Genomic DNA, 72089 nt, shown 5'->3' on the forward strand with positions numbered 1-72089 from the left:
GAGAGCACCTCAAGTTAAAGAGCTTCTGCACAGCAAATGAAACAATAAACAAAGTGAAGAGACAACCCACAGAAAGAGAAAATATTTGCAAACTACCCATATGACAAGGGGGTTATAACCAGAATATATAAGTAGGTGAAACAACTCTATAAGAAAAAAATCTAATAATCTAATTAAAAAATAAATAGACGATCTGAATAGACATACCTCAAAAGGAGACATATCAATGACAAACAGCTCTATGAAAAGGTGCTCAACATCGTTGATCATCAGAAAAATCTAAATCACAAACTACAATGAGATATCATTTTACCCCAGTTAAAGTGGGTTTTATCCAAAAGACACACAATAACAAGTATCCTGGTGAGGATGTGGAGAAAAGGGAACCCTCATACATAGTTGATGGGAATGTAAATTAGTAAAACCACTATATAAAACAGTTTGAAGATTCCTCAAAAGATTAAAAACACAGCTACCATAGGATCTAGCAAGCCCAATTCTATGTATATACCCAAAATAAAGAAAATTAGTATATTAAAGAGATATTTCTACTCCTATGTTTTTACATTTCACAATAGTCAACATTTATAAGCAACCTAAGTGCTTATAAATCAACAGATGAATGGATAAAGAAAACATGGTACATATATACAATGGAGTACTATTCAGCCATGAAACAGAATGAGATCCTGACGTTTTCAACAACATGGATAGAAATGGAGGTCATTATATTAAATGAAATCAGCCAGACACATAAAGCTAAACATCACATTTTCTCACTTATCTGTGCCAGGTAAAACTAAAAAGAATTGAACTCATGGAGACAGAATAGGATGGTTATCAGGAGCTTAGAAGGGTATCTGGAGGGGTGGGGGTGAAGGAAGGATTGTTAACGGGTACAATGAATAGAAAGAATGAAGGCCTAGTATTTGATAACACAACCCGGGTGACTATGGTAAAAAGATAATTCAATTGTACATTTTAAAATAATTAAAAGGCTATAATTAGATTGTTTTAAACATGAGGGACAAATGATGAAATTAATATGAATTGCATGCCTGTATCAAAATATTTCATGTAACCCATAAATATATACACCTACTATGTACTCATAAAAAAGTTTAAAAAATTAGGCCGGGCGCGGTGGCTCATGCCTGTAATCCCAGCACTTTGGGAAGCCGAGGCTGGCGGATCACAAGGTCAGGAGATTGAGACCATCCTGGCTAACATGGTAAAACCCCGTCTCTACTAAAAATACAAAAAATTAGCCGGGCGTGGTGGTGGGCGCCTGTAGTCCCAGCTACTAGGGAGGCTGAGGCAGGAGAATGGCGTGAACCCGGGAGGCAGAGCTTGCAGTGAGCCGAGATCGCGCCACTGCACTCCAGCCTGGGAGACAGAGCAAGACTCCGTCTCAAAAAAAAAAAAAAAGACAAAGAAAAAAATTTAAAAAATTAAAGCAATTATTTTCTTTCTTTATATTCTTATTGTATAAGCTTTTTTTCTATTTTTACAATTAGTCTTTTAATTTTTAAACTTGTAGTTATAAGCTAAGGCACAAACACACACATTAACATAGGCCAACATAGAGTAAAATCTGTCGAAAACACTGTCTGCCTCTTCCACATCCTGTCCCACCGGAAGGTCTTTAAGGGCAGTAACAAGCATGGAGCTGTCAAAACCTATGATAACAATACCTTCTTCTGGAATACCTTCTGAAGGATCTGCCTGAGGCTATTTTACAGTTAACTACTATTTTAAAGTAGAAGGACTATACGCTTATATAATTATTAAAAGTAGATTGTAGTAAATACAGTTTTGACCCTTGCATAGCATAGGTTTAAACTGTGCGGGTTCGTTTATACACAGACATTTGTGGTAAATATATTGAAAAAATTTTAAGGCAAAAATTTTTAAGGCACGGCCTAGAAATATCAAAAATTAAGAAAAAGTTTAGTATGCTATAAGTGCATAAAATATATATAGATATTAGTCTATTTTATTTTTTACTACCATAAAATATAAACAAACATATTAAAGTTAAAATTTATCAAAACTTATGGCCAGGCACGGTGGCTCACACCTATAATCCCAGCACTTTGGGAGGCCAAGTTGGGTGGATCACCTGAGGTTAGGAGTTCAAGGCCAGCCTGCCCAACTTGGTGAAACCCTGTCTCTACAAAAAAAACACAAAAATTAGTCAGACATGGTAGTGCACACCTGTAGTCCCAGCACACCTATAGTCCCTATAGTTGGGAGGCTAGGGTGGGAGAATCACTTGAACCAGGGAGGCAGAGGTTGCAATGAGCCAAAATTTTGCCACTGCACTCCAGCCTGGGTGACACAGCAAGACCCTGTTTCAAAAAAAAAAAAAAAAAAACCTATGCACAGATATACATACTGTCATTCGCAATCAAGAGAAATGTTCCATTCACAGTCAAGAAAAATGTATACAAACCTAAAGATGCAGTATTAAATCGTAACTAGGTAACATTAACTCTGGTCTGTAGTATACTACCATAAAAATTTCATAACCACCTCATGATGCTATTGCAGTGAGCTCAAGTGTTGCCAACATTCAATTAAAATGCCCTATGATGTTTATTGTCTCCAGATCAGCAATTCGTCTCAGTAAGCTGTGTATTGCAGTAAAATAATTGATTTCTGGCAGCTCTTGCCTATTTTTCATCATATTTAGTACAATACCATAAACCTTGAATAACACCATAGGACCCATATGAAGTGGCATTAATGATGCTGGAAGTGCTCCTAAGAAGCAGAGAAAAGTCATAACATGACAAGAATAAGTTGAATTCCTTAATATGTACTGCAGATTGACATCTGCAGTTGCAACTGCCTGCCATTTCAAGATAAATGAATCCAGCATAAGGACCACTGCAAAAAATAAAAAGGAAATTCATACGTCTGTAGCTGCAGATATGCCAGCAGGCATAAGTATTAATACCTTGCAGTTTTTGCAAAATATCTTTTAATCTTGTACTTAAAATGTAATTTTTATGTGGTTGCAGGATTGCTATAAGAAAGACATGCCTATAAACTCATATAATTTTGAGAAAAAGCAACGTCATTATATGACAACATAAAGCAAAAAGAAGGTTAAAGATCTAATCTGGGAGAATGTAATGTTAGCAAAGGCTGGTTTGATAATTTTGAAAAGAGAGTTGGCTTTAAAAAATGTCAAGATAACAGGAGAAGCAGATTCTGCTAAGAGGCAGCAGATAAGTTCCAGATGCCATTGAGAAAATCATTGAGGAGAAAGGATATTTGTCTATAAACGAAAGTCTCCTATTCTGTGGGGAGGGGAAGGCCAGAAAAGACACATATTAATAAGGAGAAGGGGCAAGCACAAAGATTTAAGGCAGGAAGAGAGAAGCTAACTCCTATCTTGTGCAGATAGATTTATAACCAAGACTGCTCTTATCTATAAAGCTGCTAACCTCAGAGACTTAAATGGAAAACATAAATACCGGCTAACACCCTCTTGGTTGTACAACAAGAACGTCTGGGCAATAATCCTTTTTCTGGATTAGTTCAATTGATGCTTTGTCCCTGTAGTCAAGAAGCATCTTTCCAGTAAGGAAATGTCTTTTAAGTTCTTTTGATATTGGAAAATGCCCCTAGCCACCATAAGCCTTTGAGTGGGTGTCAACATGGTCTGCTTGCTGCCAAACACAACATCTCTAATTCAGCCCCTAGATAATGAGATGATAAGGATAACAAGGCTTTAAGGCTCATTACACATGATATTCTATGAAAGAGATTGACATTTCCATGAAAAATGACCCCGATAGAGACAGCATCAAGCAAGTCTAATAGGATTACACCATTGAAGATGCCATCATTGTTGTAGAAAAAGCCATGAAAGCCATCAAGCCCCAAACAACAAATTCCTGCTGGAGAAAACTGTGTCCAGACATTGTGCATCACAGCGGAGCCAATCAAGGAAATTATAAAAGAGATTGTGGATATGGCCAAAGAAAGTATGTGAGGGGGTATATAAAGGATTTCAAAATACAGATCTTGCAGAAATTCAGAAGCTAGTAGATCAGAAGAAAAAACAGAAGACAACTTGATAGAGATGAGTGCTTCTGAATCAGTGCTGGATGAGGAGGAAAAAACATAGGAGAAGCAGTGCCAAAAAACAAATTGACATTAGACAATCTGGCATGAAGGTCCTGATTATTCAAGACTCTTTTTGCCTTTTTTTAATAACATGAACCCTTATATGGATACTGCCACTGAATCTGATGATGGAAGAAGGGTTGGCACTATATAGAAATATTTTTAAACAATTGAAAAACAAAAAGTCAGAATTTACAATGTATTTTCATGAAGTTACACAGAGCACGCCTGCCTCTCCGGCCTCCCCTTCAGCCTCTTCTATCTCTCCCACCTTATCTCTGCTACCCGTGAGACAGCAAGACCTCTTCCTCCTCCTCCTCAACTTACAAAACTTGAGGTCAATGAGAATTTTTTGTGATTATCTACTTCCACTTAATGAATATTAAATATATTTTCTCTTCCTATATGATTTTTTTCTGTGAAGATTCCAAAAGTACATTATGATTTTCTTAATAACATTTTTTTTTCCTCTAGCTGGTCTTAAGAATATAGCATATAATACATATAACAAAAATATTTGCTAATCAACTGCTTATGTTATCAGCAGGCTTCTGGTCAACAGCAAGCTATTAGTCATTAAGTTTGGGGGTAGTCAAAAGTTATACATAAATTTTCAACTATGAAAAAGAGAGGCTGGAGTCCCCGATCCTCATATTGTTCAAGGGTCAACTGTACATAAACCAGTAACATATTCATTTATTATTATTACTATTACCATACTACACATAATTGTATGTGCTATACTTTTATATTATATAACTGGCAGCGCATTAGGTTTGTTTATGCCAGCATTATCACAACCATGTGAGTTAGTGTTGCACTACTTCATTACAATGAATATGAGGACATAAGGTGATAGGAATTTTTTAGCTCCATTATAATCTTTTAGGACCACTGTCATATATGTGTGATCTGTTATCTGTCATTGACCAAAATGTCATTATACAGCACATGATTTTGTGTGTGTACATATATACATATATGTGTCGTTTCTCTAGAGAACTCTGACTCATACAATGGCAGTGTTCAGTTCAACTATATACTTAGCTGATTTCATTTTTTCTCCTGTATTAGTATACTCATTGTACTTCCTCATTTATTTTTATTATTTGCCTTATAGTTTGCAATATATATTTACAACTAATCCAAGTCTACTTTCATATAACACACCAATTCATGAGTAGTGCAAGTTCCTTATAAGAGTATTTAAATTCCTCCCTCCAACCTGTCCCTTATCATATTGCTGTCATTTATTTCATTTATCCACAAGTTATAATCACTGAATTGTTGCTATTATTTTGACAAATGATTTTCTATTATATCCATTGGGAATAATTTAGTTTCATTTATTCCTTTTCTAATGCTCTTTTTAAACATAGATCTGAGTTTTGGACCTTATTACATTTTTTCTTTATGAAAAACTTCTTTAAACATTTTTGTTCATCTGTAGGCAAAGTCCCCATTTCTAATGGCTTAGCCTGTTCAGGCTGGAATTAGAAAATACTGAGGGGCTTATAAACAACAGAAATTTATTTTTTATAGTTCTGGGGCCTGGGAATCCCAATATCAAAGGAGCCATCAGATTCAGTGTTTGGTGAGAGCCTATTTTCTGGTTCATAGATGGCAACTTCTTGCGATGTTCTCACATGGTAGAAGGGAAAAAATGGTCTCTTTGGGCCTATTTTATAAGTTCCTTAGTCCATGGGGTCTCTACCCTTATGACCTAATCATCTACAGTCTCACGTCATAACACTATCATGTTGGTGGTTAAGTTTCAACACATCAATTTTGGGAGGGGGTACACAAATACTCAGATCATAGCACCTGATTTCTTTCAAGATTTTTTTACTTGTCTTTGACTTTCTGCCGTTTAAATATAATATGCTTAATTGTACATTTTTAGTATTTATCTTGTTGGTCTTCTCTAAGTTTCCTGAATCTGTGGCTTACCTGAGCATTGTGGTTTGTCATTGCTTATTAAAACTCCTCCACCATAAGTACTTTAAATACTTCTCTATCTCTTTTTATGGTATTTCCAATATAAATACGTTATACTATTTGAATTATCCCACAGTTCATGAATATTTTGTGTATACTTTTTTGTTTTGAGTATTATTTCTATTTGCATTTCATTTTAGAAAGTTTATATTGACATATTTTCAACTCACTGATGATTTTATTGGCTGTATCCAATCTACTGGTGATCCCATCAAAGACTTTTTTTATTGGAGTGGTTTTGATTTCTAGCATTTTACTTTGATTCTTTATTATAGTTTCAATTCTCTCTGCTTACATTAGCCATCTACTCTCACATGTTGTCTGCTTTTTCCACTAGAGCCCTTAACATATCAGATAATCAGATTATCAGATTATTTGATAATATCAAATAATCAGAATAGAGATAATTAAATTCTCTATCATAAAATCCCCAAATCTGTGTCATATCTGGTTCTGTTTTAATGTTTCCTTTGTCTCTCCAATCACTTCTTCTTCCTACCTTTAGTATTTCTTGTAATCATTTGGTAAAAGTCAAACACTGTGTATTGTTTAACAGGATCTGAAGTAAACAGATCTTTAGTGTAAAATTTTATATTTATCTGACTATGAGTTAGGTTGAGTTTATTGTTTTCTGTAGCTATATTTATGTGAGGCAACAATTTCCTCTTCTGTCTTTGTTTTGCCTCCTTTGTTATCTTTCAGTTTCCTTATAAACTTTTTATTAAATAGTTTCAGAGCCATGTAGTTCTTTCATGTGTAATCTATTATTATACATTAGCCCAGTTGATGTGTTAGGAAGGGGAAGCATTCTATAATCCTATAATTAGGACTCACACCGTAACATGCTCTGATTAACAAACTGTACTATGGGAAAGCACATACTTTTAGAAGTTATTATTCTGAATTGCCAATTTAAAGATTGCTGGTGTGACAGCATCACACAGTGTGAGAATGTTCTATTTTGTTTTGTTGAGGGAAAGAAGAGGGAAAGGAGAGAGAAAGTCTTTTCCTAAAGTAGAGTTACTGAATTGTTCCAGAATGGGAGAAGGACAAAAGTGAATGGATGTGAAAGTTTAGGTTTGTGGAAGATTAATCTTGTGAAAGAAACTTTATGTGTAATCAAGCTGGCTAAGATTGGAAGGACATTATTTATAAATATTCCTAAGAAAATCAGTATTTATATCAAAAATATACTAATAATAAAATTTCTAGAAATCCATCATACCATTGGACTAGGTGGGAGTTCTCAGAACTCTAATGAAGAAATTGATTGGCTCCATAAAACTGCTAACACAGCACAAAGCAGAACAAGAATAAACTGAATACCAAGGAAATGCAGGTTTTTAACCTAAGCCAATCTGTATTGAAATTTGTAAGATATGTAATTTGAATGAACTCTATAAGATTGGTCCAAGTTGACTTTCTTATTATGATATATTTAATAAACAGTGCAATGCACATGGTTAGAAAAAATAAAAGTGATATCTAAAAGGATGTAAATTCAAAGCTAAGTGTAGATTCATCAGGGGGCATGACAGTTGCCAGGACATCCTCAAGACTTTAAAGCCTTCACTTTTAAAAGCACAGAGGCAGTGCCACTGCCACCACTGGCATGTACACATGAGTGTGGCCTCTGCTGCCACCACTGTGAAGCAGCACTTTGGCGATTACCCCCACCAAGGTGGTGTGACCAGCATACCAGAAACACCTGGGCTCCTCAATTGCAGCAGGTGCTTAATATTGAGAGGCCAGATAACAAAGCTGCGGGCCTGGTACCAGCCCCATCATGATTAGAGCATGTAGCCCAGGGGTGTTGAGCTGAGCCTTGGCCCAGTAAAATCTTCCAGAAGTAAAGATAGTCTACTCAACCCAACTCAAACCGCAGTCAAACCCTCAAGGGCATAAAATAATATAAAAGCAAAATAATCCATTGAAAATAGAGCAACTTCAAAAATTAAACGAATATCAGACCATGTCAATGAAAAGAACAAAAACAGCCTAAGAACTGCGGCAACTCAAAAAGCCACAGTGTCTTCTTATCTTTAAATGATCATACTAGCACCTCAGCAATGGTTCTTAACCAGGTTAAATTGGCTGAAATGACGGATATAGAATTCAGAATCTGGATAGAAATGAAAATCATTGAGATTCAGGAAAAAGTCTCAATCCAGTCCATGGAATCCAAGAAAACAATACAAGAGATGAAAGACAAAAGAACCATTTTAAGAAAGCACCAAACTGATCTGATAGGGCTCAAAAACTCACTACAAGAATTTTATAATACAATCAGAAGTATTAACAATAGAATAGACCAAGCTGAGGAAAGAACTTCAGAGCTCAAATATTGGTTTTTTGAATCAACTCAATCAGACAAAGAATACAAAGTAATGAACAAAGCCTCTAAAAGACAAGAGATTATGTACAGAGACCAAAACTATGACTCATTAGTGTCCCAGAAAGAGAGGGAGTGAGAGCAAGCAACATGAAAAACATATTTAAGGATATTGTCCATGAAAATTTTCCCAACCTAGCTAGAAAGGTTGACATTCAAATTCAAAAAATTCAGACAACTGCTGAGAGATACTACCAGAAAAATGAACATACCCAAGATACATATTCATCAGATTCTCCAAGGTCAAGATGAAAGAAAAAAATATTAAAAACATCTAGAGAGATATTGCAGGTCACCTACAAAGGGAACCCCATCAAGATAATATCAGATCTCTCAGCAGAAACCCTACAAGCCAGAAGAGATTAGGGGGCTTTAACAATTCAGCATTGTTAAAGAAAATAAATTCCAATAATTTCATATCCAGCCAAACTAAGCTTCATAAGCAAAGGAGAAATAAGATCCTTTTAAGATAAGCAAATGCTTAGGGAATTCTTTACCACTAGACTTGCCTTAAATGAGATCCATAAGAGAGTGCTAAACATGGAAATGAAATACTGTTACCAACCACCACAAGAACACATGTAAGTACAAAGATAATTGATACAATATAGAAACTACACAATCAGTCTGCATAACAACCAGCTAACAACATAATGTCAGGATCAAATCTACACATATCAATATTAATCTCCAATGAACATGAGTTAAACACACCATTTAAAAGGCACAGAGTGACAAATTAGATAAAAGAGCAAGACCCAGCTCTATACTGTAATCAAGAGGCTCAACTCTGTGCAATGACACACACAGACTCATCGTAAAGGGACAGAGAAAACCTACCAAGAAAATGGAAACCAAAAAGGAGCAGAGGTTGTTATTCAAATTTCAGACAAAACAGACTTTAAACCAACACTGATCAAAAGAGACAAAGAAAGGCATTACATAATGATAAAGGATTCAATTCAATAAGAAGACTTAACTATCCTAAATATATATGCACCCAACACTGGAGCACCAAGATTCATAAAACAAGTTCTTACAGACCAATGAAGAAACTGAGATAACCACACGATACTAGTTGGAGACTTCAACAACCCATTGACAGTATTAGATCCCTGAGGCAGAAAACTAACAAAGATATTAATGACTAAAACTAAACACTTGACCAAATGGACCTAACAGCCATCTACAGAACACCCCACCCAACAAAAACAGAAAATACATTCTCGATACTGTGGTGGACGGGAGGCAGGACTAGATTGCAGCTGCCACTTGGACAGACAGAACAGTTTGATGAGGCCCGCACTGTGAACTTTTGCTCCACAACAGCTTCAGGAATACATTAGGAAAGTCAAGAGAACCCAGACACCCTCTGAAGGAAGCAGATTGCTCCCTGCAGGACCCGGGAGACAACCCAAATAAAGTGAGTGCCCAAACTGTAGAAATGGGAAAGGGAGATCATCCACCCCATGACACACCCCCCCCCACTAGGAAACCTGAAGGTCTAGATTACAGGAGAAGATTTTGACCTTACCTGGAGCTGAGTCGAACTAGAGAGCAGAGTGAAATAGAGGGGTAGAGGAAGCAGCGGGAAAATCCCTGTGCGCTTGCTGGGTCCCCTACCAAGCCTTTTCTCCCTTCCCTCACAGGGATCCTCTAGGAGGGCTGCCAGAGGCACTGGGAAAAGGCCACAGGGAGAAAGAAACCTCCAGCTGAACGTTGTAACAATTTGAACCGATAGAGAAGTCTCCTGGCCAGAACTTGTGGGAGGGCATGAATCTGGTGTGCAGACTCCACAGGCAGGGGAAGAAGGAAAACGCTACTTATTTTCACAGCTGGAAGGCTAGGGTAGTCTGGTGCAAGTTCTCAGCCCTGCTTGCTCACTGCCTGGAAACAGACTTGGTGCTGTTGGGTGGGGCACAGTGGGAGTGAGACTGGCCCTTTGGGTTGTGTGGGAGCTGGGTGAGGCCGGTGACTACTGGCTTTCCCCCACTTCCCTGACAATCTGCATGACACAGCAAAGGCAACCATAATCCTCCTAGGAACATAACTCCATTGACATGGGAACCTCACCCCCATCCCACACAGCAGCTGCAACAAGACCAGCCTAAGTAGCGTCTGAGCTCAGACATGCCTAGCTCTGCGCCCACCTATTGGTCTTTCCCTACCCACCCTGGTAACTGAAGACAGAGCATATACTCTTGGGAATTCTAAGGCCCCGCCCACCATCTGTTCCTCTGCATACTACCACAGCTGATGCCCTCTTGAAAGTGCCACCTCCAGGCAGAGGCCAACCAGCACAAAAACAGTGCACACAACCAAAGCTAAGGACCCCCACAGAGTCCATTTCACCCCTCCCCTGCCACCTCCACCCAAGCAGGTATCCACAGCTGAGAGACCCACTGACAGTTCACATCACAGGACTCTGTGCAGGCAACCTCCAGTACCAGCCTGGAGCCCGGTAGAATTGCTTCGTGGCTACATCCAGAAGAGAAAGAACAATCACTACAACTCAGCTCTCAGGGAGCCACATCCCTAGGAAAAGGGGGAGAGTACTACATCAAGGAAATACCTGGTGGGACAAAAGGAACTGAACAACAGCCTTGAACCCTAGACTTTCCCTCTGACAGAGCCTACACAAATGATAAGAAACCAGAAAACCAACTCTGGTCATATGACAAAACAAGGTTCTTTAACACCCCCCAAAAAATCACACTAGCTCTCCAGCAATGGATGCAAATCAAGAAGAAATCTCTGATCTACCTGGAAAAGAATTCAGAAGTTTAGTTATTAAGCTAAGCAGAGAGGCACCAGAGAAGGGGAAAGCCCAATGTAAGGAAATAAAAAAAAAAATGATACAAGAAGTGAAGGGAGAAATATTCAATGAAATAGATAGCATGAATAAGAAACAATCAAAACTTCAGGAAAAAATGGATACACCTATAGAAATGCAACGTGCTCTGGAAAGACTCAACAATAGAATAAAACAAGCAGAAGAAAGAACCTCAGAGCTCAAGGACAAGGTTTTTAAATTAACACAATCCAACAAAGACAAAGAAAAAAGGTTGAGAAAATATAAACAAAGCATCTAAGAAGTCTGGGATTATATTAAATGACCAAACCTAAGAATAATTGGTGTTCCTGAGGAAGAAGAGATATTTAAAAGTTTGGAAAATATATTTGAGGGAATAATCAAAACTTCCCCGGCCTTGCTAGAGACCTAGGCATTCAAATACAAGAAACTCGAAGAACACCTGGGAAATTCATCGCAAAAAGATCATTGCCTAGGCACATTGTCATCAGGTTATCTAAAGTTAAGATGAAGGGAAGAATCTTAAGAGCTGTGAGTCAAAAACATCAGGCAACCTGGAAAGGAAAACCTATCATATTAATAGCATATTTCTCAGCAGAAACCCTGCAAGCTAGAAGGGATCAGGGCCCTATCTTCAGCTTCCTCAAACAAAACAATTATCAGCCTAAAATTTTGTACCCGGTGAAACTAAGCTTCATAAGTGAAGGAAAGATACAGTCTTTTTCAGACAAAGAAATGCTGAGAGAATTCGCCACCACAAAGCCAGCACTACAAGAACTGTGAAAAGGAGCTCTAAATCTTGAAACAAATCCTGCAAACATATCAAAACAGAACCTCTTTAAAGCATAAATCTTATGAGACTTACAAAACAAAAATACAAAAAAAAAAAAGCCATGGCATACACACAACAAATAGCATGATGAATGGAATGGTACCTCATATCTCAATATTAACGTTGAATGTAAATGGCCTAAATGCTCAACTTAAAAGATACAGCATTGCAGAATGGATAATAAGTCACCAACTAACCATCTGCTGCCTTCAAGAGACACACCTAACACATAAGGGCTCACATAAACTTAAGGTAAATGGATGGAAAAAGACATTCCATGCAAACAAATGGACACCAAAGGTGAGCAGGGTTTTTGGGTTTTTTGTTTGTTTGTTTGTTTTTTAGACGGCATCTTGCTCTGTCACCAAGCTGGAGTGCAGTGGCACGATCTTGGGTCACTGCAACCTCTGCCTCCCGGGTTCAAATGATTCTCCTGACTTAGCCTCTGGAGTAGCTGGGACTCCAGGTGCGCAGCACCACACCCAGCTAATTTTTGTATTTTTAGTAGAGACAGGGCTTTACCATGTTGGTCAGGATGGTCTCAATCTCTTGACCTCGTGATTCGCCCACCTTGGCCTCCCAAAGTGCTGGGATTACAGGTGTGAGCCACTGCACCCGTCTAGGGGTAGCTATTCTTATATCACAAAAGAAACTTTAAAGCAACAGCTGTTGAAAAAGACAAAGAGGGGCACTATATAATGATAAACGACTTTGCCCAACAGGAAAACATCACAATCCTAAATATACAGGCATCTAACACTGGAGCTGTTTATAAAACAGCTGTTTATAAAACAATTACTAATAGACCTAAGAAATGAGATAGAAAGCAACACAATAATAGTGGGGAACTTCAATACTCCACTGACAGCACTAGACACATCATCAAGACAGAAAGTCAACAAAGAAACAATGGATTTAAACTATACCCTGGCGTAAATGGACTTAACAGATATTTACTGAAAATTCTACCCAACAACTGCATAATATACATTCTATTTAACAGCACATGAAACTTTCTCCGAGATAGACCATATGATATGTCACAAAATGAGCCTTGATAAATTCAAGAAAATTGAAATTATATCAAGCACCCACTCAGACCACAGTGGAAAAAAACTGGAAATCAACTCCAAAAAAACCTTCAAAACCATGCAAATACATGGAAATTAAATAACCTGCTCCTCAATGATCATTGACTCAACAATGAAATCAAGACAGATATTAAAAAATTCTTTAAACTGATTGACAATAGTGACACAACCTGTCAAAACCCAGGGGATACAGCAAAGGTGGTGCTAAGAGGAAAGCTCATAGCCCTAAATGCCTACATCAAAAAGTCTGAAAAAGCACAAACAGACAATCTAGAGTAACACTTCAGGGAACTAGAGAAATAAGAACAAACCAAATGCAAACCCAGCAGAAGAAAGGAGATAACCAAGATCAGAGAAGAACTAAATGAAATTGAAACAAACAAACAAAAAATACAAAAGATAAATGAAACAAAAAGCTGGTTCTTTGAAAAGATAAATTGATAAATAATTAGCAAATAAATAGATAAATTGATTAGCAAATAATTAGCAAATAAGACAGATAAATAATTAGCAAATAAGACAAGTAAATTGATAAATAGCAAATAATTAACCAAAAAGACAGAAAATCCATAAGAACACGAGTAGACCCTTCTCAAAAGGGGATACACAAATGGCCCATAAACATATGAAAAAATGCTCAACATCACTAATGATCAGGAAAATGCAAATCAAAACCACAATGCGATACCACCTTACTCCCACAAGAATGGCCATAATCAAAAAATGAAAAAATAATAGATGTTGGTGTGGATGCGGTGAACAGGCAACACTTCTAACACTGCTGGCGGGAGTGTAAACTAGTTCAACTACTATGGAAATCAGTGTGGATGTTCCTTAAAGAACTAAGAGTAGAACTACCATTTGATCCAGAAATCCCACTACTGGGTATCTACCCTGAGTCACTATATGTAAAAGATACCTGCACAGGCATGTTTATAGCAGCACAATTTGCAACTGCAAAAACGTGGAACCAACCCAAGTTCCTATCAATCAGCAAGTGGATGAAGAAACTGTGGTATCAGATGGACTACTACTCAGCCATAAAAAGGAATGAATTAATGGCATTCACAGCCACCTGGATGTGATTGGAGAACATTATTCTAAGTGAAGTCACTCAGGAATGAAAAGCAAACATCATATGTTGTCACTCATATGTGGGAGCTAAGCTATGAGGATGCAAAGGCATAAGAAAAACACAATGGACCTTGGGGATTCAGGGGGAAAGGAAGGGAAGGGAATGAGGGATAAAAGACCACAAATTGGGTGCACTGTATACTGCTCTTGTGATGGGTGCAACAAAATCTCACAGATCACTACCAAAGAACTTACTCATGTAACCAAACACCATCTGCTCTCCAGTAACCTATGGGAAATTAAAATATATATATATATATATATATATATATATATACACATTTGTTGAATAAATGAATGAGTTAAACACACACACACACACACAAAGAAGTCATACACACAGCCAACAAATATATAAAAGATGCTCAACATTGCTAATCATCAGAGAAATACAAATCAAAATCGCAATGAGATACCATCTCTCACCTGTCAGAATAGCTATTATTGAAAAGTCAAAACAACAGATTCTGGCAAGGCTGTGGAGAAAAGGGTACAATTATACACTGTTGGTTTGGAATGTAAATGAGTTCAGGCACTGTGGAAACCAGTTTGGAGATTTCTCAAATAACTTAAAACAGAACTACTATTTGGCTCAGCTATATACTCAAAGGAAAATATATCATTATACCAAAAAGACACATGCACTCATATGTTAATCACCACACTGTTCACAAAAGCAACGAGATGAAATCAAGTAAGGTGCCCATCAATGGTGGGCTGGGTAAAGAAAATGTGATATATATACATCATGGAATCCTATTCGGCAATAAAAATGGAGTCGTGTCCTTTGCAGGAACATGGATGGAACTGGAGGCCATCCTAAATGAATTAATGCAGGAACAGAAAACCGAAATACTGTGCATTCTCATTCATAAGTGGGAGCTAAACATTGAGCACACATGGACGCAAACGTGGGAACAATAGACACTGTGTACTACTAGAGGGGAGAGGGAAAGAGGGGGTCATAGGTTAGAAAACTACCAATTGGGTACCATGCTTACTACCTGGGTACAATATACCCATGTAACAAACCTGCACATGTATCCCTTGTATCCAGAATAAAAGTTGAAATTCGTAAAAAGCCAAAAAAAAAAAGAGGATATACATTTTCATCTGCATGTGGCACATACTTCAAATTTGACCACACAATCAAGAATAAAACAATTCTCAACAAATTAAAAGAATGTAAAATCATACCAACCACACTCTTTGAACACAGTGCAATAAAAATAGAAATAAATACTAAGAAGATCTCTCAAAACCATACAATTACATAGAAATTAACCTGCTTCTGAATGAGTTTTGGGTAAAAAATAAAATTCAGGCAGAAATCAAGTGTTACTTGAAATTAGTGAAATTATTGAAAAACAGATAAAAACATACCAGAAAATCTAGGACACAACTAAAGCAGATTTAACAGGAAAGTATATAGTACTAAATGCCCATATCAAAAAGTTAGAAAGAATTCAAATTAACAGTCTAATATCACACCTAGGGTAACTAAAAAACCAGTGCAAACAAATACCAAAACTAGCAGAAGGGAAGAAATAAGCAAAATCAGAGCTAAGCTGAAGAAAACTAGGATGCAAAAAAATATACAAAAGGTCAATTAAACCAGAAATTGGTTCCATTAAAAATAAACAATATTAATAGACCATAGCTAGCCTAATAAAGAAAAAGGGAGAGAAGACTGAAATAAACACAATCAGAAATAACAAAGAGGACATTACCACTGACCTCACAGAAATACAGAAAACCCTCAGAGACTATTTTGAACACCTCTATGTACCCAAGTAGAAAACCAAGAAGAAATGCATACATTCCTGGAAACATACAGCCTCCCAAGATTGAACCAGGAAGGAACTGAACCCTAAACAGAGTAATAATTTCCAAAATTGAATCACTAATAAAAAGCCTATCAATCAGAAAAGGCCCTGGTCAGATGAATTCACAGCTGAATTCTGCCAGACATATAAAGAACAGCTGGAACCAATCGTATGAAAACTATTACAACAAATTAAGGAAGACAGACTTCACCCTAACTCATTGTATAAGGCCAGCATCATTCTGATGCCAATAACTGGCAAAGACAAAACAAAAAAAGAACACTTCAGGCCAATATCCCTGATGAACATACATCAAAAATCCTCAGGAAAATACAAGCAGAAAAAATTCAGCAGCACATCAAAAAGCTAATCTACCATGATCAAGTAGGCTTTATGTCTAGGATACAAGGGTGGTTAAATATATGCAGATCAGTTAATCTGATTCATCAAATAAACAGAACTAAAAACCAAAATCGTATGATCATCTCAATAGACAGAGAAAAGATTTAGATAGAAGTCAACATCCTTTCATGTTAAAAACCCTCAACTAGGCACTGAGGGACAATACCTCAAAATAGTGAGTCATCTATGAAAATCCCATATCCAATATCATACTGAGCAGGGAAAAACTAGAAGCGTTCCCCTGGAAAACTGGCACAAGACATGGATGCCCACTCTCACCACTCCTATTCAACATTGTTCTAAAAGTCTTACCCAGAGCAATCAGGCAAGAGAAAAAAATAAAATAAATCCAAATAGGAAGAGAAGACAAACCATCTCTCTTCACAGATGATATGACTTCACAGATGATATACATAGAAAACCCTAGAGTCTCTGCCCAAAAGCCTCTAGAAGTGATAAACAACTTCAGTAGACTTGTAGCATACAAAATCAATGTGCAAATATCAGTTGCATTTCTATACATCAACAATAGTCAAGCTAAGATCTAAATCAAGAACACAATCCCATTCAGAAGAGCAGCAACAAAATAAAACACCCTGGAATAGATCTAACCAGGGAGGTGAATGACATCCACAATGAAAATTACAAAACACTTCTGAAAGAAATCAGAGATGACACAAATGGAAAACATTCCATGCTCATGGATAGGAATAATCAATATTGTTAAAATAGACATACTGCTCAAAGCAATTTACAGAAATGTTATTCCTTTCAAGCTACCAGTGGCATTTTTAACAGAAGCAGATAAACCTATTTTAAAATTTATATGGAATGAATAGAGCCTGAATAGCCAAAGCAATCTTAAGCCAAAATAACAAACAAGAAGGCATCACATTACCTGACTTAAAACTATACTACAAGGCTACGCTAAGCAAAAAACCATGGTACTGGCACAAAAAACAGACACTCAGAATAATGGAACAGGTTAATGAACCCAGAAATAAAGCCACACACCTACAACCACCTAATCTTTGACAAAGTCTCCAAATGCAAGCAATGGGGAAAGGACTGCCTATAAAATAAATGGCACTGGCATATCTGGCTAGTCATATGCAGAAGACTGAAACTAGACCCCTTCCTTTCCCTAACATTAATTCAACAATCAACTCAAAATGAATTAAAGAGTTAAATGTAAAACCCAAACCTATACAAACCCTAGAAGAAATCGTAGGAAATACCATTCTGGATATAGACCTTGGCAAAGATTTCATCACAAAGACTCCAAAAGCAATTGTAACAAAAACAAAAATTGATCAATCATTCCTAATTAAACTAAACAGTTTCTGCACTGCAAAATAAACTATCAATAGACTAATAAACAGACAAGCTACAGAATAGGAGAAAATTTTTTCAAACCATGCATCTGACAAAGGTCTACCATCCCAAATCTATAAGGAACCTAAACAAATTAACAAGCAAAAAACAAAAAAAAAGTCATTAAAAATGGGCAAATGGCATGAACAGGCACTTCTTAAAAGAAGACATACACGTGGTCCACAAGCATATAAAAAAAGTAAACATCGCTGATTATAAAAGAAATGCAAATCAAAACCACAATGAGATACGATCTCACACCACTCAGAATGGCTATTATTAAAAAGTCAAAATATAACAAATGCTGTTGAGGTTTCAGAGAAAACAGAGTACTTATACACTGCAAGTGGGAATGTAAATTAGTTCATACACTGTGGAAAGAAGTTTGGAGATTTTTCAAGGAACATACAAAAGAACTACCATTCTACCCAGCAATCCTATTTTGGGGTATATACCCAAAGGAATATAAATTGTTCTACCATAAAGACAGATGCACACATAGTTTCACTTGTAGCACTATTAACAACAGAAAAACCATGGAATCAACCTAAATGCCCATCAATATTGGACTAACAAAAATGTGGTACATATGCCCCACGGAATACCACACTGTCAGAACACAAATGAGATAATGTCCTTGGCAGCAACGTGGATGGAGCTGGAGGTCATTATCTTAAGAATATTAATGCAAAAACAGAAAACTAAATATCACACCTTCTCACTTACAAGTGAGAGCTAAACACTGACTGCACCTGGACACAAAGAAGAGAACAAGACACCTGGGCCTCCTTCAGCATGGGGTGTGGATCAAAAAACTACCTATCACGTATGATGCTTATTGCCTGGATGGTGAAATAATCTGCCCACCAAGGCCCCATTTCTCTAAGTTTACATGTGTCTGGCCATCTCACATAATCCCTGAACCTTGAATGAAAGTTTGAAATAAAAAGAAATAAAAAATATTTAAAAATAAAAAATAAATCTAGGATGTGGAAGAAAAATAGAAAGACTACAGTAGAAATTAATAAAATAGAAATGCAATACAATGTATCAGCTAAATCAAGCATTTGTTATTTGCAAAGATTAATACAATTGATATGTCATTTTTTTTTTTTTTGAGATGGAGTCTCCCTCTGTCACCCAGGCTAGAGCGTAATGGTGCTATCTTGGCTCACTGGAACCTCTGTCTCCCAGGTCCAAGTGATTGTCATGCCTAAGCCTCCCTAGTAGCTTGGATTACAGGCATGTGCCACCACAGCTGGCTAGTTTTTGAATTTTTAGGAGAGATGGGGTTTCACCATGTTGGCCAGGCTGGTCTCTAACTCTTGGCCTCAAATGATCCAGCTGCCTTGGCCTCTAAAAGTGTTGGGATTACAGCTGTGAGCCACCATGCCCGGCCAAAAATTGATAGGCCTTTGGCAAGATGATTAGGATGAAAAAAGTGAAGGCATAAACAATACTAGTAATAAAAATTGGCACCTAAATATGATTCTGTAGACCTTGTAAAGATAATAAAACTTATTTTTAACTATATTACATCAACAAATTTTGATACTTCATATGCGACGGACAACTCCTTGAAAACTATAGCTTATCAAACTAACTCACAGAGCCACAGCTTATGAGTAGTTGTATAACTTTCATTAAATTGAATGAGAAATCAAAAATCGTCCACTTCCAAATCCAAGGTCTACCAACTTTGTAAGTTCTACTGAACTTTCAGTGAAGCCAGTACTACCATAATACCTAAAGTTTTTCATAATATATAACACTTGCATAACTATGATTCTAAAACCTGAGAAAAATAATGTGAGAAAAATGTACTAGCCAATATCATTCATGCATATATAGACTGTTTTTTTACCGTTTGTATTTGTGGGTGCATATGCAGGTTAGTTTCCTGAGTGCACTGTCTAATTGCTGAGGTCTGGGGTACAAATAACCCCATCAGCCAGATAATGAGCACTGTAGGCAAAATATTTAAATAAAATACTAGCAAAGTGAATCCAGCAAGTTAGATTTAATTGAGGAACATAAGACTGGTATGTCATTAGAAAATCAATTGAAGTAATTCACCACTTTAATAATTTTAAAAAGCCTTGCACTCCACAACTCATCATGGAATGGGCAAGCTGATCCAAACTGAAAAAACAATTGGTGAAATAACTGTTTTAAAATAGTTAAAATAGTTTGTAATCAATGTCTGGTTTTCGAAACGCAAAATCCTTGGAAGAAAATAAAAACTTCAGGTGGTGCATTTCCACAACCTGAAGGATAATTTGAATATTTACTGATAGACTTTATTCAGTTGCCACCTTCATCTTTATTTAATAGTAAATAAATATTAAACTATGTATGTATGTACTTGAAATGGTCTGAATGTTTTTTGGTTAGACAGAAGCTTTTACATGTAGGAGCACTGATGCTGTGAGAGTGGCTGGAAAGCTTTTAGAAGGTATGTTTCCTTCCCTTTACGGGGAATCCCTGGAGAAAATTTCAGTGACAGAAAAACCCATTTTAGGCTGGGCGCGGTGGCTCACACCTGTGATCCCAGCACTTTGGGAGGCCGAGGTAGGTGGATCACGAGGTCAGGAGATTGAGACCATCCTGGCTAACACGGTGAAACCCCATCTCTACTAAAAATACGAGAAAAAAAAATTAGCCAGGCGTGGTGGCGGGCGCCTGTAGTCCCAGCTACTTGGGAGGCTGAGGCAGGAGAATGGTGTGAATCCAGGAGGCAGAGCTTGCAGTGAGCCGAGATCACGCCACTGTACTCCAGCCTGGGAGACAGAGCGAGACTCCGTCTCAAAAAAAACCCAAAAAAACAAAAACAAAAAAACAAACAAAAAAAACATTTTATTGGGCAAATTATAAAGTATTACGGATGCATTATGCCAGAGTGTATTTTCATTAAGTAAACAAAGCTTTTTGTGGCCCACGAACTGATGAAAACCAGACCTCTCAAAATCTGGAACCTTGGAGACTGGGTATTCTGGAAATGACATCAGAGAAAGACTGCCCTTGAACCTTGTTAGAAAGAATCCTACCCACTGATATTCAAGATAATGTTGAAATCCAATGTAAGGAAGCTAAGAATCACAAAAAAATGATATAGGAGCTGACAGACAAAATAGTATAGAAAAGAACGTAACTGACCTGATATGGCTGAAAAACACTACAATAATTTCATAACACAATCTTAAGTATTAACAGTGGAATAGACCAAGCTGAGGAAAGAATCCCAGAGTTTGAAGACCGGATTTTTAAAATAAGAAAGTCAGGCAAGAAAAAAGAATAAAAAAGAACAAACCAAACCTCCAAGAAATATGGGATTATGTAAAGAGACAGAATCTATGACTCATTGGTGTTCCTAAAAGAGATGAGGAGAATGGAAGCAACTTGGAAAACATTTCAGGATATTACCAATGAGAATTTCCCCAATCTAGCTAGAGAGGCTAACATTCAAATTCAGGAAATGCAGAGCACCTCAGCAAAATACTTTACAAGATCATCCCCAAGACACATAATCATAAGATTCTCCAAGGTTGAAATGAAAAAAAAATATATAGTAGAGGCGACTAGAAAGAAAGGACAGGTCATCTATAAAGGGAAGCTCATAAGACTAATAGTGGACCACTCAGCAGAAACCCTGCAAGCCAGAAGAGATTAGGGGCCTGTATTGAACATTCTCAAAGAAAAGAAATTCCTACCAAGAATTTCCTATCTAAGAAAAACCAAGCTTCATAAATGAAGGAGAAATAAGACATCTTTTTTAGACAAGCAAATGTTGAGGAAATTTGTTACTACCAGACCTGCCTTACAAGAGCTCCTGAAAGCAGCACTAAATATGAAAAGGAAAGACATTACCAGCCACTAAAAAACATGCTATAGGACACAGACCAATGACACCGTAAAGCAACCAGACAAACAAGTTGGCATAATGAACAACTAACAGCACAATGACAGGATCAAATCCATAATATCACTACTAACATTGAATGTAAATGGGTTAAATGCCCCAATTAAAAGGCACAGAGTGGCAAGCTGGATAAAGAACCAAGACCCAAGGGTATCTTCATGAGACCCATGTAACATGCAATGACAACCATAGGCTCAAGGTGACAAAGAAAAATCTACCAAGCAAAAGGCAAACAGAAAAACGGCAGGGATTGCAATCCTGATTTCAGACAAAACAGACTTTAAGTCAACAAAAATTTTAAAAGACAAAGAAGGGCATTACATAATGATAAAGGGTTCAATTCAACAAGAAAAGCTAACTGTCCTAAACATATATGCATCCAACACAGGAGCACCCAGATTCTTTTTTTTTTTGAGACAGAGTCTTGCTCTTGTCACCCAGGGGGAGTGCAGTGGTGCAGTCTCTACTCATTGAGACCTCCGCCTCCCAGGTTCAAGTGATTCTCCTGCCCCAGCCTCCCAAGTAGCTGAGATTACAGGTGCCGGCCACCACGGCCAGCTAATTTTTGTATTTTTAGTAGAGACGGGGTTTCACCATGTTGACTAGGCTGGTCTCAAACTCTTGGCCTGAGGTGATTCACCCCCCTCGGCCTCCCAAAGTGTTGGGATTACAGGCATGAGCCACCATGCCCAGCCCATAAACAAGTTCTTAGAGACATTCAAAGAGACTTAGACTTCCACACAATAATAGTGAGAGACTTTGACACCCCACTGACAATAGTAGACAGATCACTGAGGCAGAAAATTAATAAAGATATTAACTCAAAACAGGACTAAGTGGATCTGTACATCTAAGATCCAAGACATCTATAGAATTATCCACTGAAAAACAACAGAATGTACATTCTTCTCATCTGTACATGGCACATACTCTAAAATAGACCATAAAATCAGACATTAAACAATCCTTGGCAAATTAAAAAAAAATCTAGACCTTCAGACCACAGCACAATAAAAGTAGAATTCAATATGAACAAAATAGCTCATAACCATATATTTACATAAAAATTAAACAACTCACTTCTGAATGACTTTTGGGTAGATAATAAAATCGAGGCAGGAATCAAGAACTTCTTTGAAGTGAATGAGAACAAATATACAACATACCAGAATCTCTAAAGACACAGCTAATGCAGTATTAAGAGGGAAATTTATAGCACTAAATACCAGCATCGAAAAGTGAAACAGATCTCAAGTTAACAGTCTAACATCACAGCGAAAAGAACTAGAGAGGCAAGAGCAAAGCAATCCAAAAGCTAGCAGAAGACAAGAAATAACCCAAATTAGAGCTGAAGTGAAAGAAATAGAGAAATTAAAAGCCATTCAAAAGACCAACAGAGCCAGGAACTGATGTTTTGAAAAAATTAATAAGATAGATAGGCTGTTAGACTAATGAAAAAGAAAATGAAGAAGATTAAAATAAACACAATCAGAAATGCCAAAGATCTTACCACTGACTCCAGAGAAATACAAATAACTATCACAGACTATTATGAAAACCCCTATGCGCACATACTAGAAAATCAAGAAGAAATGGATAAATTCCTGGACACATACACCTTCCCAAAATTGAAGCAGGAAAAAATTGAATCCCTGAACAGACCAATAATGAGATCCAAAATGAATCAGTAATAAATAGCTTACTAATAAAAAAAAAAAGCCCTGGACCAGACAGATTCACAGCTGAATTCTACCGATGTACAAAAAAAGACCTGGTACCATTCTTATTGAAATTATTACAAAAAAAATTGAGGATGAAGGACTCCTCCCCAATTCGTTCTATGAGGTAAGCACCATCCTGATACCAAAACCTGGCAGAGTCATATATGAAAAATATAACTTCAGGCCAATATCCTTGATGAACATTGATGCAAATATCCTCAACCAAATAGTAGCAAACGGAATCCAGCAGCACATCAAAAAGTGAATCCACTGTGATCTAAGTAAGCTTCATCCCTGGGATGCAATGTTGGTTCAGCATATGTAAGTCAACAAACATAATTCATCACATTAACAGAAAAAAAAATCCCATATGATCATCTTAATAGAGGCAGAAAAGACTTTTAATAAAATTCAACATCCATTCACATTAAAAGCTCTCAGCATACTAGCTATTGAAGGAACATACCTCAAAACAATAAGAGCCATTTATGACAAACCCACAGGCAACATCATACTGAATGGCCAAAAGCTAAAAGCATCCCCCTTGAAAACTGGAACAATACAAGGATGCCCTCTCTCACCAGTCCTATTCCACATACTATTGGAAGTCCTCACCAGAGCTATCAGGCAAGAGAAAGAAATAAAGTGCATCCAAATAGGAAGTCAAACAATCCTTGTTTGAAGATGACTAATTCTATATCTAGAAAACACCATAGTCTCAGCCCAAAATCTCCTTGAGCTGATAAGCAACATCAGCAAAGTCCCAGGATATAAAATCAATATACAAAAGTCACTACTATTTTTATACACCAACAACAACAGCCAAGCAGAGGCCCAAATCAGGAACACAATCCCACTCACAAATGCCACAAAAATAATAAAATACCTAGGAATATACCTAATGAGGGAGGCCAAAAATCTCTACAAGTAGAATTACAAAACACTGCTCAAATAAATCAGAGATGAAAAAAATAAATAAAAAAATTCCATGTTCATGAATAGGAAGAATCAAGATCCCTAAAATGGCCATACTGCACAAAGCAATTTATAGATTCAATGCTATTCTTATCAAACTACTAATGATATTCTTCACAAAACTATAAAAAAGGATTTTAAAATTCATTTGGAATAATAATAATAATAAAAAAAACAGCCTGAATAGCCAAGGCAATCCTAAGCAAAAAGAACGAAGTAGGAGACATCATGCGACCCGACTTCAAACTACACTACGGGGCTACAGCAACTAAAACAGCATGGAACTGGTACAAAAACAGGCACACAGACCAATGGAAGAAAATAGCCCAGAAATAAGGCCACACACCTACAACTATCTGATCTTCAACAAGGCTGACAAAAGCAATTGGGAAAGGACTCCCTATTCAATAAATGGTGCTAGAATAATTCGCTAGCTGTATGCAGAAGATTGAAAGTGGACTCTTTCCTTAACATCATATACAAAAAGTAACTCAAGATGGATTAATGACTTAAATGTAAAATCCAAAATTATTTCTAAAAAACCTGGAAGACAACCTAGGCAATACCATTCTGGACATAGGAACTCACAAAGATTTAATGATGAAGATGCCAAAAGCAACTGCACCAAAAGCAAAAAATTATAAATGAGATCTAATTACACTAAAGAGCTCCTGCACAACAAAAATAAATTATCAGTAAACAGACAACCCACAGAATTTAAGAAAATATTTGAAAACTATGCATCTAACAAAGGTCTAATATCCAGTATCTATAAGGAACTTAAACAAATTTACAAGAAAAAAAAAACAACTCCATTAAAAAGTGGACAAAGGACATGAACATAAACTTTTCAAAAGAAGACATACACGCAGCCAACAATCATATGAAAATAACTCAATATCACTTATCATTAAAGAAATGCAAATCAAAACCACAATGAGATACCATCTCACAACAATCATAACGGAAAACACATGCACACATATGTTCACTGCAGCACTACTCACAATAGCAAGGACAAGGAATCAACCTAAATGACCACCAATGACAGATTGGTTAAAAAAAACGTGGTACTTATACATCATGGAATACTATGCAGTCATAACAGAGAACGAGGTCATGTGCTTTGCAACAACATGGATAAAGCTGGAGGCCATTATCCTTAGCAAACTAACGCAGGAACAGAAAAACAAATACTGCGTGTTCTCACTTATAAGTGAGAGCTAAATTATGAGAACACATGGATATAAAGAGAGAAACACCAGACACTGAGGCCTAACAGACGGTGAAGGCTGGGAGGACGGAGAGGAGCAGAAAAAATAACTAATGGGTACTAGGCTTAGTATCTGGGTGACAAAATAATCTTTACATCAAACTCCCATTACACTAGTTTACCTGTATTACAAGCCTACACATGTACCCCTGAATCTAAAATAATTTTTATTTATTTATTTATTTTTGAGATGGAGTCTCCCTCTGTCACCCAGGCTGAAGTGCAGTGGCACGATCTCGGCTCACTGCAACCTCTGCCTGCTAGATTCAAGCGATTCTGTCTCAGCTTCCCAAGCAACTGGGATTACAGGCACAAACCACCATGCCTGGCTAAACTTTTTTTGTATTTTTAGTAGAGATGAGGTTTTGCCATGTTGGCCAGGCTGGTCTCGAACTCCTGACCTCAGGTAATCAGCCCGCCTCGGCCTCCCAAAATGCTCGGATTAGAGGTGTGAGCCACCGTGCTCTGCCTAAAATAATTTTTTTAAGTAAAAAGAACCCTACCAAGTTTTTTTCTCCACCCTCACCACAGCAAAGCTCAAGAGACTCGAATCTTGGGTCTACAAGTCACAACTTAAGAGGGCCCCTCCAGGCTCCTGGAACTGCACACCTGTTGGAGACTCTAAGGTAAAGCTAACCAAAGAAATTATTTCCCAGAAACAGATGGCATTGTAATACATGGACAGCTTTCCTAAGATCATGGACGAAGATTTCTCTGCAATTATGAAGACCTTAATTTTCCTCCTGTTTTCTGCTGTTCTCACCCCTTCTCTTTTCATGCAGGAAAATTCATGGGACAATAACCTGCGGATGGCTTTAGCAAAAGCTTGTGCTCTAGCGAGAAACCAAATAATTGTTGGATTTGTGGTCTAATGCAAAAATAAAAACCCTTAAGAAACCATTCCATTATTGCCAATACGTCTTCATATTCCCACACACACCTTGAAAACCTCAAAGGAAGAGTGAAAAGTTATCCCTGATATGTTAAACATCACCACTTATTGCTTTCCTATGATCTATAGAAGTAGTACTCTTACCTTTTCAATCAATAGCCTAATTGCTACCAGGAACTTTTTAAAAAATCCTCTCTGCGTGATGCCTTTTACAAGGTATACTGTGCCTTCTGGCATCAAATAGTAGAGACCCAGGAACTACCTATGTGGGTACAAGTAACTGCTTATATAACACTACTCACCAATAGGTGTGGTTATGCACACCTACAGTATACAACAGAGGGGCCACCTAAGAGCAAATTTATTTTTGTATTTTATTCAGGAACTATGATTATTGACTGAGTAGATATAACTGACCTTCGCTCAAACGCCACTAGGTGGCCTTCCTTTCCAGCTCCCCAGGGCCTATATTGGGTCGGCTTCTTCACTTTAAAATCTTGCTATTTGTCGTAGCTATGCGGCATCATTTCTGAGGGCTCTGTTCTGTTCCATTGATCTATGTCTCTGTTGTGGTACCAGTACCATGCTGTTTTGGTTACTGTAGCCTTGTAGTATAGTTTAAAGTCAGGTAGCGTGATGCCTCCAGCTTTGTTCTTTTGGCTTAGGATTGACTTGGCGATGCGGGCTCTTTTTTGGTTCCATATGAACTTTAAAGTAGTTTTTTCCAATTCTGTGAAGAAGTCATTGGTAGCTTGATGGGATGGCATTGAATCTATAAATTACCTTGGGCAGTATGGCCATTTTCACGATATTGATTCTTCCAACCCATGAGCATGGAATGTTCTTCCATTTGTTTGTATCCTCTTTTATTTCATTGAGCAGTGGTTTGTAGTTCTCCTTGAAGAGGTCCTTCACATCCCTTGTAAGTTGGATTCCTAGGTATTTTATTCTCTTTGAAGCAATTGTGAATGGGAGTTCACTCATGATTTGGCTCTCTGTTTGTCTGTTATTGGTGTACAAGAATGCTTGTGATTTTTGTACATTAATTTTGTATCCTGAGACTTCGCTGAAGTTGCTAATCAGCTTAAGGAGATTTTGGGCTGAGACAATGGGGTTTTCTAGATATACAATCATGTCATCTGCAAACAGGGACAATTTGACTTCCTCTTTTCCTAATTGAATACCTTTTATTTCCTTCTCCTGCCTGATTGCTCTGGCCAGAACTTCCAGCACTATGTTGAACAGGAGCGGTGAGAGAGGGCATCCTTGTCTTGTGCCAGTTTTCAGAGGGAATGCTTCCAGTTTTTGCCCATTCAGTATGATATTGGCTGTGGGTTTGTCGTAGATAGCTCTTATTATTTTGAGATACGTCCCATCAATACCTAATTTATTGAGAGTTTTTAGCATGAAGGGTTTTTGAATTTTGTCAAAGGCCTTTTCTGCATCTATTGAGATAATCATGTGGTTTTTGTCTTTGGTTCTGTTTATATGTTGGATTACATTTATTGATTTGCGTATGTTGAACCAGCCTTGCATCCCAGGGATGAAGCCCACTTGATCATGGTGGATAAGCTTTTTGATGTGCTGCTGGATTCGGTTTGCCAGTATTTTATTGAGGATTTTTGCATCAATGTTCATCAAGGATATTGGTCTGAAATTCTCTTTTTTGGTTATGTCTCTGCCAGGTTTTGGTATCAGGACGATGCTGGCTTCATAAAATGTGTTAGGGAGGATTCCCTCTTTTTCTATCGATTAGAATAGTTTCAGAAGGAATGGTACCAGTTCCTCCTTGTACCTCTGGTAGAATTCGGCTGTGAATCCATCAGGTCCTGGACTCTTTTTGGTTGGTAAGCTATTGATTATTGCCACAATTTCAGAACCTGTTATTGGTCTATTCAGAGATTCAACTTCTTCCTGGTTTAGTCTTGGGAGGGTGTATTTGTCGAGGAATTTATCCATTTCTTCTAGATTTTCTAGTTTATTTGCATAGAGGTGTTTGTAGTATTCTCTGATGGTAGATTGTATTTCTGTGGGATCGGTGGTGATATCCCCTTTTTCGTTTTTTATTGCATCTATTTGATTCTTCTCTCTTTTCTTCTTTATTAGTCTTGCTAGCGGTCCATCAATTTTGTTGATCTTTTCAAAAAACCAGCTCCTGGATTCATTAATTTTTTGAAGGGTTTTTTGTGTCTCTATTTCCTTCAGTTCTGCTCTGATTTTAGTTATTTCTAGCCTTCTGCTAGCTTTTGAATGTGTTTGCTCTTGCTTTTCTAGTTCTTTTAATTGTGATGTTAGGGAGTCAATTTTGGATCTTTCCTGCTTTCTCTTGTGGGCATTTAGTGCTATAAATTTCCCTCTACACACTGCTTTGAATGTGTCCCAGAGATTCTGGTATGTTGTGTCTTTGTTCTCGTTGGTTTCAAAGAACATCTTTATTTCTGCCTTCATTTCATTATGTACCCAATAGTCATTCAGGAGCAGGTTGTTCAGTTTCCATGTAGTAGAGCGGTTTTGAGTGAGTTTCTTAATCCTGAGTTCTAGTTTGATTGCACTGTGGTCTGAGAGACAGTTTGTTATAATTTCTGTTCTTTTACATTTGCTGAGGAGAGCTTTACTTCCAACTATGTGGTCAATTTTGGAATAGGTGTGGTGTGGTGCTGAAAAAAATGTATATTCTGTTGACTTGGGGTGGAGAGTTCTGTAGATGTCTATTAGGTCCTCTTTATGTAGAGCTGAGTTCAATTCCTGGATATCCTTGTTAACTTTCTGTCTCGTTGATCTGTCTAATGCTGACAGTGGGGTGTTAAAATCTCCCATTATTATTGTGTGGGAGTTTAAGTCCCTTAGTAGGTCACTCAGGACTTGCTTTATGAATCTGGGTGCTCCTGTGTTGGGTGCATATATATTTAGGATAGTTAGCTCTTCTTGATGAATTAATCCCTTTACCATTATGTAATGGCCTTCTTTGTCTCTTTTGATCTTTGTTCGTTTAAAGTCTATTTTATCAGAGACTAGGATTGCAACCCCTGCCTTTTTTTGTTTTCCAGTTGCTTGATAGATCTTCCTCCATCCCTTAATTTTGAGTCTATGTGTGTCTCTGCATGTGAGATGGGTTTCCTGAATACAGCACACTGATGGGTCCTGACTCCTTATCCAGTTTGCCAGTCTGTGTCTTTTGATTGGAGCATTTAGCCCATTTACATTTAACGTTAATATTGTTATGTGTGAATCTGATCCTGTCATTATGATGTTAGTTGGTTATTTTGCTCGTTAGTTGCTATAGTTTTTTCCTAGTCTCGATGGTCTTTACAATTTGGCATGTTTTTGCAGCGGCTGGTACCGGTTGTTCCTTTCCATGTTTAGTGCTTCCTTCAGGAGCTCTTTTAGGGCAGGCCTGGTGGTGACAAAATCACTCAGCGTTTGCTTGTCTGTAAAGTATTCATAGCTACAACTATCTGATCTTTGACAAACCTGACAAAAACAAGAAATGGGGAAAGGATTCCCTATTTAATAAATGGTGCTGGGAAAACTGGCTAGCCATATGTAGAAAGCTGCAACTGGATCCCTTCCTTACACCTTATACAAAAATTAATTCAAGATGGATTAAAGACTTATATGTTAGACCTAAAACCATTAAAATCCTACAAGAAAACCTAGGCAATACCATTCAGGACATAGGCGTGGGCAAGGACTTCATGTCTAAAACACCAAAAGCAATGGCAACAAAAGCCAAAATCGACAAATGGGATCTCATTAAACTAAAGAGCTTCTGCACAGCAAAAGAAACTATCATCAGAATTAACAGGCAACCTACAGAATGGGAGAAAATTTTTGCAACCTACTCATCTGACAAAGGGCTAATATCCAGAATCTATAATGAACTCAAACAAATTTACAAGAAAAAAACAAACAACCCCATCAAAAAGTGGGCAGAGGACATGAACAGACACTTCTCAAAAGAAGACATTTATGCAGCCAGAAAACACATGAAGAAATGCTCATCATCACTGGCCATCAGAGAAATGCAAATCAAAACCACAGTGAGATACCTTCTCACACCAGTTAGAATGGCCATCATTAAAAAATCAGGAAACAACAGGTGCTGGAGAGGATGTGGAGAAATAGGAACACTTTTACACTGTTGGTGGGACTGTAAACTAGTTCAACCATTGTGGAAGTCAGTGTGGCGATTCCTCAGGGATCTCGAACTAGAAATACCATTTGACCCAGCCATCCCATTACTGGGTATATACCCAAAGGACTATAAATCATGCTGCTATAAAGACACATGCACACGTATGTTTATTGTGGCACTATTCACAATAGCAAAGAGTTGGAACCAACCCAAATGTCCAACAACGATAGACTGGATTAAGAAAATGTGGCACCTATACACCATGGAATACTATGCAGCCATAAAAAATGATGAGTTCGTGTCCTTTGTAGGGACATGGATGAAACTGGAAAACATCATTCTCAGTAAACTATCGCAAGGACAAAAAACCAAACACCGCATGTTCTCACTCATAGGTGGGAATTGAACAATGAGAACTCATGGACACAGGAAGGGGAACATCACACTCCGGGGACTGTTGTGGGGTGGGGGGAGGGGGGAGGGACAGCATTAGGAGATACACCTAATGCTAAATGACGAGTTAATGGGTGCAGGAAATCAACATGGCACATGGATACATATGTAACAAACCTGCACATTGTGCACATGTACCCTAAAACCCTAAAGTATAATAAAAAAAAAAAAAAAAAAAAATCTTGCTATTTGTCCAGTCTCCCTTCTGCCTTCCAAATAGCTTTTCCTGAAAATCCTCTTAGTATTTTCTTTAATCAGAAGCCAAAAAGGAAAATAATCAAAATCAGTATCTATGTTGAAATGAATATGGACAAATTTGTTCTCAATGAGGAAAGGTTCCCATCATGTTTCCGATGCCTAATTTTTGGCAGTATTGGGGTGTCAGTTTTATGAAATGAAATGTAAACCTAATTCACGTAGTGGGAAAAACTTTGGACTTTGTGGCCAAACCTCTCAGGGATTCAGATGCATAGAGGCTACCCTCTGACAAATGGATGGCAAGCTTGGCTGCTCTAAGGTTTTCTAATATTTACATTTCTGTTAATGGATCTCCAGATCACTATGAATTGTGTCACCAGACTAACCACAAAATTGAATACCTCTTTAGATCACGCAATCTTGCAGCATGCTATGGGCCTTGTTCTCCGTCATATTCCAAACAAGGAGTATGACCAATGGGACTCAAACACTAATGAATTACACTTAGTGCCTGAACTTTCAGTTGTTCAATTTTGATGAGTTAATTCATGGAGACTCCAGCTCGAAGGTGAATTTCAGTTTCTTGGCATTGAATTGTGTTGTATCCACTCAAAAATTTTAAATACCCATATACAGCTGTCTTCTGTGCATTGAATGGTCTCATTACAGTTGGAATAACAAAAACATAAAACATAAGAGTCATCTAACTTATTTTACATCGTGAAATTGTAAATTCTTGACAATTGCTGGATCCAGAAGAGTGATTGTGAAGGCTGCAGAGGATGGTGTAACTCCCCATGCCTATGGCTTTGGTCAATCTCTCTTGGGTAAGAGGATGACAAAATGGGGGGAATTGTTAAATTAAGTATGGTTTAAAATGGCATTTTTACATAATGAACTGTGGCCTAGCTTGATGCGTAAACATGTTGTCAGCATACATGGTAGTATGCCCTTGTAACGAAGCAACAGTGTCTCAGTCAACTATAACAGCCGGACCTTCAGCTGAAGGTCTGAAAGCTGCTAAAAGCTGCTGAAAGCTGCTAAATTATTCCCAAATAAGGCAAATGCAAACTGCGCCAATCAAGTAATCCCTATATGTCATTTTCTGTTTTCTGGTTGTAAATATAGCTCACCACGTTGCGGGTGGGAGCATTCTGAATAATCTTTGGTCCAGAATGCTGCCTGGTTCTAGAAGCTACTGCTTGCTCAAATAAACTTTGTTGAATTTAACTTGTCTTAGGTTTTTCCTTAACAAACTCCATGAGGTATATGCTATTTTATCTCCATGAAACATAGTAATATGAAGATTACAAAGGTTAAATAGCTTGTCTAAGCTCTCATAGTAAGTTGCAGAGCAGCACTATTGCACCTGTCCTCTTCTAAATATCTTCCTTGCAAATAATTTCAGTATTTTCAAAGTGTCCAAATGGTAAAATCACTTATATTTTCTAACAAGTAAGCAATTTATAATTTATTCATCAAGTTATTCTGAATAAGCAATTTAGTTTTTTTGATGATTAAGACATATTGCTGTGTCTTAGACACTAAGACAGTATTAGTGCAAGACATACATTAACTAGATAGTTAACTAGCTAATCTCTATGATAGGGGATGGGGTTTCAAAGTTTCTTAAGACTTAGTGTCTGGTCTTAAAAAACTAGTAGCAGAGGCCAGGCGCGGTGGCTCATGCTTGTAATCCCAGCACTTCGGGAGGCCGAGGTGGGCGGATCACGAGGTCAGGAGATCGAGACCACGGTGAAACCCCGTCTCTACTAAAAATACAAAAAATTAGCCGGGCGTGGTGGCGGGCGCCTATAGTCCCAGCTACTCCGAGAGGCTGAGGCAGGAGAATGGCGTGAACCCGGGAGGCGGAGCTTGCAGTGAGCCGAGATTGCGCCACTGCACTCCAGCCTGGGCGACAGAGCAAGACTCCATCTCAAAAAAAAAAAAAAAAAAAAAAAAAAAAAAACTAGTAGCAGAGTCGGAAAGATAGGTAAAGTGATGATGAAATGTGGCAAGTTCTATAGTAAACATTTGTGTAATATTCTATGGGAAATCAAATGAGGGAATGAGACTACCTCTATCAGGAAATAACAGTATGTTTCAGAGAAGGAATATTGAAAAGTGAGTAGGAGTTGATAAGGTAGAAAAAGAGAGAAAGACATGCTAGACAGTGGGAACAACACAGAAGTATAAAAGTGCATGACATGAAAATGGCATGAATGGTGAAGAGACTATTTCAATAAAGCAGTTGTATGTGGTATGTGGTAAAGAGCAGTGGGGAATGAAGCAAACAAGGTTAACTGATCAGGTCATGAAGGACTTTGTTTGCAATGACTAATTTATCCTTATAGTGAAAATATTTGGAGCCATAGAAGATATTCAAGCAAGAGATGAATAAAATTGTATTTACATTTTACTTTTAGATTCTAGTCTACAAATTTTACATTTACATTCTATTCTGTAAACAAATAATTCTATTTACAATATATTTAGATTATTCTTGTGCCAATGTAAATGATGGGATGAAAACAGAGAATCCTGGAGGTAAGAAGACTAAATATATGAATGCTCCACTAAACCATGTGAGAGATTATAAGTATCTGAGCTAATACAAAGATAGAAAAAATGATGGAAAATGTATTAAGAAGTAGAAATAAATTTAATTAAGACATAGGAAGGAGCGCTCCCAAGGAAACTTAGGAGTATGTCCCAGGCTGCAGTCCATTAAAAAAAAAAAAAAAAAAAAGACATAAGTATTGGGTAGTCCATGAATGGTAAAGAAGAGGAGGAACCATCAATGACCCCACAGCAGTTTCTTTTGGAAGTGACTAAATATGAGGTTCATATATAAATGAAAACATAACTTGCATTATAACTTAGTTTTGTTCAACTGCTCAGAGTCCCATTACCTTTTGTTATCTTCATGGGAATGGATTGCACAGTTAACCTCAGCTGGCTTAAAAATTCTTCCCACCAGTACAATAACTATGTGAGAAGCTTCGCATAAATTAACATTAATCTAATTCAACTAAAATTTGTTATTTGATTACACCTTATCTAATTTCTAAAAGGATTTGAAATAACTAGCACTGAAAGGCAGAGAAATATTGTTTTATTTTATAAAAAGACTTTGAAAACCACCATGGAAAACAGCGAATGTGTTTGTTTTGTTCATCACTATCACTTGTTTACTATTACAATGCTTGGCCCATAGTGAATATTTGTTAAATAAATAAACAAATTGAAAGCAAGTAAAAAACCCACACTAAGTAGCTACAATATAAGTAAAAGAAGTGTTACTCAAAAACTTTGAGTACATTAAGTTTTTTAAATTTGAAACATATTTTCCAAGAATTCTCGATGTAGTCAATGCTGAAGACTTTCCATAGAAAACCTGTAGCAAAACATTATATTTATCATAGCAAACATTTTAAAATTATGTATTAACACAAATACCTTAATTATAACAGGAGGTGCAATGTGTCACTAGCTAAATATTATCTTAAAACATACTACTATGCATTACCAGAAACTTCTCATTGTCAGTTTTAAGAAGGGTCAGGACTAATTTTGCCAGTAAAATATTGTGGATTTGGGGGGATATTGTATTAAATAAACTCTAAATCAACAGACATTTCATTTTACTGTTGAAGTTTCTTCCTAGAGTTTTCTTCTTTCACATTATTACATTTTGCCAGCCAGCTGTAGACGAAAACACAGTGCAGTATGTTAAACTCACAGTCAATGGATTCTGTTTCTAAGTTATGCTTCTCACAAAGTCCGCACTTTTAATAAATATTATATACTATGTTGTAACTTAATTATTATCAGAATTATTTTTAAATGAGAGGCAAAGACCAAAAGAATAATAAGATGTGACTACAGAAACTATTAAAGAAGCCAAATAATTTACTAAGAAAGCCAAATTAGAAAACAAAGAGTTTTATATTAAGGATGACAGAAAGATGACTCCCCATGAAATACATTTATTTGCCAACTGCCTAAAATTCATTCATGAATTCTAATCCAAAATACATACTTCCAAGCTTTAAGACACTCTGAAGCTAGAGTGATCAATTCCTCTGGGCCTACCTTAGACTTTCCAACTTTTACCACTGAAAGTCCAGTATCCCAGGAAACCTCTCTGTTCTACATTAACAGGGATGGTTAATCACTCTATATGAAACACATCAGAAAAAATAAGAAAAATATGATTTTATACCACATAAATTCATTCACATGTTTTATTAAGCTCTGACCTAACCAAACTATTCATTTCAATGTAAAATAAAAGCAATGAACCGAATCCACTTATTAAAGTAAAAAAGGAACTATGTCCTTCAGTTTCATCATATGTTTTCAAGTAGTTTATTATCCTGAATTATAATGGAAAAGAATTAAGTAGTTCCAGTAAATTCAGAACTATACCTTTCATTGCAAAATAATTATGTTATGGCTAGATCGAATACAACAGACTTCACATGTCTATTTTTACTCTGTCTCTCACATACTGCTCTTCTGTAGTTATAAATTTCACAAGTGATAACAGTTTAAACTAAGAAATTAACTCAACAAAAAATTCACGGTTAAGATAGTTCTCTTCTTCACATATTGAAGAATTGGTAGCAGATAAAAATTAAATTATATGAGAAAAGCTTAACATTTGGTGGATACATTTACAATATGCATATAATAAGCAACTTCAATGTTGAAATGCTAAATTTCATGTAGAAGTAAAATATTTTTTCTTAATAGGCCATTTTATTCTAAAAATAATATTATAAACACTATTCTCATATTCTTTCTCAGAAACAGACATAAACATCCTGGATTTTTATGGTGCCCTAATGTTTACATCTGATTCTCCACTAGGGTTTGAGCCTGAAAACCAACTGGGGCCAATAGAATCCAAGAAGAAATCTTCTGTGCTGAGATGTGACTTCAGAGAAAGGTTTCCTTCCATGATTAGGAGTGATAAACTAGGCAAATGTTCTGCCTTGCCCTTGCCTGCATCAAATATAGTCTGTCAGCATGAGATTCCTGGGGATTCAGTTATAAGTATGTGAGGATGAGATCCCCCAAGGGGAAGCCTGAGAGAATAAAAGAAGCCACTTAACCAACACCTGAACCATCTCTCTTTGGTATTCTTTATGTGAAAGTAATAAACCTCTAGGGTTTAATTCCATTTTAGTCTGGTATTCTAATACACGTGGCTGAAAGCATCTTAATTGATACTCCAGTTTTCCAACCACAAAAACAAAAATACTATAGCTGTCAACATGATAAAAGGCAACTTGTTGGATAAACAACTAAACTTATCACTTTGGTATTTGTCTTTACCTATTTCACTGTTTTTATATAGTTAGGTTTTTTTCTCTGAATTGAACTTTTATTCTGACTCAAGATGCACAGGACTAGTAATTTCTCCCAAGGGCTAACATCATGCCAGCTTCCACTCACAAATGACAGAAAATCTTGTTATAAGAATTATTGCCGGGCACGGTGGCTCACGCCTGTAATCCTAGCACTTTGGGAGGCCAAGGCAGTCAGATCACTTGAGGTCAGGAGTTCGAGACAAGCCTGACCAATATGGAGAAACCCTATCTCTACTAAAAATACAAAAATTAGCCAGGTATGGTGGCAAGCACTTGTAATCCCATCTACTCGGGAGGCTGAGGCAGGAGAATTGCTTGAATCTGGGAGGCAGAGGTCGCAGTGAGCCAAGATTGTGCCACTGCACTCCAGCCTGGGTGACAAGAACGAAACTCCATCTCAAAAAAAAAAAAAAAAAAAAAAAAAAAAGAATTACTAACATGTCAATACAGAGACAAAAAGTTCCCAGAAAATTTTCCCACTTGAAATGTTCATGAAGGGAATTTCCAGTTTCCAGTTCATCATATAAAGAATGTGAGAGTCAACAGTCCTGTCCACACAACAACAACGAAAGCTGAACAAACTAAAAATCAACACCATATTACTGATTCATCAGAGAACCTAGGGCACAGGGCAAACCACTGTCCCCAAAATTGGAGAGGAAGATAAGCAGATAGAATAACAACTTATTGAAGCAGAAATGCACACACAGAAATCCCCATGTTAACCAAACCAGAGTAGAAAAATCTAAACAATAATTAATACATTTCTAGAAGATTTGTGTGAAAAAAGTTTGAGAGTTAAAAGCTCCAAGGTGGGGGTAGTCTTAGAGATGCTTTCACATTTTTGTGAGTTTTACTGCCAAGAGATAACTAGGTTCTCACAGTGAACATCAGAGAAAAATGTCTTAGTTATTTCAGCAGGAGGAGAGGAAAAGTAGCCATTAGGAAATACTCTGAGAGCATTCAGTTTTTCACAAGGCCTGCCCTCAAGAAAGACTATTTTATCAAAGCTGTATCCACTGGGGTTTTATCAGAGGCTAACCCACCTGGAAGGAAAATATTCAACTCCAGCAATATCTGGACTCCCTGCATCACCTAGGTGGTGAAGGAAAGATAAGAAGCACTTACAAAGGTCATAGCTCAGGGAAACAGGCTCACTAAAAGGCTGAGGTCAAACCATAGGGCAATATAATGATTCTCCTTTCACCCACATTCTAGCAACACATCAGTAAAGACCTATGTACCACAGTTATCCAATATATCATGACTTCCTTCCAACAAAAAATTATAAAGGATAGTAAAAGACCACATAATTTGAAGAGACAGAGCAAATATAAGATCTGGATTCAGATATGACACAGATTTGAAGATTATCTGGTAGAAAATTAAAAATAACTGATTTAATAAGCCAAATATTCTAATGAAAGAAAAGCCAACATGCAAGAACAGATGGATAATGTAAGCCATGAGATGGAAATTTTAAGAAAGAATACAAAGAAACGCTAGAAATAAAAAACACTGTAACAAAAAAGAAGAATACCTTTGACAGGCTCATTAGTAAACTGAACATGGCCCATGAAGGAAACAGTGAACTGGAAGATAACGTCAATAGAAATTTCACAAACTGAAATGCAAAGAACAAAAAAGACAGAAAAAAAATAGAACAGAAATGTGAGATTACTGCAAAGGGTATAACATATATCAATGAGAATACTGGGAAAAGAAGAAAATGAGAAAGGAACAGGAGAAACACTTGAAGCAATAATGACTGAGAATCTACTAGGATTAATGTCAGACATGAACCACAGTTACAGGAATTTCAAAGCACACAGAGCAGTATAAATGTCAAAAAGTCTACACCTGGGAAAATTATATAAAGAAAATCAAAGACAGAAAAAAATCTTGAAAAAGGTCATAAGGGACAAAAATACCGTAACTAGAAAGCAACAAGGATAAGAATTATATTGGACTTCTTTTTTAAATTGCAGCCTGTGCCATCAGAACCAGCTGCTGCAGCCACAGAGGTAGCCAGAATCAGAGGGAAGGTGGGCTGGGCTGTGCAGGGCTGTGCAGGATGGGGCAGGCTTCTGGCCACCCACCATGCACTGCTTTGGAGAAGGCTGCAAGCTTCCCAGCCTAGAAGAAATTCCTAGCTAGCTTTAAAGTCAGTGCCTCCAGAGCCAGCATGGTGGCCGTAGACAACAAGATAGAGTAGGCCACGGATCCCTGGCTGTGATGAAGAATCATCTGATGCATGCTGTGAGAGAAGAGGTGGAGATTCTGAAGGAGCAGATACTAGAGCTGATGGAGATGAACTCCCAGCTGGAGTGCAAGAACACCCTCTTGAAAACCCTGGCGAGCCCAGAGCAGCTGGAGAAATTCCAGTCTGGTCTGAGCCCTAAAGAGCAAGCTCCAGAATCCCAATTGCCTGAGGCCCTTGGTGGTTCTGCAGTGTAAGTGGTTACACCAGCTACGCAAGGTGTAAACTTCTCATGAGATGATGCTTGGGGAAACAAAAACAAACTGGAAAGAACTAGGTAAAATAAGTTTAGTGGCTTTGCTCACTCCGAGGACAGAACCACCAGCTTGGCCAACTTGGTGAAACCTTGTCTCTACCAAAAAAATACAAAAATTAGCTGCGCATGGTGGCGCACGCCTGTAATACCAGCTACTCGGGAGGCTGAGGCACAAGAATTGCTTGAACCTGGTAGGCAGAGGCTGCAGTGAGCTGAGATTGTGCCATTGCACTCCAGCCTGGGTGACAGAGCAAGACTCTGTCAAAAAAAAAAAGAAAAAGAAAAAGAAAAAAGGACATGGTCACCTGGGTCCATTCTAGTGACAGACCCCCAACAAAGACTAGATCTCTGGAGGCTGATTTGCATGGGGTCTAGTAACTCCAAGCCAGTGAACCTCTAATGCTACTGCACCCTGGGGGCTCCCAGGGACTGGGCAACTTAGTTGCAACTGGCAAAGAGGAAGGGTAGTTTGAGATGTGATACCAGTTTGCTCCAGAAGGTATAAGGGGCCTGTTTCTTATTCCGTGGACATCTTCAACAATTTCACCTGACAATAACTGTTCCTATGAATAAGTCACTTGTGTTTTAAGCAGAGGCAGCCTCCCTTTTCTCCTCTGCTTTGTGAAAGCAGAGGACACAGATGGGACAGATTGAGCCAAGTCAGCCTTCTGTTGGTTAATATGGTATAAAGCATGGTTTTGTACACAGTGCAGTGTGAGATTACAGCTTTAGGATAACTGCTTACAAAGTTCTGCTTGGTTAGTATTGGCATAGTTTTTCTTAAAGTCACAAATGCATACACACACACACACACACACACAAACACACACACACCCCCATAGGGCTAGATCTGTATCTTAGTGTAGTGATATATACATACACTCATCCACCTACATGTTGAAGGGCCTAAACAGCTTTGGAAGTATTGACTGGTACCTTATCTCTTAAGGCTAACTCTTTTGACTGTGTTCATTTACGATATTGATGCAGTTTCTCCTTTAGGTTAAGTAAGACTCATGAGTAAAGGCAGGGAGGGTGCCAGCCTCTGAATGCAGCCACAGATGCCTTACTGCTGCAATCCTTTCCCCAGCTGTCCACTGAAGACACATGAAGTCATTTGAATGCCATACCCACCATTCACTGGTGCTGACTTCATAGAATGGGGTTAACGGACCAGTTTGCACTTCACAGTGTCATTTAAATTATTTTTAATTATTTAAAAATAAATAAATAATTATGTGGAAAACTTACAAATGAGAAGAAGGAGGGTGTCCTACTGTGGATGAGGGATGGACAAGGGAATGGCTTTAATCAAATGGAGCCTGGGAGGTGTACACAGGGAGCTTGTCTGTAGGGGAGTGATATGCTTTGTCTCTGTGTCCCTACCTAAATCTCACCTTGAATTGTAATAATCCCCGTGTCAAGGGCGGGACCAGGTGAAGATAATTGAATCATGGGGGTGGTTTTCCCTATGCTGTTCTGGTGATAGTGAGTGAGTTCTTACAAGATCTGATGGTTTTATAAAGTGCTTCCACCTCCACTTGGCACTCATTCTGTCTCTTGCTGCCCTGTGAAGAGATGACTTCCACCATGACTGTAAGTTTCCTGAGGCATTTTCCCAGCCATGTGGAACTGTGAGCCAGTTAAAACCTCTTTTCTCCATAAATGATAAAGTCTCCGGTATTTCTTCATAGCAGCATGAGAAAGGACCAATACAGGGAGTGTGTGATAGTTTCTGATACATTATCCTGATGTGTGTTTCCAGGATTTGGATTTGGATTTTTCAAATGTAGCTTGAAATTTCAGTAAACTTTCCTCTTTTTTTTCTAAAAAAAACTGCCAACAACAAGAAAGTACAATAAAATATTTAAAGTCTTGAAAACAACCCACCAACCTCGAATTATCCATCTAGCCAAATTAATTTTCAAAAGTGAAGGACAAATAAAGATTCTTCCAGACAAATAAAAATTGATGCAATTGCTGCCAGTAAGACTACCTGGCAAGAAAGGTTAAAAAAATTTATTTAAAGATAAGGAAAATCACATAGGTGAGAAACTTGGACCTAAATAAAGAAAATGAGAACATTAGTAAATGAATAAATAGAGGTAAAATAAAACATATTTCTTATTTTTAATGATCTAACAAATAAGTTTGTTCAAAATAATAATAGCAACAGTGTGTACAATTATTATAGCTATAGATAAGTTAAATGAAAGACAGTTATTATAGAGGAATGGGAAGGAGAAATTAGCAATACTTCATTAGAGGGTACTTTTACTGCTTCCAAAGTGGCATAGTGTTATTTGAAACTAGAGTTGCATTTATTGTAAATACATATTTTAATCTCTACAGCAACCAATAAGTAAAAGCAGTTTAAAGAAGAGTAAAGTATAAAAAAATGTATAATGTATACGCTAAGAAAGGTGGGAAAACAAAATCGTATCAAATCATCAATTAAGATTGAGGAGGCAGAATAAAAATGGAAGATAAAATCAAAAGAAAGAAGGACGATGAATAGAAAACAATAAAAAATGTTGCAGATATTAACCAAATTATATCAATAATCACCTTAGACATCAGTGATCTAAATACAGCAATTAAAAGACAGAGACTGTCAGAATGGATTATAAAAGACCCAACTGTGTGTTGTCTTAAAAAAAAAACTATTTTCAATATAAAGACACATCTAGATTAAAAGTAAAGGGATAAAGAAAGTGAGTGGCTATATCAATTTCAGAGAGAGTAGACTTCAGAGCAAGAAAAATTGTCAAGGATAAAAAGGACTGTTATCTAGTGATAAAAAAGTCAATTATTCAAAGAGACATAATAATATTTCACGAATGTGTCTAAAAACAGAGTGTCAATATACATGTGGCAAAACTAATAGAAATGCAAGGAGAACAATACTAATCTACTATTATATTGGAATACTTCAACACCCCTCCGTCAGAAATGAACAGATCCAGCCAGAAGATTATCAGGAAAGATACAGTTGAACTTAACAACATTATCAATCAATTGGATCTAATAGACACCTATAGTATATTTTACCCAGCTACAGGAGAAAACACATTATCCTCAAGCTTACACGGATTCAGCAAGATAGACCTTATTCTAGGCCACAAAACACACTAAACCAAATTTAAAAGAATATAAATTATACAATGGGTGCTCTCAGAGCACAGTGGAAATAATTAGAAACCAACAACAGAAAGATAGCCAGAAAACCACAAAATACATAAAGATTAAGCAACACACTAATAAGTAAGACACACGGCTACGAAAAATTCTCAAGAGAAATTTAAAAATACTTTGAACTAAATGAAAATGAAAATACAACTTATCAAAAATCGTGTGATGCCACAAAACTAATGCTTACAAGGAAATCTATAGCAGTGAATTAATATGAGTTTATATATTAAAAAGAAGAAAGATCTGAAATGAGTAATCTAAGCTTCCACCTTATGAAACTAGAAAAAGAGCAAATTGAATCCAAAGTAAGCAGAAGAAATAATATACCACATATTTGAAATAAATCAATGAATTTGGAAACAGGAAATCGTAGTAAAATCAATGAAACCAAAAGTTGTTTCTTTGAGAAGATCAATAAAATTTATAATACTCTAGCCATGCTAACTAAAGAAAAAAGAGAAGACACAAATGACTAATATCAAAAATAAAAGGGAAGCCATAATGAGTAAACATCAAAGGGGTAAAAAAGAAATAAACAACTGTATGCCCACAAATTTGATAACATAGATGAAATAGGCTAATTCCTTCCAAAATATAATTCTCTAAAACTCACACAAGAAGGAATAGATTATCTGAATAGGCCTGTATCTATTTAAAAAGTTTAATCAATAGTTAAAAATCTTCAAAACAGAAAGCATTGTTCCCAGATGGGTTCGCTGGCAAATTCTACCAAATATTTAAAGAAGAAATTATGGCAAATTATCTGCAATCTCCTCTAGCAAATAAAAGCAGAGGAAACCTATCCTAACTTGTTCTATGAGGTCAGCATTAGTTTAAAGCAAAACTAGATAAGGACTTTACAAGAAAACAAAACTAAAGACCAATATCCCTCATGAATATAAGTGTAAAAAACCTCAATAAAATATTAGCAAATTGAATGCAAATGTACAAAAATAATTACTCACTTTCAGGCACGCAACATTGGTTCAATATCCAAAAATGAATTAGTATATTCCATTACATCAACAGATTACAGAATATAAATCACCATATCATATCAACAGATGCAGAAAAAGCATTTGATAAAATCCAAAATCCATTAATAATAAAAATATCTCAAAAAATTGCAATAGAGTAGAACTTCCTCCAACTGGTAAAAAACATCTATAAAAAGAGATTCAGTCCAGACGCGGTGGCTCACGCCTGTAATCCCAGCACTTTGGGAGGCCGAGGCAGGCGGATCACGAGGTCAGGAGATCGAGACCATCCTGGCTAACACGGTGAAACCCTGTCTCTACTGAAAATACAAAAAATTAGCCAGGTGTGGTGGTGGGTACCTGTAGTCCCAGCTACTCGGGAGGCTGAGGCAGGAGAATGGTGTGAACCTGGGAGGCGGAACTTGCAGTGAGCCGAGATCGTGCCACTGCACTCCAGCCTGAGCGACAGCAAGACTCTGTCTCAAAAAAAAAAAAAGATTCAATATTGTCAAGATATCAGTTTTTATCAAATTGATCTACAGATTCATTGCTTTAATTCCAATCAACATCACAGGAAGTTATTTTGTGGTTATCAATAAACCGATCCCAAAGTGTATATGTAGAAGCAAAAAACCTAGAATAGCCAACACAATACTGAAGGAGAAGAAGAAAGTTGGAGGACTGGCACTACTCAATTTCAAAACTTACAATAAAGCTATAGTAATTAAGGCAGTGTGGTACTGGCAAAGAATAGCAAATAGATCAGCACAACAGAGTAGAGAACCAGAAATAAACCCACATAAATATAGTAAACAGATCTTTGACAAGGGAGCAAAGTAAAATGTAGCAAAGATAGTTTATTTCAAAAAATGATTCTGGAACCAGTAGATATACACATGAAGAAATTAATCTACACACAGACTTTACACCCTACACAAAACTTGTGGAGACTGTGAAAAGGGGTATCAGACGAGAGAGAGACAAATGGGTGGAGCCTAGGGGACTTCTGGAGGAAGGTGATATATTTTGTATAATACTGTAATGGTGCATACTTGTCATTTACATTTGTACATTATGAAATGTACAACACAAAGAATGAAATGTACTTTGGTTGATAATGATGTGTCAATGTTGGTTCATTGATTGTGACAAATGTAGCATTCTGGTGCAAGATGATGCCAGGGAGGCTCTGCTTGCACTTTGCACTATCCACTCAATTTTGCTGAGCATCTAAAACAGCTCCAAAATAAAGTCTTGACCAGGTGTGGTGGCTCACGCCTATAATCCCAGCACTTTAGGAGGCAGAGGCGGGTGGATCCCGAGGTCAGGAGTTCAAGACCAGCCTGGCCAAGATGGTGGAACCTGGTCTCTACTAAAAATACAAAAATTAGCAGGGCGTGGTGGCGGGTGCCTGTAATTCCAGCTACTTGGGAGGCTGAGGCAGGAAATTGCTTGAACCCAGGAGGCGGAGGTTGCAGTGAGCCAAGATCATGCCACTGCACTCCAGCATGGGTGGCAGAATGAGACTCCATCTCAAAAACATAAATATAAATATAAATATAAATATAAATATAAATAAAGTCTTAATATTTTTTAAAGGTCATAAAGATAACTAGATGCTTTCTTGTGCCATCATGGATTGTGAAGCAAACAGGCAAGTTTCAACAGAATAGAAATATGTATAGGCAAGTTCCTGAGTGGCAGGGAAGCAATAAAGACAAGTTTAGGGGAAGTGCCTGATTCATTTTGTGATGGTGGGATTGTATAATTTGTACTTAGCCACCAAAATCAACTGACACAGTTTGGATATTTGTCCCCACTATTTGTTGAAGTTGAAGAATCTAACTTCAAATTTCATGTTGAAATGTAATCCCCAATATCGGAGGCGGGGCCTTGTTGGAAGTGACTGGATCATGGGGACAGATCTCTCATGGCTTGGTACTGTCTTGGAGATAATGAGTTGCAAGATCTGGTTGTTGAAAAGCGTGGCACCCCACCCTCACCTTGTCCCTGTTATCACCATGAGAAGTGTCTGCTCCTATTTCACCTTCCACCTTGAATAAAACTACCTGAGGTCTCCCTAAAAACTGAGGAGATGCCAGCACCATGCTTCCTGTAAGCATGTCATAAATTAAAATTCACTTATTTCTTATGTTTTTTTTAATTATATTCCCCCCTCTAGAATGTAAAAACTACTATGGATAGCAGAGACCATGTCTATCTTGTTCAACATTCTATCCCCTAGGCCAAACATAGTGCCTGACACATAGGGGTCCCTTAATAAATATACTTTATATAAGTAAGTGGACTGCAAATAGATCTTAAAATGATCAAATAGATCTTAAAATGCACCTTAATATCATCATATATTGAATGTCACGAAAATAAAATAAGATCTATAAACAATTATGTGAAGAAAAATACATGTCGTGTTGGTTGGGGGGAAGAGTTGAAGCAAACGTGAAATACCTAGCAGTCAAACTGAAACAGAGAGCTCACTTAAGTTGACGAATAATGTATCCAAACATTTTAAAGGTTATTTCAGTATTATTGGAGCCATAAGTACGTCAACAAATTAACCAAAACAAATGTCCCCACATTATTAATGAATGATTTTTTTGTCTTAATAGTAAACCAGTTTCAAGGCTATTTCAGCAACCAAAGTCTAGAATTAAGACTTTAACAACCATGAAAAGAAATAAGGATAAAAAATTTGAGCCACAATCAGGACACCTCAATCAACAGTAACTATACCAGGACCTCTTATATCCTTTGATTTTTTGAGTCAGGTTTGTCCCTTCTATTTAAATTTAAATCTAATTTTAATATTAATTCCTACCTATTTATCTTTGTTTTTGTTGCATTTGCTTTTAAGTTCTTGGTCATGAAGTCTTTGCCTAAGCCAATGTCTAGAATGGTTTCTGCACAGCAAAAGGACCAGTCAGCAGAGTAAACAGACAACCCACAGAGTGGGAGAAAATCTTCACAATCTATACATCCAACAAAGGACTAATATCCACAATCCACAAGGACCTCAAATCAGCAAGAAAAAAAAACAAACCACCCCATCAGAAAGTCCCCTAAAGATATAAACAGACAATTCTCAAAAGAAGATATACAAATGGCCAACAAACATATGAAAACATGCTCAGTATCACTAATGACCAGGGAAATGCAAATCAAAACCACAATGTGACACCACCTTACTCCTGCAAGAATGGCCATAATGAAAAAATCGAAAAATGACAGACATTGGCATGGACGCAGTGAAATGAGAACACTTCTACATTGCTGGTGGGAATGTAAACTAGTACAACCACCATGGAAAACAGTGTGGAGATTCCTTAAAGAACTGAAAGTAGAACTACCATTTGATCCAGCAATCCCACTACTGGGTATCTACCTGGAGGAAAATAAGTCATTATATGAAAAAGATACTTGCACATGCATGTTTATAGCAGCAGAATTTACTATTGCAAAAATATGGAACCAGCCCAAATGCCCATCAATCAACAAGTGGATAAAGATATTGTGCCACACACACACATACACACACATATATACATATGTATATATCTATATAATAGAATACTACTCAGCCATAAAAAGAAATGAATTAATGACATTTGCAGCAACCTGGATAGAACTGGAGACTATTATTCTAAGTGAAGTAACTCAGGAATGGAAAAGCAAACATCGCATGTTCTCACTCATAAGTGGGAGCTAAGCTATCAGGATGCAAAGGCATAAGAATGATACAATGGACTTTGGTGACTCCAGGGAAAGGGTGGGAGAGGGGTGAGAGCTAAATGGCTACAAATTCTGTTCAGTGCATACTTCCGGGGTGATGGCTGCAGCAAAATCTCACAAATCACCACTAAAGAACTTACTCATGTAACCCAATACCACCTGTTCCCCAAAAACCTATGGAAACAGAAAGTTTTAAAAAATAAAATAACCCTTAAAGAAATTATTTCTTCAATACTGTAATAATTCATATAAGATGCTCTTCAAAGAACACCTTTCCAGTAATGACGTTTCCACCAATGAACTTATGCCAACTCTGTCTTTGATTCTCCAAAACCAATGAACTCTATTTCCAAGCAGCTTATGTGAACTTATTTTTTTGCCAATATCAGCTTCCCTTTACTCTGCCTCTTCAAATGCATGCGTGACTTGGCATAGCTGTGCATCTCAGGTTATAAACTTCATTTCTAATTCCCAAATAAATTCAACATAAATTTTTAAACTGTATTTCTAATGGAAATGTGCTAGAGCTTAAGTATTGCTCCAAGTCAACAAATACTTATTTTGATTATAATATAAACCAAAGGTAAGTATTACCGATGATTCTTTATTGAGAAAAATCAAAGTAATTAGAATGTGTGTTTCTTCTCGGATCAGATGCATTAGTTTACTTTAAGCCTTGGAGTTTCTTTGAGTTTTCACATTGTCAGATTCTAGTATTGTCATTTACACTCTCTGATATTGCACAGGAATTAGGTTTAAAGGACAAAGTAAGGAGGTAAATGTATAATATTAGTAAAATAATAGTAGAAATATTCATTACATTTTATAAGGGTAAAATATTTTCATGCTACCTCACCCCCAAAACGAAATATACGGAAAGGAAATTTTATAATAAAAAAACTTTTTTAAGAGCATATTTTAGACAGTGGCAAAGGAGAAGTACTAAGGAATTAAAAGACCAAATGAAAAATGAAGATATTTTACCCTTTAAATAAAATGTGCAATTGATATAACTACTGTTATATGTAAAAAGGCAGAAAAATAATGATTACTCTCAGAAGAAAATGGGTACATAGTTCCTGTTTTCTATTATGTGGATTAATGTGGATGACTGAGAACTATAAAAGGGGAGTCCCATCAGCTTTCACAGGAATTGCCTTATTACTTGGTATGTTCATAAACACAAGGCAGAGATTTGGGGACACAGGATACTTTAAGAGAAAGAAACTCTACGATTTTTCCATTGATATTGATTAAACAATAATGTATTGTTTTACATATGCAGTTTTATGTAAGGAAAGGCAGAGGCTTTTCCTCAATCATCTGCTTGTTACAATTTTAACTTTTCCTCATTTGCGGAGAAGCGTTCTCCATGTTTTATATTTTTGAGCAGACATTCCACAAATGAGGACAAAATGTTAATATATGATGGTCAGTATTTGGAAAATGGTTTGGTTTGGTTTGACGTTCTAAACCAGAAGTCTTCAATTAGCTTCCTGCCACATATTCCTTTCTTAATCTTTACAAGCTAACGTGTAACCCTCTCCTGCAATCTGCAACTCTCACCCTCTCTACCCTGCCCCGCACACACCTAATTGAGTCCATATATATCCAAGTTCTACTGGTAAATGGACTGACCATGAAGATATACATTAGTCTGCTTTGAAAACATGGGCTAAGTTCATGTCATTACTCACTCAGAGATAATGTTATAAAAATGAGTCAGGAGCTTTTATGGTTGAATATGCATTTTTATGGCTGGAATGCCATTGGCTGTACATGTATTTTCTTTTATTTATTTATTTATTTATTTTTTGAGACAGGGTCTTGCTCTGTTGCCTAGCCTGGAGTGTAGTGGCATGAACATGGCTTGCTGCAGCCTCTGCCTCCTGGGCTCAAGCGATACACTCACTTCAATGAGTAGCTGCTAACACAGGTGCCTGCCATCACACCCAGATAATTGTTTAATTAGCTGGGGTCTTTCCATGTTGAACAGGCTGCTGTTGAACTCCTGGGCTCAAAGAATTCTTCTGCCTCGGCCTCCCAAAGTGCTGGGATTACAGGAGTGAGACACCATGCCTTATGTTTTCTCAAAGGTTATATAACAGTACTCAACTATAAAATCACCTGTTCCTGTTTGTTTTTTTAGTAGCATATGTGTAATCATTCTGTAATTTTTCCTAAGGCTATTGTTCTTTTCTCCTTTCAATGAAATTTGGTAATTCCTATTTTGCTAGAAATTCCAAGTTCCTCCAATTTTTCATGTTTTTGGCAAAGTAGATAAATTGCTACAGCATATTTGAAACAAGTCTGACAGTATATAATAACATTTCATAATATACATACCATTTAATTGTGCAATACCCACTTCTGAGAATCTAGTTAATAGAAATAGAATCAATAATATATAAAATTACGTAATGTGGATGTTTATTATAGCATTGTTTGTTATAATACTAAAATAACTAAAAGCAGCTTTAATGTCCAACAATACAGAAACGGTTTAATATATTTTAAATGTCATCTAAAAGCACAGGTTAATAGGTATAGAGTTTCAGTTTAACAAGATAAAAAGAGTTCTGGAGATAGATAATGGTGATGGTTGCACAACAATATGAATGTTTCTAATACTGCTTAAACACTTAAAAATCACTAAGATGGTAATTTTTGTTACATGTATTTTACAATAATTTTAAAATTTAAAATAAAGCATAATGTTCACATCTTTTAAAATTATCATTCTTTTATTTATTCTTCTAGGTCAAGTGAAAGGACTACAAATCAAGATTTCTAATCAGAGAATGTGCTAAATATATATTTTCCCTATATGAGACATGTGTTCAGTTAACAAGCACCAGCAAGGAAACAGAAATTTGTCTGAGACTATCTGCTAAGTAGGCAACGCTCGCCTACGTTGTTTCAATGTATCATAACAGAAAATAGCTTAATTATATATAAAACTCTAAGTACACTGGATTCTGAATACATAGTAATTGCATAAATTCACATGTACTATTCTAAGTAATTATTTTAAACTAATAGTATCTAATTAAAAGGGCACTCTAAGATGTGTTAATCAATCTGATTTTAGTCATCATTATACAATGTATACATATAGCAAATCATCACATTGTACATCTTGAATATATACAATCTTTGTCAATTAAATATTTTAAAATAAAAAATAACCCTGAGGAGATGCCAAACTAACTCAAAATATATTTAAAGTTCTTACACTATTTTTATTATGTTTTTTAATACTCATATTTCTTCACAGTTGAATGATTTTTTTAAAAAATTGTACTAAGAACACTTAACATGCGATTAACCCTTCTAACAAACTTTTTAAGAGAACAATACAGTATTTTTAAATATAGGCACAATGTTGTACAGCAGATCTCTAGAACTTATTCATCTTGTGTAACCAAAACTTTATATCCACTGAATTCCCCAGTTCCCCTCCAGCAGTCACTCCCAACCACCACTCTACTCTCTGTTTCTATGAGTCTAACTGTTCTAAATATGTCATTGACATGGAATCATGCACTATTTGCCCTTTCATGATTGGCTTATTTCACTTCACATAATGTTCTTGAGCTCCATCCCATCCCTGTTGCCACTTGCTGCAGGATTTCTTTTTTTTTAGGCTGAATAATATTCCATTGTATGTTTATACCACATTTTCTTTATGCATTCAACCATCAATGGACATTTATGTCATTTCCAAGACTTAGCTATGGTAAATAATACTGTAATTAACACGGGAGTGCAAATATTTCTGAGATTCTGATTTCAATTACTTTGGATATATACCTAAATATATGTGACTACTATCCAGTAGAACTTGGATACATATTAACTCAATTAGTTGTGTGTGGGGAGGGGTAGAGAGCATGAATTTTGGCAGATTGCAGGAGTAAGGTTACATGTTACCTTGTAAGGATTTAGCAATCCTAGTAGGATTGCTGCTTCATATGGAATTTCTATTTTTAAGTTTTTGAAGAACCTCCATACTGTTTACCATAGCAGTTGTACCACTTTACATTCCCACCAAAGGTAATGGATTCCAATTCTTCCACATCCTGGCCAACATTTGTTATGTTTTGATTTTTTATAATAGCCATCTCAACAGATGTGAGGTGACATCTCATTAAGGGTTTGATTTGCATTTCAATGATGATTATGATGTTGAGCATCTTTTCATTTACCCATTAGCCATTTATATTCCTTCTTTTGAGAGATGACTATTCAAGTTGTTTCTTTGTTTGTTTTTGCTGTTAAGTTGTAAAAGTTCCTTTTATTTTGGGGATGATAACCCCTTATCAAATACTTGTTTTACAAAAGTTTTCTCCCATTCTGTAAGCTGCCTTTACACTGTTGATTGTTTATTTTGCTGTGCAGAAGCCTTTTAATTTGATGTAGTCTTTTTCTATATATATATATTTTTTTTTGCTTGTGTTTTGGTGTCATATACAAGAAGTCATTGGTAAGACCAATGTCAGGAAGCTCTTACCCTGTTTTCTTCTAAAATTTTATAGTTTCGGATCAGGTTGAAAGTCTGTATTTTGAGTTGATTTTTGTGTACAGTGTAAGATAAGGATCCAATTTTATGTATAGCCAAGTTTTTAACACTATTTGTGAAAGAGACAATCCTTTCTTCATTGTGTTTTCTTGGCACCTTTGTCAAAGACCAGTTAACTGTACATGTGTGGGTTTATTTCTGGGCTCTCTATTCTGCCTCATTGGCCTATATGTCTGTTTTTTATGACAGTGCTACAGTGCTGTAATTACTGTAGCTTTGTAACATGTTTTGAAATCAGGAAGAATGGTGTCTCCAGCTTTTTTCTTCTTTCTCAGATTGCTTTGGTTATTCAGGTTTTTTTTGTGGCTCCAAATGAATTTTAGGTTGTTTTTTCTACTTCCGTAAAAAAAAAATGCCATTGGGCTTTTGATAGGGATTATATTGACCAGTTTGGATAGTATGGAGATTTAAAAAATATTAGACTTTAGGGTTTTCTACAGATAAGATTATGCCATCTGCAAACAAAGATTAATTTACTTTTTTCTTTTTGATTTTGATGCTTTTATTTCCTTCTCTTGCCTAATTGCTCTGCCTAAGGTTTCCAGTACTATGTTGAATGGAAGTGGTAAGTATAGAGAAGTGATTATTTTGAAAACATGTATTTTAACAAATCAATTCTAACTATAATCTTAGAGAAAATATGTACAAATAAATTTGAATATGGACAATATTTAGTTGGTTACAGGAACAGATGAAAATATTGATTTGAATCAATAATGAGATTGTGGAAATTGGATTTATGTTGTTATTTTACTATTTTCAATAAGGCAATTTTAAAAATGAGAAAAGTCCAAAACAGACTAGAATTCTAACCCATTGTTAATTATGCATAAAAGAAAATGCGTTTATAAAAGAGCCTGCATCGCCAAGGCAATCCTAAGCCAAAAGAACAAAGCTGGAGGCATCACGCTACCTGACTTCAAACTATACTACAAGGCTACAGTAACCAAAACAGCATGGTACTGGTACCACAACAGAGACATAGATCAATGGAACAGAACAGAGCCCTCAGAAATCATGCCGCATATCTACAACTATCTGATCTTTGACAAACCTGACAAAAACAAGAAATGGGGAAAGGATTCCCTATTTAATAAATGGTGCTGGGAAAACTGGCTAGCCATATGTAGAAACCTGAAACTGGATCCCTTCCTTACACCTTATACAAAAATTAATTCAAGATGGATTAAAGACTTACATGTTAGACCTAAAACCATTAAAATCCTACAAGAAAACCTAGGCAATACCATTCAGGACATAGGCATGGGCAAGGACTTCATGTCTAAAACACCAAAAGCAATGGCAACAAAAGCCAAAATTGACAAATGGGATCTCATTAAACTAAAGAGCTTCTGCACAGCAAAAGAAACTACCATCAGAGTGAACAGGCAACCTACAGAATGGGAGAAAATTTTTGCAACCTACTCATCTGACAAAGGGCTAATATCCAGAATCTACAATGAACTCAAACAAATTTACAAGAAAAAAACAAACAACCCCATCAAAAAGTGGGCAAAGGACATGAACAGACACTTCTCAAAAGAAGACATTTATGCAGCCAAAAAACACATGAAGAAATGCTCATCATCACTGGCCATCAGAGAATTGCAAATCAAAACCACAGTGAGATACCATCTCACACCAGTTAGAATGGCCATCATTAAAAAATCAGGAAACAACAGGTGCTGGAGAGGATGTGGAGAAATAGGAACACTTTTACACTGTTGGTGGGACTGTAAACTAATTCAACCATTGTGGAAGTCAGTGTGGCGATTCCTCAGGGATCTAGAACTAGAAATACCATTTGACCCAGCCATCCCATTACTGGGTATATACCCAAAGGACTATAAATCATGCTGCTATAAAGACACATGCACACGTATGTTTATTGCGGCACTATTCACAATAGCAAAGAGTTGGAACCAACCCAAATGTCCAACAACGATAGACTGGATTAAGAAAATGTGGCACATATACACCATGGAATACTATGCAGCCATAAAAAATGATGAGTTCGTGTCCTGTGTAGGGACATGGATGAAACTGGAAAACATCATTCTCAGTAAACTATCGCAAGGACAAAAAACCAAACACCGCATGTTCTCACTCATAGGTGGGAATTGAACAATGAGAACTCATGGACACAGGAAGGGGAACATCACACTCTGGGGACTGTTGTGGGGTTGGGGGAGGGGGGAGGGACAGCATTAGGAGATATACCTAATGCTAAATGACGAGTTAATGAGTGCAGGAAATCAACATGGCACATGGATACATATGTAACAAACCTGCACATTGTGCACATGTACCCTAAAACCTAAAGTATAATAAAAAAAATTGTAAAAAAAAAAAATATATATATATATATATATTCAAAATGCAATAAACTAAGCAGATGTTCACAAGTGTTTCCACATGTTGGTCACTCTGGTCACACTGTAAAACCCATTTATTAGTCTATAATATCATTGTTCATGTTTGCCTTTTCTCAAAATCTCCATGTCTTAGTTAACCAAGAATACTAGAAAGCAAGCCAGAAAAAAATAGTAAAGAAAATTACTAAGTTTTTGAGTAAATAATGAGGTTTAATTTCAACTCTACAGTCTAATAGACACTGTAAAATGTATAAAGTGAATCAATAATTTAGCCTCTTATTCTGAGGACTTATTAGGAAAACACCCACTAAGGTAATGTCCTTCTCTTGCACTCTTTTTTTCCCAGGATCTTTTCCAGCCTAAGAGTAGTGATAGATGTTTTGTTTGGATTTTTCTGGAGGGATAGGAATTGTGGAAGGAGCTTCTTGAAGTGTTGTTTGCGCATGCTAGATATCAGTGAATTTCTGAAAACACAGTCAAAATTTCTCTTCAAAACGGTTTCTCAAATACTCTGAAGAGAGATATTGTTGAGAAACCGCTGAGTTGAGTCCAGTCTGATGGCACTGTTTCCTGCAAGGGTTTCAAGTTGACAACTCATGCTGAAATTCATAATTGTGTAAAGTGCATATATCTTAACATGTTTATTTCATCTATAAATATTAATTACATATTTCGTATTGATTCTGTGGCTTTTATCTCTTTAACTGAGATTTTGTAACTGTAATTCTCGCGGCAGCTCAACAGTTTCAACGTTTTGTGGCACTAAACACCATCAGAAGCCATTATATGGCTCTCCAATCATTAAAACCTTAGCATTATGGGATCAGAGAAAAGATCTCTTTGCCTACCACCTGAGGAAAATATTACCATTATGTTGGAGATTAATGAAGTAAGGCTAAAGGCCAAAGGTAACATGGTCCTGTGTTCTACTTGACCCTGTGATCCTTTAGCACTGGATTGGGAGGCCAGGACATTTGTAAACTTTGATTTTCCAATGCACTCAGGAAAGTATGCAACCTATCCTTTTCCCTAAGCTTAAATGATTTTGATAATTAGTTTTTTAAAACTTATTATTTTTGTCCAGGTCGTCATCTTCTTATGTGATTTTTAGATGTTCGGCTTAAATATAGTATTTTAAATAATACATAACATTTAAAATATAAGAAACATCTAAAAGCCATCTTAGATTTTTCTTTCCTCTCTCTCTCTCTCTCCCCTTCTCTCTGTCTCTCTCTCTCTCTTTCTTTTTTTTTTAATCTTGGTACAGAGGAAGCGGGAAGTTACTTAGCACGGTTCCGGGTTTCTCGCGCCCCGCCTGTCCCCCCTCCCTATCACTGCTACTGGCTCTTGGTCCCTCCGTTGGACTGTCCTGTGGAGAGAAACCCCAGCCCATCGGTCTGCGCCGGGACCGCCCGCCGCGCATCTGCCCTTCTTCGCTGACTCCGCCCCGCATCTGGCCAGACCCGCCTCGCGTCAGAGCTGACCCACTCACTGCGCGTTTGCCAGTCAGTCTCTCCGGACCTGCCTCGAGCCTCAGGCTGCTGAAATCACCGCGCCTCACTCGGTCCGTACCCAGTGGGCATCTTGGGTATCTGGGCGGTCTTCGATCCCCCGCGCGTGTGTCTGTCTGTCTGTCTCTGTGTCCTATCCGCTGCCTGCAGCCTGCCTGCCGGTCTTATCGCACCAAGTGTCTAGTGTACCCTTTCGCAGACGCTGAGTGCGGAGAGGCCTTAGCGAAAGGCTAGCCAGCCCGAGACTGGCCAGGCAGCCGGCGGAGGAATACGCGCTCGGTCCCTGCCCTTGTTGATATCATTTTAAACCAACAGGAGCTCTAGGCCTATATTTATGCAGAAAACGGGTCGGGAGGCCTCTGTCTGCAATGCTAGTTGTGGGGAACCAGCCAGCTGCTTGGTGGCTTTTCACAATTTCACGGGGACAGGAAAATTACGTTTCTGGTACTGGCTTTTGAAACTGATTTTAAATCTGAACGGGTGACAATTTTAAGTCCCCGCAGGGAGAATAGATTCGTATTTGGGGCGCCTTTTTGTCTGATGTGTTTGTTCTGAGCCTGCTGACCAGCTGTTTCTGAACTTCATTTTCTCAGCCTCGACAGTGATTCTGAGTCTGCTTTTAGCTTCCTTTTGCCTGCCTTGGCTTTTTCTGTTCGTGAACAGCTGTTTGGCCCATAGCTTAGAGAAAGCAGCCTTTTTTCTCTTCAAAGAGAACCTCCTCCCAGTGCTCAGAGAGATGGGGAGCGGGGAGCCTAATCCTGCTGGCAAGAAAAAGAAGTATCTCAAGGCCGCTCTGTACGTGGGTGACTTGGACCCAGATGTCACCGAGGACATGCTCTATAAGAAGTTCAGGCCTGCTGGCCCTCTGCGATTCACCAGAATCTGCCGTGATCCGGTGACCCGCAGCCCCCTGGGCTATGGGTATGTTAACTTCCGCTTTCCCGCGGATGCAGAGTGGGCCTTGAACACCATGAATTTTGATTTGATTAATGGAAAACCATTCCGCCTTATGTGGTCTCAGCCAGATGACCGCTTAAGAAAGTCTGGAGTGGGAAATATATTCATCAAAAACCTGGACAAATCCATAGACAATAGGGCCCTGTTTTACTTATTTTCTGCTTTTGGGAACATTCTGTCCTGCAAAGTCGTATGCGATGACAACGGCTCTAAGGGTTATGCCTATGTGCACTTTGACAGCCTGGCCGCTGCCAATAGAGCCATCTGGCACATGAATGGAGTGCGGCTCAACAACCGCCAGGTGTATGTTGGCAGATTCAAATTCCCAGAAGAGCGGGCGGCTGAGGTCAGAACCAGGGATAGAGCAACTTTCACCAATGTTTTCGTTAAAAACATTGGAGACGACATAGATGACGAAAAACTGAAGGAACTTTTCTGTGAATATGGGCCAACTGAGAGTGTTAAAGTAATAAGAGATGCCAGTGGGAAATCTAAAGGCTTTGGATTTGTGAGATACGAGACACACGAGGCTGCCCAAAAGGCTGTGCTAGACTTGCATGGAAAGTCCATCGATGGAAAAGTCCTCTATGTAGGGCGAGCACAGAAGAAAATTGAACGCCTGGCTGAGTTGAGGCGGAGATTTGAACGGCTGAGGTTAAAAGAAAAAAGTCGGCCCCCAGGAGTGCCTATCTATATTAAGAACTTGGATGAGACAATCAATGATGAAAAACTGAAGGAGGAATTTTCTTCCTTTGGGTCAATTAGTCGGGCCAAAGTGATGATGGAAGTGGGGCAAGGCAAAGGATTTGGTGTGGTCTGCTTTTCCTCTTTTGAAGAGGCTACCAAAGCAGTGGATGAGATGAATGGCCGCATAGTGGGCTCCAAGCCCCTGCATGTCACCCTGGGCCAGGCCAGGCGCAGGTGCTGAGAATAGGAATGCTGTTTGTTTCAGCCTTAGCTGGTGCCTCCTTAGTTTGGGCTCCTTTGTGATAAGGGGTTATTTTATGCTAATTCATAAGTTTTTTTTTTTAAGTGAATTCTTTTTTTTGAAAAAAAAATGCAAAACTAGAAAACTTTGTTCATTTTAAAATAGAACAAAATTTCTAATTGTAAAATTGTCATTTTGTACTTTTTTTGATGTAATATCCTTAGAAATCTGTAGAATAAAGTGTATTCCTTTTTTTTTCCTGAACAGTCAAGGTGAGGCAAGTGATTGAGTATATTTCCCTTCTTATTTCAATACTCTTATTTTTTCATGAAAATATTGTCAACATGGTTCTTCTGAATCTATCACAGTGAAAAGTTCTAACCTGCTTTTTGAGAAGTCAGTACAGCAGGGGAAAACATATGTGATCCAATTAACATCTGCATTATTTCACTTAAAATTATTATGCAAAAATTAATGTTTTTTCAAAAAAAGTGAAATGTATCTTATTTTCTTTATTTATTTGTATTCTTGTTTCATTTTTTAATATGTTGTGAACATGCTACAGACTTGATAGTACTTTTGACTAAATGTTGGGAGTGGTCGTATTAACTTCTTGCCCAAAGAAGTAAGCATATTGGTGTTTTCTCAATTAGTCACTGAGAAAATTAACAGTTTAGGCAGTGGCTATTTAAAGTAGGAATTGCATCTTAAAAATCTTTCCTAAGAGATTTGGTATGTGAGGATACTTTCAGTACCACTCCTACCATTCATTTTCCTAAATTCCTTAGTACATATACTTGTATCATGTTAAATTAACAAGAAAGATGAATAACTGCGCTGAATTTCCTTTACCTATAAATAATTTAATATTTTACCTTCGGATTTTACCAACTGTCAATATAAAAGGCAATACTCCACAGAATGATGTTGAAAAACTTCTTCGAAGAACACCTTCTATTAAACTTGTTATCTCTTGTAAATTATTGAGTGTGTCCTTTTGATAATATTCACAGGTGTTTCAAAGGTAAGGAATAGGTTGTCTCTTGGATTAAGTCATATGCCTCCAGCCATTATACGAGAACTGTGAAACCAATATGGTTTTCTTTATGTCTTGGCTGCTTGAAAATTAAAAAAAAAAGTTTTGTTCAATATTGCCGTTACATTAATTAGACTGTAATTTCTAAATTGGAGATTCTCTACATTTCACTTGCAGTTTCCTGTTCTCATTGCCTGCCTTCCATTCATATTACACTTATTTTTCTATTTTTTGTATTACCTTTTTAAAAATATATACCAGTTCAAGTCCTTTTAGGAAGAAGAAAATACCTAATTTATGTAAAATTTAAATAATTACTTTTTTATAATATGATTCACTTATGCCACAGATTCAACATTAGAATATGTTTTTTCTCTACTGTCAGTTTTATTACCTTATATACAAATCTTCATTTTCATACATAGTACAATGTAAATATATAACTTTGTTAACACTTTTGTTAGCTCTTTGACCATAAAATAATGACAATAAGCTGTTTCTATGTATTTGTTTATCTACAAATTACAGGTTTATTCATTTGCAAATATTTTCAAAATGGAAATCACTGTTTATATTGATTATAAACATAACACATGCTCATTGTAAAAAATGTACACAACGCAGAAGGAAGTAAAATTTCTACAGTTCAGAAATACCACAATTAATATTTTCAATGTGTAAATATCTTTTCATATTTTTTCCTACGTATACACAAACATCTTGACCAAAAATCCACACTATGTGTACTGTTCTGTATTTTTAATTTTAAACTGAACCATAATCATTTTTTCATGACAATAAATATCAATCTCTATCATCATCTTAGTGACTGCATAGTATTCCCTTGTGTTGACATATTATAATTTATCTAAACAGTTTGCTATTGAATCTAATTTATATGATTTTTAACATTTTTACATGCATAAACAATGCCGTGATGAACATCACTTGCTTAAAACCGCTATTAATTACTGACTGCAAAAAAATTTCTACAATATGTAAAAGCTTAAATCTGATAAAAAATATGTGCACATCATATTGATATATGTATCAAAATTTTGGAATACTTTCAAGATATATTCTGCATTTAGACTGACAAATGGAAAACTAAAAACGAATATTATTTTTCATTTTTCTGAGCCAGCTTGCTTTACATCATTGTGATTAACATATATGAAAACTATGAAACTACAAATACAATTTAAAATGTTTACATTGGTAATTATTTATCATATATACTCTCCATCCGTTTTTACCCATTACCAGTTTTCAGTTAAATTTATAAACCTGAAGTATCAGTGTTAGCCTGCATTCTTTACAAATGCTTTGATTCAATATAAATCTAGACAGGTATCTATAATGTAAAAATTATCAAATAAAAGCATTTAATATATTTTTGGAACAATGTATTTAAACTATTACTATTTTTCAAAAGCTAGCCAGTATAAAGAAAAGAAGAAATCAAAATATGCCTAAGAACAGATAAAATATATATGTTTAGGGGTTTGATAAACTGTGGTAAAAAACACCATAAATTCCGTTGGTGAAAATCAAAACGAAAACATACAGGAAAGATATTCTCTATTTGAATGTAAACACCAGGGTAGTTTTTCAATCCTGTACTTTTGCTCATCATTTCTTTTAGCACAAGATAATTAGTATGAATTAAACAGTTAGGTTAAGAATGCACCATTTAGTACAAATTTTGTTTTGTTCTGTTTAGCTTTTCAAAACAATCACTTGTACAAACTTTAAATGTACCCAAGGAGAAGAAAACTAAAAATATTGTTTTGTAATTGCAAGCCATCATAGTCAAGGTTATTTTGAGGAGGCTTTTTTGTACAAGAAGTTGGCACATGCTGATGCCTATCTAGTAATAATGGTTAAAGAGAAAAATAAAATATTACACATGTAAGTGATATTTTTAGCCCCGTGGAAAAAAGTTATGATATGTTTTTTAAGGGGAGACAGGAATGGAGTGAATATCCTCTTCCCTATAAATAAGTGGCCTAATTTAAGGGAATAATTAGACATGTATCAATATATGATTGCAGATAGATAAAACAAGTTTTTTCAGCACTTATGACAATACCTGGAATATAGTAGGCATTCCACAAGTATTTGTGGAATGAATGAATTCATAATCTGAATTATATCCCTCCATTTGTTTTCTTTTCAATTCCCTCAATATTTGACAAAAGAAATGAGTTATTACAGAATAAGCCATTTGTATTAAGGCCCATTCTATGAAGAAATAATTGAGAAATGATTGGTTACACAGACTGCTGCTTATACACAGTACTGTTGGTTACATAGACTAGTGTTTACAGTGTAAAGGTTTTCTCAATGTTTTCCCTCTTCTCATGCTCTTTTTTCATTATTTTTGTGTTTAATACTTGATTGATGAGCCTGTCTTCAACAGACAAAGCTTCTAATAATTGGCATAACTTAAATCAAACAGTTTATTTGTAGAGCAACACGTTTTATAAGTTAGTGGGGTGCTCCATCGAGACCAATGCTATTTCACAAAGTCTTACTCCTGAATTGAACCGTATGACCACAGTAATCCCTGAGATACAAGAGCATGCTCGTTTGAAGGGAATTAATTCGTACACATTTTAGGGTTTTATTTACTGCCCACGAAATGTAACTTAACAAATGATTCCTTGAAGCCTCATGAGAGTTAATGTATCCCTCTTGGTTCCAGGGAATCATAGTAAGTATTTAAAAATCGTCTAGCTACCATTGGAAATACGAGAAAATAAAGCCTTGAGGAATTCAAAGTACCAGTACTGAAGATATCATTCTTATAAAACTTTAAAAAACTAACTCCAAATAGTTTCACCCTCAAAAGTCACAGTCAACTTCAAAATAGCTCCCATTTGGTAGAAAAAAAGATCAGTCTACTCACTAAATTTCTCATCAAAATTTGGGAACTTCACAGTTTATTTATTTAAAAATAATATTTAGTGCTTAAGAGAGATAAGGAGTGCTGATAAGGGATGAGTGCTGATATTGTATGGCATGACTGCTCTGTTTTAGAGTAAGTGAAACACAAGTGTTGGAATCTTTTGTATGAAAAAATAAGTCTTCTATAATGTAAACTAAATAATTTTACATCCTTTTGTGATTGAATTGAAACTTCTAAAAGGATAAATTATACTTTTGAAAAATCAAGGACTTTACAAAACAGTGTTTTAAAAAGTAATTTAAGCGAATTTACACTGAATGACAGCCAACTTTTTTTTAAGTAACCTCTCTTTGAGGATATTGAGCAGACTAAATCCCTGAATAAAACAAATACAGAGAGGAATTTACAAATATTTCTTTTTCAGTGTCTCAGGAAGCCCAGAATATATCAGTAAATGGTCTTGTTGCACAAAAATCTATCATATATGAATATTTATAAATAAAGAAGAACCCACTTTAGTCTTTTTGTCTCAAAGGACAGTTTTATTACATTAAAGATGGTTACAAAGCAATGCAAGTCAGGATGAATAATTTGTTTCCTTGTTTATTGCTGAATTTAAAAAAACAGGGGAGTTGCAAATTAAGTCAAGAATAATTAAAAGAAAGGATGTACAGAAATAAATAGTAATTTAAATGTTAGAAATATGAATTAATACTGTAAAGGCATTAAAATTCTGCCTATTTTGTTACTTAATTGAAGATAAAACATCACAAACCGTTTGTATTCAATTTGTATGGTTATTTTTATCATTGATATGACTACTACAGTGACACTAAGCCTCAGGAGTATTTCATTTGTAAGTGAAATTTCTTAAATAATTATTGGTGCTAATCTACTTCCCTCTACTCTCTTACCTCCCTCACTGAATCTCAATCCCATCCTTGCTGAGTATTCAAAAGTACATGAGGTATTTCTGGTTTATGTAGTCTGTCTAAACATCACCTCAGAAATTTATCTGTAACTATTAGATGTGCATGTGTTTGATATTGTACAATTTGGTGAGATAAAGCTTCAGGATTTGCACGTTACGTTGTACATGGTGGGAAACTTGTCTACTGTTTAGATGTGAGTGAATGTATTTAGCTAAAGATATTCTTTTAAAAAATGTAAATTTCATAATGATGCTAATTAAACCAATGACAAAGCCATGGGGTCTGTTTGGAATTGTGGTTTCATAATGTATACATGTGCTGGAGCATACGAATATCACAGACTAGGGAATATATCTAGAAATATATATTGCTAATGTGGGATACATTTTGTGTTATGAAATCATACTGCAAGCATAACAAGAGATAATGCTAAGAGAAACTGCCCAATACTTCTGAAGTGTAACATAGGCAATGAAATTATCTAGTTGTTTCATGGAGACATATTACAATAATGTGAGCCCTCTCAGTTGAAGAGTAAAAATGTATAGGAAGATGCAGTTTTCTGAAACTTGTGTTATATTTTGATACAAGTGAAAGATACCATGAAAGAATGAAAAAGTATAAACTTGGTATGTCTCTTACTTTAGTCTCCAAAATGAAAAACAGTTTTACTTTAGGCAGAATAATTTTCTCAGACTACTGAGTACTGTTTGTATTATCTTTAGACTGTGAGAGATGCATGTATATAATTTATCGTAATGCTCAAGTACAAAAATATCTCCTGAGTACATTTTAAGGTAATATATAAACTGAGAAACAGGACTACAACCTCCCCTCAGCAGCAATTCTCATCATAAATATCATTTAAGCTGAGTTTCTGATTCAAGTAATTGCTTGCTTGAAATTTTAACTGGAATCTGGGGCTGAGAACTTGGGGTTGTGACAATTATGTTTTAATTGATCTTGGGTCCTACATTTTTAGGGTATTGCTAACCTTGTCTGGTAAAGCAGTTTATCTTGCTATATATGCAAAGTTACCTATTGTTCAAGTTGGTGGATGAAATTTCAAATGTTATTAAATACATAAAACAATATGGAACCTGTCCCTAAAAAAATTCTTCAGTGAATAATTAAGAACACTATATTAAATAACTTGTCAGCATTAAGAATTCATAATTTAAAAAGAGAGGAGTTTCAGATCAATTGAATACACATTTTGAAATGCAAAAAAAAAGAATTTTACAGTTGAAAAAACGGAAAACATATCTGCATCAGATACTAGTTAATACATTCCCTCCAGAGAGAGAGCCCTCACAGAAATTTGTAAAGGTGATGATTAGATAGAAAAGGATAAAAAAAAGTCATGGAAATCTTTCATAACAACTCTGAAAGGAGAATCATGTTTCTCCGTTGCACCATCAATGTAGATCCAAAGGAACAATGAGAATGTAGAAAAGGTGGCAAAAAGAAAGACTTGGGCCTTGGAAATATAAACTTGTGGCACGCATTGAAAGTTCATTAAAAAGTGTCAGTATTTATTGTTAGAAATTATCTCAGAAGATACATTACTGCTTGCTTTCTTAATTTCATATGTACTATCTAAAAGCTCCAGAACTTCTTAGAATTATTAAGGTATTAAACAATAATTGTAACTTACAATAACAATGATTCTGAAATGTGTTCTAATGATTTGATTTTTAAAGCTCCCTTTGTTTTGTTGTTTGTACTGAGTTAGACACCCAAAATTTGCTCTTTCCAAGGTGGATTGGTAAATTTTTTAACTTGCTAGGGCACAAATGGTAGATCATACCTATTAAAAACTCAAGATGTGCATGGCAATTGGGCTGGAGGACTGTTCTAAATATAGTCAAGTTAAAATCTTTGTGTTTGTAAGGAAATTGGATGGACGAATAGATCAGTGGATGGATGAATGTGAGGGTGGATGCATGCATATATGCCTGCATGCATATATAAACAATAATAAAGATGATATAGAAGGGAGATAAGAACAAATACAAGGATCCCAGGACTAAGGATGCATCAATTATCATATGGGCTCAAATTAGGAACCACAGACCTCTTAGTCCAAAAACAAAGCTTTGCTTCCCAAACAAGTCTATGGTCCAAAGAAAGGTGATTGGACAGGTGGACAGAACCATAGGCAAGTGTGATCCCTGTAGCAATTCACTCCAGTAAGATCTTTATGATGAACTAATATTTACCAGCATGCTGGTGGGGAAGCACTGGCCCACATTTAGTTAAACGACAGTATTAAAACCTGTTCAGCATTTTTGTGTTTCTCAAATTGTGTTTCAAAGTGTATCAGAATCAACAGGAGTATTTGTTAAAATTTGGATTCCTAGGACTCACCCTTGGCTTACCGAATCAAATTTGATGTAGCAGGGGTGACATTGGGGTGAAGAAGAGAAATCTACATTTTTTTTCTCATAGTTCCCAGGAGATTTTTATGCATACTTTTTCTAGAACAGGAGTCAGCAACTTGTTTGTATAAAAGTCCAGATAACAAATATTGCAGCCATTGTGGGCCAAGAGGAAGCATCAAGGATATTATGCAGGCTCTCATATAACAAGAAAAAACACATTTCCACAAATGTTAAATTTGACAAAATTCAAAATATAGGGATGATATTGAGAAGAAAAGAATACTATAATAAAATTCTACTAATGAGAAGAATTTGAGAGGGTTATATTTCACTTAAGGTTCAAAGTTAGTGTTCTCAGTCATCAAATCAATTGCAAACGTGTTTACCTATAAAAACCTTTTTTAGCTGTGGCCATACAAAAACAAGTGGTGGCCTGCAAGTTCTCATTTTCCAACTTCTGATCTAGAAACACTGTTCCAGAGGCTTGTCTTAGTTTCTGCTGTTATTACAAAATACCATAAATTGGGTAGTTTGTAAACAACGAAAATTTATTTCTCACAGTTATGGAGGTTGAAAGTCTAAGATCAAGGCAGGTTAGGTGTCTGGTGAGAGCCTGTTGATCATAGACAATGCCTTCTCCCCACAGCCTCACCTGGTGGGAGGGGCAAACAAGCTCCCTTGGGCATTTTTTATAAGGACATCAATTCTATTCATGAGGACCCTACCCTCATTCTCTAATCACCTCCCAACAGACCCTACCTCCTAATACCGCAGCTTTGGAGGTTAGGATTTTAACATGAATTTTGGAAATACACAAACATTTCCACCATAGCAAGCTAAAGTATAGGATATTTTTAATAAAGAAAAACTATTTAAAATATAATTACAAACACTTGTAATAACTGAACTCTTATCTCCTCACACTCTAAACTTATTCCTGTACCCTTGTATATTTTTCATCTCAGTAAATGTCAGCTTTTTTCTTGAAGTTTTTAGGCTAAAAGCCTTGGGGTTTTTCTTTACTCCTTTCTTCTTCTCATGCCCCCCAAATCCAATCTGTCGGAAAATCATGATGGCTACATTTTCAAAATATATTCAAAATCTTAGGATTTTGTATCACCTCTGTTGCCAATCTCCCAGTCCAAACTGCCATCACCTCTAATCCTCTAATGTAGGTTATTTATGTAGGCCATTATGTAGCTTATTAAGATAGGCTATTTATTAAGGCAGATTATTTTGGTAGTCTCCTAACAGATTTTCCAGCTCTCCTTGTTTTCTTCCTATAGTCTATTCTCCACAAAACTACCAAGGTAAATCTTTACAAGTCATATCATGTAAATTCTCTCTCTAAATGATCAATGGCAGCCTATCTCATATTCAATGAAGTTCAAAGTTCTTACTGTGACCTTACCTCCTTGATTAAATCTCCTACTGCATTTCCCCTCCCTCATGTCACTCTTGTCACACTGTCACTTCAATGTTCTCTAAAACATCAAGCACATTCCTATGTCAGCTCCTTTGTTCCTGCTCTGTCCCTTTGCCTGGGATTCTCTTTTCTCATTCTATCATTTCACTCAGATCTCTGCTAAAGTATCACAAACAAGGGTTTCCCTCAAACCCTGCACTAAATTGCAACCCCTCCTTCCTAAACTCTTTATTACTATTACTTAACGGACTTTCTTTTTCTTCACAGCACTAAAAAATACCCATCATGTTTTATGTTGACATGTGTTTTTGTCCCCCACCATACTATCACTAGAAAATATTTTCCACCTGATCAAAGACTTTGTTCATAGCTGCATTTCAGTACCTGGAAGAGTGGCTGATATTTATTGATGATAAATAAATGTTTATTTAATAAATGAATTGCATGACATGACAGGAAGAAACATGACATGAAAGCAATTATTCTATTACATACTATTAACAAAATGAGGCAGAGTGCATAGTGCTAAAAGGCAGAAAATGCAATAGCAAAATAAAACTTTTTTTACTCTTCTATTTTTTGGATATTCCAAATTATCTTTAATGAACATATGATTTTCTAATGGATAAAATTGTTGAACTTCAAAAAATCATTAAGATATAACAGAATAAATAAAACATTAAAGCTCAATGAATTTAACTATATTAACATTTTACTCTTATATTTCTATTAACCAAATAAAATTTTGAAAGCAAACTTGGAAAATATTCACACCAGTTATGCCAAATCAATTGGTACATTATTTGTTTTTATATAAAGAGGTCACACAAATCAATACAAGAGCACATGGGCAAAAGTAGTTTTTGGGAAAACATAACAACAGACAACTATAAAAGGATAAAACAACTAGATGACAGACATATGACAATGACAGTGTCTAAAGTAACTAGCTAAGATGCAATTTTAGTGAGATACTATTTTCACCCATGAAATTAGTAATACTGAAGAAAGTGTCAATATTGATGAGGCTGTAGTTAAAACAGGCATTCTCAGGTATTGCTTACCAGGGTTTAAATTTATAAAACCCTTTTGAAACTATTTTATTAAATAGCAATATGTTTTAGCATCTCTAAAGTTGTTCATAGGTTTTGAACACGTTTTTATCATCTGAAAAGTCATATTAGAATGGAAAATAACATTTTCAAACCTCATTAAGCATCTTTGAAGTAATCTTCATGCTTCATCATTCTTCTATAGCCATGCCCCCACTCCATCTTCATGCCACAGCGTATGCTAAAAAAGTGCATTGTGTTTGCAGGTATAACTATTACATGCCAGACAAACTCATTATTCTTTATATATAGCATCCTTTTTTCTATCTGCTTTTCTCAAGTAGCTACATCTACCACAGACATGAGATCATAGGAGGTATATAGTACCTATTTGTTAATCAAATTATTGAAAATACACATCTGGTTTTCTTCTAACCATGAAATTATTTTCTGTTGTTAGAAATAGAGGATAACATCCAAAGAGAAAGGACAGAATCAATGTAGTTATCCCTTGCCAACCCAGAACCAAAAACTTCACCTTGATCTTAACCTTTCCTCTATGGTGGTGTCCAACTTATACCAAATATCAATTTGATGCTTTACACAAACTGTCTTTTTGCACACCAGCGTGTGTGTGTGTGTGCTTGTTCATGTGTTTTTGTGTGCTCAGGGAGAAGAAAGATTATCAGAATTGCCTGATTAATGTAATTTAAGTAGGCAAACCAGTTATAGGAGTAGAGATGATATTATCTGACTTATACAACCTCAGCATTTACTAACTCAGAACAGAAACAGAAAATAAAGTACAAATTGAAAGGCATCACCAAATGAAGTATACTTGGAAGAGAATAAAAGTGTTAAAGAAAGACCATTAACAAAAGAAATACTTTGCTTTTTGACGTATTATACACATTCTATATAATTCCCCTAGAAGAGGAAGTAGTAGAGATACTTGAGAGTGAGGAAGACATAGATGTCAAGCTCAATATGTATCTGTAGTCACTTGTAAAATGAATTGTTGAACCAACAGAGTAACTCTTGTTAGGTAAATAAAGCAAGGATACAATTAATCTAATTAAAGGAATGGCAAGAACTGAGACAAATGATTAGATTTCCTTCAAATTAAGGAGACAACTTTGGCAACTTTTTTCATCTATATAAAATAAAGTTATTTAATATAATATCTAATGTTTGTTTTTAAATGTAAATCTATTTCTGCAATCTATTCTATTCTAGTATCTAATATTTCTTTTAAATGCAAATCTATTTCTAAACTATATTATATTCCCAAATGTTTATTAGTGATAGGTAAAATCATTTCAGTGAATGTAAAATATTGGCAAGTTTATGTTTTTAATTTTGAAAACCACAGCTCTATGTTTCCCTTTGTATTCAAAAATAATAATACATATAATGGATGTTGCTTTTATCACCAACAAGGATAGGCTATGCAGTCCTGCCTTCTGAACCATTTATTCTTTGTTATCTGGTGGTGTGTTTGACAACAAACACAGTATATAATTAAACTCAGATTTTGTGTAAAAGCATTAGGTTGTAGCCTGGGGTGAGGCAGTCACAGAGCTTTTCACTCCTTGAACCCTGTTAAATTATGATACACTTTCTCTTATCTATGAATAAAATATTTGGATCATTTGCAGTATGGGGAGATAATCATCATCCTTTAGCAACTGAAGAACAGTATTCACAAAATGTAAGGATGACCAATAATATATGTATATTTTCCCCCGGGATAAATTCTAAGTCTTTAAACATGAGTCTACAGATTTTTGTCTTTGGAACATGTCTAAAAATCTTCAATCTCTTCACATTAAGTGTGGGTGAGAAACCTCTACTGCTTTAAAATTGCTCTAATAGGGAGAAGATAAGGCAACTACCTAAATAATTTATATATGTACTCAAATCAATTTTTAAATTTATGTCACCCTTGTAAAAATAGTACCACCCGCTCTGAAATCACATCCTTATACAATAAGCTTTTCGTTCCTTATCCCATCTTACTATATTAATGTTGTGTTGGTGCCTAGATCAGAAAGGCATTTCTAACTACCACCATTTCATCCTAAAGGAATTTCCAAACTCTGTTAGTCTTCATAGGAGCTTGTAGTTACTATGTAGCTATATACCTATTTGCCTTCACAGATACCTACATAAACTATATAAGTATACTCTATGCAAATGCAAACATATAAAAAACAGCCCCAATTTTTTTTCTGAAATTTCGGTATTATCTAAAAATTAAAAATTTTGACATATGCAAGTATAACTGAGAAAGGCTAATTAAAACAGTAAAAATAAAAAAGTTAATAGTCAAAGCACTTCTGAGTTAGCAAAGAGTTCATAAAGAATGAAATAAGTCATACATTTGGTGATTTCAAACATAGACTGTTTTATTAACTAAAGTGGTTTGGAATTCATTGCATTCCAAGTCAACATAAATGATTTTTAAGTTGGCCTTGTTTTATACATCTTGAAGTCAACTTTCTCGGCACAGGAGTGGGAGAAGAATGTTGCTATCACCGTTTCTATTTAACAGTGTACCAGGACCGGGTGTGGTGGCTCATGCGTGTAATCCCAGCACTTTGGGAGGCTGAGGCAGGCAGATCACAAGGTCAGGAGATCGAGACCATCCTGGCCAACACGGTGAAACACCATCAATACTAAAAATACAGTGGTGGCACACACCTGTAGTCCCAGCCACTCGGGAGGCTGAGGCAGGAGAATAGCTGGAACCCGGGAGGCAGAGGTTGCAGTGAGCCGAGATCTCACCACTGCACTCCAGCCTGGGTGACAGAGTGAGACTCCGTCTCAAATAAATAAATAAATAAATAAATAAATAAATAAATAAAAACAGTGTACTTTATGTCCTAGGTAGTTCAGTAAGTCGTAAATAAATAGATAAATGAATATCTGTACAAACAAATAAGAGGTAAAATAGAAAGAAATAAAACTATCATTATCCACAGAATATATGATTTTATAAGTTGAAAATAAAAATGAATCCGCAAATAAACTCAGGATGAAAATTGGTTTTCTTATATGTGGTAAATACAAGGACAATGTAAAGTTGTCTTTCTTAAAAGATTATAAATTTTTAAATATTTTATATGATCCAAAATATCAAATAACTAGAAAAAAATACAACAGAAAGTTAGAAAAAATTTAAAACTTAATTGTGAGTTATTTAAAGGAGACCAAAATAAATGAGAAAAGTACAATGTTCATAAATTAAAGACATGAATTGTAGAGGTCAACTATCAAAAACTGATTTAGAGATTAAATTTCACATCAGTAAAATGTCCAACAATTTTTCTTGTGTATAACTTGATAAGTTGACTCTAAAATTTATATGAAAATACAAAGGGCCAAGTATAGCCAGAATAATGTTGCAAAAGAACATGATAGTATAAATAATTCTGCCAAATATCAATAACCGTAGAAACTTATTATCCAAGATTATTATAAAGCTGTAGTAATTAATATGATGAGTTAATTATTGGGCACAATAGCTCAATAGAACAGAAAAGGAAGCACTGAATGTTACTTTCATACACTTATATATGGAAACTTGATTTATGAACAGAGGTTGCAGTGATGAAAAGATGCAATAAGAAGACTTTTTAAAATTAAATAAAGGGCAATAGAATAATATTAAAGTGTAAAAAATAATTGGATACCACACACCACACACAAACATCAATTCCAGGTGTATTAAGCACCAACATTTATAAGAAAAAACAACAAAGCCATTTAGAGACAATGTTGGAGATTTTTATGACAATATAGAATGTTCGATAAATTAAAATAAATTACATTTAAAACTTCTATTCATCAAAAAAAACATAAAGAACATTAACATATAAGCCACAGAATAAACACAGATATTTACTGTGCATATAACCAACAAGAATATACAATAAACCTATATAGATTTTAAAGAAAGAACAGGTAACAATGCCAACTTTTAAAAATGGGCAATCGACTTGAATGAAACTTCACAAGAAGAAAATCAAAATGGACAATAACCATATGAAGAAGTGCTCGACCATATTCATGATCAAGAAAATACAAATTAACAGCTCAGAGTGATAAACACCACCAGAACAATGAAATTTCAAATGTCTAATTTGACTAACTGGTTCTTTTAATGTTCTCATCCATTCTCAATTAAAAACATGTAGAGTGCTATTAACAAGGTGAATTTATTTAATCCAATAAGAATCATCTAAAAAACTATAAAGTATCATTCTTAGTGGTAAAATATTGAAAGCAATCACTGTAAGATAGGGAAGTTCATATTCTCCTGGTGAGAGTATAAGCTTGTAAAACCACTTTGGAGAATAATTTGGAAATTATCTAATAAAATTGAGGGAAATCATATCCTACCACCCAGCAATTTCACTACTCCTTTTATGTGAGAAAATATATGCAGTACCATTCATAACAGCCCCAACAGAAAAAAACCCACATAGCCATCAAAAAGTGTATAATTGTAGAATTATAGTATATTCATATAAACATCACACTATGAAGCAATAAAAATGAAGGAAATACAAGTATACACAGCAACAGGAATAAATTTCACAAACATGATATT

General features: G+C 36.1%; 2 protein-coding genes across 2 annotated transcripts; both read left to right on the top strand.

Moving 5' to 3' along the window:
• The first annotated feature begins 34092 nt into the window (after positions 1–34092).
• LOC100582276 (TSC22 domain family protein 3-like) lies at positions 34093–39402 on the top strand. Its single transcript, XM_012498821.2, has 3 exons — positions 34093–34114; positions 36380–36521; positions 39144–39402. The coding sequence occupies exons 1-3, from the start codon at positions 34093–34095 to the stop codon at positions 39400–39402; spliced, it is 423 nt and encodes a 140-aa protein (XP_012354275.2).
• A 16428-nt stretch (positions 39403–55830) lies between these two features.
• PABPC5 (poly(A) binding protein cytoplasmic 5) lies at positions 55831–59589 on the top strand. Its single transcript, XM_003269027.2, has 2 exons — positions 55831–55901; positions 56442–59589. Exon 2 carries the CDS (start codon positions 56585–56587, stop codon positions 57731–57733), a length of 1149 nt encoding a protein of 382 aa, XP_003269075.1. The 5' UTR covers positions 55831–55901; positions 56442–56584; the 3' UTR covers positions 57734–59589.
• The last annotated feature ends 12500 nt before the right edge of the window (positions 59590–72089 follow it).

Source organism: Nomascus leucogenys, chromosome X, assembly GCF_006542625.1.
Source record: "Nomascus leucogenys isolate Asia chromosome X, Asia_NLE_v1, whole genome shotgun sequence".
NCBI lineage: Eukaryota > Metazoa > Chordata > Mammalia > Primates > Hylobatidae > Nomascus > Nomascus leucogenys.

Excerpts from the sequence above, each read along its gene's own strand:
- LOC100582276 (XM_012498821.2), top strand. The coding sequence starts at position 34,093 with ATGAAAACAGAGAATCCTGGAG. Across the intron at positions 34,115-36,379 it reads GAAAACAGAGAATCCTGGAG|AAACAGACATAAACATCCTG; the intron begins GTAAGAAGACTA and ends ATTCTTTCTCAG. Across the intron at positions 36,522-39,143 it reads AGATGTGACTTCAGAGAAAG|ACAACAAGATAGAGTAGGCC; the intron begins GTTTCCTTCCAT and ends TGGTGGCCGTAG.
- PABPC5 (XM_003269027.2), top strand. The coding sequence starts at position 56,585 with ATGGGGAGCGGGGAGCCTAATCCTGCTGGCAAGAAAAAGAAGTATCTC.